Source organism: Anopheles aquasalis, chromosome 3 (genome assembly GCF_943734665.1).
Source record: "Anopheles aquasalis chromosome 3, idAnoAquaMG_Q_19, whole genome shotgun sequence".
Lineage (NCBI taxonomy): Eukaryota > Metazoa > Arthropoda > Insecta > Diptera > Culicidae > Anopheles > Anopheles aquasalis.
This window is the reverse complement of record NC_064878.1, coordinates 40,153,016-40,225,104: the sequence shown is the minus strand read 5'-3', so window position 1 is coordinate 40,225,104 and position 72,089 is coordinate 40,153,016. Positions and strand designations below refer to the sequence as shown.

Below are 72,089 nucleotides of genomic sequence, written 5' to 3'. Positions count from 1 at the left end.
AGGTCACCTATCACCAGGCGTTTCCGATGTCTTAATCCAGATGCAGGAGATTTTCTTAGGATGCAATCTGCTGAGCTTTCTCGATTCTCGTTTATTCGCCAACATGCATCGCATGAGGATAATCGATTTATCATGGAACAACTTCTCGGTAGATAACAACGAGCTGAGCGTCATTGAGCATAGAGCCGATTAATAAATTTTGCCGATATAAATAGCCGATGATGTCGAATTACAAATATATGAAGGCTCTTTGACGCTAGTCACTACCACTTAGAGAGGTTAATGTTTGAACATTGGCGTCGTTTTGAATTTGTTTAGCTGTGGCGCTACTGTGAATCATCGTACGAAATAGGTACTTAATTATTCATCAGGCGCTACAACCGGCAAGCTGTCTTGGACTACGACAAAAGGTTCTTCTACCGCTCGCAACCGAGCGCCGTCGTCCTCCAAGTCGTTGTTCCATCTCCATTTGGGCCGATCACACCCTCTCCGTCGATGCAGAATGATTGAAAAGTCGTTACGGGCAGAATTCTCGTCTGCTATTCTCAAGACAAGGTCGTTTATACTTTTTTGGAAGGACGCTTGTATACAGAAATTAATCTTGTCTCGATGGAGGCGCACTAATCAGCTATCATTATGAGGTGTAGAAGCGCCAGCTTGGCGAAGAATATCCTCTGAATATTCTCTGAATATTCTCTGAAGCTCCTATTAATTAAATTAAATTTATATTCTTTAAATTTGCTGAGAATGCTTTTGAAAGGGTTTTATTTGATTTTTCCAATACCGATTTTAACCACCGATTCGCGCGTTGTTCTGATTTTATGATTTCGCTGTCGCACAAAACATTGAGCAAAATGCCGCCAGCCTGTATGCAAGAAAACTTCAAAACTTGCACACAAGTTAGTGGGATTTTGTCACCATTTGGTGCGAGTGCGAGAAAGAAAATCGTGGAACAACATGCGAATGAGTGGTCAATAGGAAAGTGGAAAATTCAACGGAGAGGAGAAGGAATGGTAAATTCATTTTCTAATTCTTAGTGTCCAAAAATCCCTACGTTTTAAAAAGCCATCTTCAAACGTACTCTGTGCCAATTTTTACATCAATCGAGACAGAAACGAAAACGAGAAAGATCTTTTTTTTAAAAGATACATGGTACGCTATTCACGTGGTTGATACCATCCTCTAACTTGGCCAGAATCCTCAGGAGTCTCGCTAACAAGCACCCTAAAAAAATGTGTCCACGCTCGCCCTCGCTGAAATGATAGCGTGTTAGATATGCTTGAAAAGAACTTGCTAACATGTAAGAAATGTGTCTTGTGGTATGCCTTTAGAAAAGCGTTAGCCACAATTGTCGCATTTTACAAATCGACAAATGAGGCAAAAACAAGTGGCAGATTATATATACGAAATATAGCAGAATACACCAACAAAAACTGCTGCAAGGGAGGATATTTTTAACATGATCCTACCGAATAGGTTCCGTATCGAATTTCGTTTCTCACTTACTTTTTGAAAGGCTGTTTTATAGAAAAGCATTAACAATAAGATACCATTTTTTATCATTTGAAATAACTTCTGCAACATAATATTTTATGGATATGACGAATCCATCCTTGAACGTGCACCACATCTTCATCACCTCACAATGATTCCATCATGGTTCCTCCGGACGCTGTTGTGCAGATTCCTCCCGGTGGTAACAACGAACGCAATAGAGCGTGGCACGAGATATTTGCGATTCCCGCCCCTTCCAGCCAGAAACACACACGCGCACATTTTTTTTTCCTAGAGTTTTTCGCGCCGTTCACCTTCTCTTTCACTCTCACTCCCTCTATGCCTCTCTCGTCGTTCCGCTTTTCTTCAGTTCCAGGCCCACCTCCCGAGAGCTTCCTGGACCAATCCCCGCAAAAGAGACGCATTCTAACCCTCGCCGAAGCTCGCACCCCAGGGGGAAATGGAAACGGAAAGGAATAAGAAAAAAAGTCACCCACCCTCATCCCGGCCATAACGAGGGTGGCTTATGAGTCGCATAAAACCCACAACGGCATCGAAAAAAATCCCGTCCAACGATAGGAGAGAAGAAAAAAACAATATGGCCGCCTTCCGCCGTGTTCGGTGTGCCTTTTGCACTCACACAGTCTCTGCTGGGGCAAGCATTTTCTTCACCAACACCATTTCCCGGAGATGTTTTCTGGAGAAAATAACTTTTTTTTCTCTCGCTCTACAGCCACCCTACAACCCCAACGTTGGTGTGGTGCGCGAGCATCGGCTGTCAGCGGTTGGTCAGCTACATACATACACCGATGTGCCCACCGGCGGTTGGGGTGGAGTGGAATGTCGCGGATTTTTTTTTATCTTCATTTCCATCTATGTGTAAGTTTACCTAGCCAGTAAAGCGAGAGTCCTTGCGCCGAGGTTCCTCAGGATAGTAGTTGTGTGCGGCTTTCACCGCGAGCAGGACTCGAGAGATTTTTCTTCCAACTTCTTCCGAGAGAAAATCTGCCAACGAGCTAACAAAGTTAACTATGGAGTATTCTGTTTTTGTTCACTAAAATTTAAATATATCAACAATCAGTAACGGAGCTATTTTTCAAAGTTTCGATTGTTTTCAATTTAATATAACAGGTCATTCAAATTTATGTTCATTTTTTTTTAATGTTTATGCCAAATTTAGCGGTTATTGCAATACGCAATACGAATAATCAAGGGTATAGAGAGAGATATAATTTCCATGGATTCAATTTTATTATTTTTCAATAATATTACATATATTACGTTTTAGAAATTAGAAAAGAATGCTGAATTGCTTCAGAATCTCTCGGTCGTGTCTCTACCGCATTTATAATGATTTGATAATGTTTGATGTCAACATTACAGTTTAGTTAAGACCTGCTAAGAGAGCTGACTTAACTGGTTGACAAAAATTAGCCATAAATCCTTCAACACTCAATGTTTTACGGCTTACCACATAATAGTAGTCGACAAAATCGGTTTCTGATGCACAGGAACCACTTGGGCTACATTGTTTAACGCATAAGAGCCTGTCAGGATAAGATTTTTAGCCGGTGTTGAATGGCTGCTGTCGGTAGTTTTTAAATTAAACATGAATGTCTCAAATTTCAGAAACGAATAAACTAATTAATGCATTACTGTGACGACATTCTCACACGAAAGCGGTCATATTGAACGATCCACGCGATGGAACGATCAAGCAACGAATGTAAATACAATATACTGCAGCAAACATACCATAAGCCTGCGCTAAGTGAAAGACATTTTGAAAATGCTAAAATGGAGCGCATGCTTGCCGTGTAAGTAGTCAATTCAGTAACATTCGTCCCAAAGAGCTGTTTTTTGAATGACATTTATACTTATATTGTAAAATTGCCTTTCTTTCAATTTTAACAATTACTGCTAGATAACAGTAGTAACAGGCACAATATTGTAAGGACGACACAGGAACTTGTTAGTGAAAAATGCGGCTCGCAGGCTAGACCTTCGCATAGAATGTTTCATTTTCTATCAGGAACATTACAAAGATTGAATATTTTGTATTCGTTTTTTAGTATTCAGTATGAACAAGCATAATCTGAAGTGGAGTGCGTTGAGATGAAGTGGACACCTTAGAACGTAGCTCAGAGAATGACTAACAGCGGTAGAGATCGCCATATTTTCATATCCATTGCACAGAGCAAGAAGACACTTGGTCGATCGTGCACAAAAGAAGCAACCTCCTCCGTCAGCTGGGGATTCTTGTGACTCACAAGACGCTAACATGTTAAACACATGACTCAAATGATTAATCCATCAGTCCACTCACTCACGGCACCACAGTTGCCACAGATGATGCCGCGTTTGTTTGAAGGACGGCGTTGTTGTTCGCTGGCAGATCGTTGAATCACTGCCCATCGCAATCCATTCCCCTCATAAAGCCTTGCAGCAAACCAATTAGATCAGATTTATGTGACCAACCAGTCATCATCACCGTGTGGTGGATTGTCCGTGAATCACATCGGGAGCTCATCGTTTATCGCATTTCTAGCCATCCGGAAGGATCATAGCCCCGGTCGTGTCCTCACGTAGCTGGCGGATTTCGCTTCACCATCCAGTAAAAACCATAGCCGAGAGTGTAGCTATCTGTCTGCATGATTCAATGCACTACGCTGACATCATCACGCAGCGCTAACCGGCGAGAGGGTATCATCTTCCGCAGAATTCCGCTACCAGCGAGCAGACCCTGCCGTGACTAAGACCGGGCCGCTCACACCGTTTCCGTGCTCTCGTTAATTACATTCTAATTAGACGCAGTAAATTGAAATAATTTGTTACCATTACGCGAGCGGGCGGGCGGGCGGGCGGGACCCAACTGTTGATGGGATTTATAACGAATGTTGAATGTTGGATGCAATTACACCTGATACGTTCTGTTCTTCCACCCAGCAACGCCAGAAGCCTGCGAGCCCACTCCCGGAGCACTTCGGGCCATCCTTTTGCGAAAGGAAAAAAAGAGAAAACCCCTCTACAAAGCCCCCCGGCTAGACAGCAAGGGGCGCTCTAGAGGTGCACAATTGCAGCAGCTACATCGCACCGAACCGGGACAGTGACTACAATTGGCCGATTGGCGATTGGTGGTCCAGGGAACGGAACCACCGCTCGCCGCGGATCGAACCGCTGGGATGGAAGATTTACGACGCGAGTCACGCTTGATTATAGATTAATAAATTAATAGTCACCACCTTCCGCGTAGGTGTCCCGGTGTTTCGTGGAGGTTTATGATCAATTTTTGCGCACCTTCGAGCGTCGAGTGGCCGATTGGTGGCGGAAGTGTTGCGAAAATAAATGGCCAAGCGGCACGGGTGGGGCCAAAAGCTGGCGAAAGGTGGCAGTTTGCCAGTTGGTCAGCACCATAGGTGCACCGTTTTGCCGAAGCCAAGATGGATGAGTTCCGGGGCCACAGTTTTCACTGGATCAGCGTTGCTGTTGCTGCCACACTTTCGCGCACCACACAACCTCCAAGAGGCGTATGATTAGAAGCGAACTTGTGGTTGTCTGTCGTGGAAAAAGCGTTTAAAATTCCAGAAAGCGGCGTGGTTTTTTCCTCGCACAACGTTCAGGATCGGCTGGCCAAGCAGGACACAACGCGACGAGTAGCGCCACGAGGCACCGAAGAAGCCACGTGAGGGAGTAAATGATGGACAGCTATTTCAGTGTGAGGGGGCGAACGAAGTATTCGCAAATTATAGGTCCTCCCACAGGTCCGCTGATGGTTGAAGCCACAATTACCGACTAGATCCGTTTAGATCCGTGGCCGCCATCGACGCTTGGACGCTTGGACGGTTGGTTTGCAAATTTGTCTAATATTTACACCCCAACTGGAGGGGAGTTTGTGGGCTGTGATCGACGGACGGATGGTTGTTTCGGTCGCTTGTTAGCAATCTGCTGCTGCTGCTGCTGCGCTCTCTGGACTCCATTTGACGTTGGCCTCAGGCCTCAGGTCCAAGTAAATCCACCATTTACATAGTTTCCATGTTGCTGGTGCCGGTGCTGGTGCTGCATTCATGTTGTGTTGAGTAAACACTGTATCCAATGGAGAAGATGATGATGATGACCATCATCTCTCGTTTCCCTCTGTGGACTGACAGGTTGCAACCAGGCCATGGCGTGGGCCCCTGGGCTCCGATCGATCGTGAACCGACGACAGGCGGCCGTTTGCTGCCTGTTTGCGATGATCGTTTTGATTGTTTGGACGGTGGTTTGGCTCTGCATCGAAACGGGTGGCCACAAATTGCACCAGCACCACTGTCGTTGAGACGTCGGGACTGCAACTGACGCGTGACGTTGCTCGAGACGGTCTCAGGTCGGTCTTCCGGAGTAAGTGAGCTGTCAGCGGACTAAACATCTCCCGGTCTCGGGAGGTTAGATTATTTGAATTATCCATCCCCCTGCCGTACTGCCGTATCGTATCGAGCCATCATCATCATCATCATCATCATCGTTGAATGGCTTGAAACAGCTTCATTCATCTCTGCAGATCGAGATGTGCATCAAGCAGACAGCACCAACGGCAGCAGCTTGATGCATCCGCGTCTGGTTGCCGCCCGTCGGGATAATCGTCGGCGTTCGATCGCGCTGCTCCCCCGGTCCGGAGGGCCCGGTGCACAGATGTGACCTCCTTTAGGAAGCGGTCAGCCGTCGTTCGGCCTTCAACTGGCGGCTGCCGCTGCAGGCCGTTTGCGTAACGCCCGCTTATGGTCGCCATCAGCCACGTCGTCGTCGTCGTCGTCGATTTCACTTTTACTTTTGTTGCTTTTCGCGAGCGCGAGCGCGCGTCCCTCGAAATGGGAAATGTGTCCGTCGTCCTTTTAACCCATCCTTCCGGTAGGATAGACCATCGGCCATCGGCCATTCGCTACACACCTGTACGGACGCACACAGACACCTGCTCTGCTCTGCCTTGCGCTCTCTCGCTGGATTCGAGTGGTTCGAGAAATCAAATTAAAAATTCATTCACTTCAGCAGCCGTGCCGGAGACGAGCAAACGGTGGTGAGAGTGGAGTGTTAACGTGTCCAGTTCGTCAGTCTCGGAACAACTCGGAAACAGGACCTTTGGAAGGGAAGGCACAAGGGCGCTAGGTTTGCCAGGATTCATTCATTCCGATCCGTCTTCGGTTGTCGTCCAGGACGTGATGGTGGAGTGTCAGGTGGCCGTAGGCAGGCGATGGTGCTGATGATGATGATGATGGAAGCGTTTCAGCATCGTCGGGCTAAACTCTTTTCTAAGCCTAAGGGTGTTTATGTGGCGGTAGAACGCTCGCACAGATGCTGACCAAGAAACGTAAATGTTTCATTCTTCAGTCAGGCTTTTCGTTTAGCTTAAGTCTAGCTTTAGGACGGTTTGTTAGATAGAAAACGTGAGCGTTTTTGGGCGGAATAAACGCTAGAGTAAAAGGACTTTAAAAAAAAATAAGTAAAAGGCGGAAAATATAGCGAAATAAATTGACTGTTTTCTAAAATGGCTGTGCTGTTGTGCAGTTTCGATAAGTTGTTTTTTGTGACAGTCATGTAAATTTCAATCTCAAACTAGACATTGATTGTTTTATAATGTTGCTATATTAGAATTTTAGATATTTGTAGCTTATCCGGCTGCGAGTCGAGGAAGACACCGCTTTGTTCGGAACGTTCACTGCCGAATCGTCATTCCTCAGGGAACAGACTGTTCGACTTTCGGAGAGCGGTCCGATTCTGTGAGCGTGTTGTTATCAAGGTTCAAAGTACAAGAACGAAGAAATTGTGTTAATGTCTTAAAGGCAAGAGTAGTGCAAAAAAATGTAATAATAAATAGATTTTCCAAAGATTATTTATGAATTGTTATACAATTAAGCTTTATTTTATATAATTAAGCTTATTATTGACTACTTTCACATAGGAAAAGAGAGGTGCCAGACCAAAACTAGATTCAAAGCTGATCTGAAATTCTATGCACGATTTCATCAGATCAGAACGGTGTGAAATGACGTTTTCCATTAAATTCAGTAATTAAAATATATTGTAAAGCATTCCAATTTGTATTGTTTTCTGAGAAAAACTCACCTCATTCTGGAAAATTTGAGACCCCTTTTGTTCACATAAAAGCGACAATCTTCTGATAAATTAATTGAGTAATGCCTGCTTCAACCGGTCGACGATGAACGATCCGGATCCGTTCTCCAATTTTTGTTCCATTCGCCCTACTCGAGGAAGGGCTCTGCTACCTTTGGATCACACTTGGCGTGCTGCCAGATGGCGATGACACTCGCCTAAGGCTGGCACACCCCCAAACTGTGGTGGCGTATGCTGTGGCTTATGTTTACACACGATCAGCAAATTAGAAATCCCAACACCATCCATACTCCATGGTTGAACTTTGCATCATCACGGCACCCGAGAACGTGACCTTTCCTCCGTTTCCCTTCACCGCTCAACAGAGTGACGTTCAACACACCTTGCCGGGCTGGTGGCTCAATCAAATGGCGTTGGTGGCCATCACCAAGCCGGCCGAGAATGAGAGTTTTTAGGGCCCTCAAATACCCCCCGCGGGGAGGCACGCTGGAGATTAGCTGTCGCCATTAATTGGTTAAAACAATGTAAAGCATGCAATGCAGTCAATCCCCTCACATGATCCAGCTCCAGTGCATTTAAAGCGCTGGCTGCAACAGTGTAATTGGCAGGCAAATGGCATCGGAGCGAGCGAGCGAGCTGTTGATTACGAGGCCTGACATTTGGCATGATTGAGCGAATTGGATTCCGTTCACTCTTTTTGCTGGTGCGTAAATGCAATTTGGGACCACCGATAATGCTACCAGCGAAAAGGATTGCAGATCCAATCACCAATAAGCACAAATCAGAACAACAAACAGAAGCGAGTTATGAGCGTGTCTATGATGCTATGCTCCAGTGCTGAGTGCTGCCTAGCTCCCGTAACCGAAGGATTGGCCAGGTCGCACGACTTGGATCTATTGCACCCACGGCGCACATCAACATCAGATTCAATTATGCTGAACGAACGTTTGCACACCGACTTTGGCTTCGGCTGGAGCCCTGCGAGTAATTTGTTTGGCACACGGAACGGTCGTTTTTCCGTGACGGAGACACATCCTCGGCGCGGTGGCGTGGCATGGCGTGGCATGTCGTGTTTGTCGTGTCGCCAGAGATTTCGCAAAAAAGCGAGAAACCATCGGAACGGTGGAACGCGAAACGTGCGCGCGTTCATTTTCATAATTTTGAAACGATCGGCGAAGAAGCAGCGTGTACGGTGCTTAGCTTGAGCTTCTAGCGCTCCTAGCCTGTTCCGCGTCTGTTTGTTGTGCTGTGTATGATCGCATCGCATAGCGACGCTCGTGACTTTACGTGCCAAATTCGATTCGATCGAGGCCACCGAGGCTGTTCCTCCTTCTGCTAGAAACCACCTAGTCTTGCTCGTGCGCAAGGAACCTTCCCGTTTCGCGACCGAGTTTGTTTATTGACACGAGGTAGCAGCAGCAGCAGCAGCAGTTAACCGCTGTCACTGTGAAGGGGCCGATTTGCATTGCGCCGGATAATTAGGCAAGTACAACTTCGTTATGGTGAGCCAGCCGATCAGATTAGGCGAATGGCGCTGAATGTATGCGGAATTACTTTGACCGACGGGGCGCTTGGTCGCGTTGGTTGGTTTTTTGTGGGTGCTCTTGATGGTGGACGAGTGGTATCTTAATAGGGAAAGGGTTGGGTGCAGCATAGAGCACCGGCAGGGGGGGCTCCAAGCAATCGTTGGCGCTGATCGTGAGAAGCACAACTGTGCAAGAGGGGTTTCGGTGTCGCTTTCGGGTTAGTCGAGTTGGGGACAGTTGCTAAGCTGCTGCTTAGGGGCCTATGTGCCATCATATGACTAAATGCACCCAACGGTCACTTCGCTTCCGAAAGATAGTTACCGTACTATTGTTTCTAATAATCATATACTTATGCTGTGTTGCAAATGTTATCATAGATTAGGGTGCATGCCATAAAAAGTCGTAAAAAGAGCGCATTTTCTTATCGTCTGGAATCGACAAACGCTAGATACACGTAGGTCCTGAAAAAAAATTGAAGGAAACTGAAAGGAAAATGTATCAAAATTCAAAGTTTAAATACTGTCAATATAATGATTCAAAGCACTAGGTACGCAGCGTTATGATGTGGTTGCTGTACAGCAGCAAAAATATAAAGTATTCCATAAGGGGTAAGCATAAATAATATAAGGTTTTTCCAGAAATAAAACAATTGCAAATAAAAATACTTTCAGGACTAGCTTTTAGAAAGTGAAAGGGACATTTTTTCTCAATAATACCTCCACAAACTAACAACCAGAAATAACAATAAGCTTATCATACCGAGTGTTAATTGCTTAAACCAGCTATCAAATAAAACAATGAATTTAGAATGAGACAACTACTCAGTGTTATCTTTTACTTGTAGGAACCGTGTTTCTAGCATAAATTGGCACAGCAAGTGCTAATGATAATGGCTGCTTACAGTGTAAGGCGACTCAAAGATACACGTCTTAGATTAAAAAAACATTCCATTTCAATTATTTCCTTTGGTATATTTTCTATTATTTTCCCCACTGCCGGTGCAGAAAAGCAGTACGATTAGGGACAGGTTCTCAGACTGTCCTCTGAGCTCTCTTTAACCTCTGTAGCCTCAGGTAAAATAAAAGGGACTAGAAGACTACAGAAATAAGAACCGAAATTATTAATCGTTTTCCATACCCATAGAAAATAGGAAATTTGTTAATTTTCAAATCAAATCAGGGCTCTTCCTCTTGCTTTGCAAGATGTCGATAGCGTCTTGCTTTGCAAGATGCATAAAGGCACAATTTTTGAAAGTTTTGATAACTTGTGATGTCGTTCAGATAATTAATGACCATCCTGCATATGGTTAGCAACGCACTTTAAATTAGAATTCACCATTTGTCGAGAGAAGGCACCTGAAAATAATTTCATTTTTCACCTTGATTCAATACTCAATTCGCACAACGCACCATGACCTCCACTGGGCTGTAGAACATCCAATCCGGCGCGTCAATTGGAACATGTGAGTCCCGGCGGTCCTCTAATGATTGCACTACAAACAACCATCATTAATTCATCAGTCGTGCAGGTTATAGTTATTGAGCCAGCAATTTGACAATTTGAAAGAAACGAAGAAAAACCAACAAACCGAATGTCATAACCGACGCCCAGTTCCATAATGCAGCCTTGCCGCATCAGATAAATGGCGGAACCCACGATACCGGGAGAAACTGATCCGCCTATCCCCAACATGCACAACACAAAGGACCGAGAAGATCGAGGCTGGAAAAGGAGGACGGGTAGGAGGAAGCGAGAACCAGAAAACCGTTGCGAAGATTATATTTACACAAAACTTAATCTTGATGGTTACAGTTGAGTTATACTTACTTAATTAATGTTTGTTACGCGGCTGGAAGAGGAGGTCACCAGACGACGGACGATGATGATGAAGGAGAAGACGAAGGCAAAGGCAAAGACGATCGCCTTTCCTTCGACCAAACGTGGACGTGATGACTTCGCAAGCCGCGATCGTCCGCATGGCATGGTGGGGGAAAAAAAAGGAGAGACCGGCCAAGTGATTGCGAGAAATCATTATCGACGGATGCGCTTTTCATTATTGTTACATCTGATATCATTATTATAACAGCAGCCGCAGCCCCGCTACTCCCAGCCCCTCGATTGCAACGGTCCATTGCACCAGGTCGGTCGGAAGATCGGTCCCACCAGGCCGATATCAAACTAATTAACCTTCACCACTTCACCGGGTGGCCACCACCGCCGCTATACATACGGAGTTTCCGCGAAAACGGACGGTGGCGGCACTGGTGGCCACCCGCAGATGAAATTCCTCTCGCCACATGTTCCCCCCTTTCTTACCTTTCCCGTTCTGCCTCTTGTGCCTGCTACGTGCCAGGAGATTGCAGGAAATATGATGAGATTGCAGTTTGCGGACGGAGCTTCACCAGCAGCAGCCCCTGTCACCTTCGCTGTAAGATGCAATGCGTGATGCAGTTTTCGGGGTTGAGGGGCACATCATACCAGAGGCCAATGGACGGCCAAAAAGGCAAACGTGTCCTCTTCGTTCTTGCCTCGTCTTCTCGTGCTTTGGACTCGCGATTCTTCCTTTGGGAAAGATGAAAACAAAAACGGACAACAACCTCCGCAACCTCTAAAGGGGTAGGAAGGAGAAGCGGGGACGCGACAACATGCACTTAATTTGGGCCAAAAAAAAACCCCGCCTCTGTGCGAAACGCACCCACCAACCGGTTGCGGCCGCCGTTGTCTTGTCGTTTTGACAGATTTTTGCAGAGAACCTCCATCATTCGCCGAACGGATGGACATGCAAAATGAAGTGGAAAGGGCAGGAACGGGGGGGGGGGGGGGGGCTTTTGTTCGTTCGTTGTACCGTCCGGCTAAGACCGGCGTGTCCACGCGGCCATTTGTGAACTGTGGTGGTGGCTGCTGGCCGCAATCCTAACCTCAACCGCGTGCACTGCTCGGACTGCGATCGCGCTAGGGGACGGTTACATCAAAATCTGTTCTCTCCACAAAACCACACAGCACTGGAACCACCACCATCTGGCCGGTGGACAGGATGGACGAGGAGAGACATTCCTGTGGAAAGACCCCTAACGCATTCAGCGCTGGCGCTTGGTCCTTTATGGAGCCGCACAATGGACCATGGCGTGGCGCAAAACATTGCAGCGCGGATAGTGGAGAGAAGAACTTTCGCCCCTTTGGTGCTTGGTGCTGCGGGCTGCTTACATGCGTCCGATAGTCCGAGAGGTCCAGGAGTCCCCGAGGGAAGGGTTTTGATTACATACCGCTGCCAACAAGGAACCATCCGACGGCCGGTCCGTACGGCCTGTGGATCGTGGAATGGTATTGTTTGTTGAAAAGAATGGAAAATCGAATCGTCGGCGGTCGGATGGAAGCTCCATTTGGCGCTGGTTGTCATTCCGCGGCATTAATAAATGATTCTTGCTCGAAGATTCTCGCTGGAGAAAGTTCCATTAAAAGCCATCGTACACCATATGGGATTTGTTGATTTAGAAAATGTTAGATTCCGAGGTTGAATGCTTTTGTCAAATGTCATCCCAGTTTTGTACACAAAGCGCTTTTCTGATAAAAAAAAATTCACTAAACCTGGCTGTCTATGCACAAAGTAAATAGCGAGAATGAATGAAACTTAAACCAACAGACCACTCCGGTTGCTAAAATCAGAATTCTGGTCTTGTCGAACTCAAAACTCAAACATCTGCTGCTGCTGCACATGTCCATCCGGCCATCGGGCGGTCGCTCTCTCGTTTTCGCCTCTTCAAACATAACATTTCCACCACAAAACGAAACCCACCAACGCATCCAATCCAAGATTAATCATACATTTCCCCGTAAACGATCTCGTAGATGCTGGCATGCTGGCATGGTGGTGCACTGACATTGCGAATTGCGGGGTCCCGTCCCGGGTTCCGTAGGTCAACCGAGGCTCAAGCGAAGGGCGGTGCAAAGGTTATGCTACAAGATCAACCCATGTCCATCGCCATGTTGCACAACTTTATTATAGCCGAGTCGTCGTCGTCGTCGTCGTCGTGTGCCGTTGGTTCCGTATGATTTACGGAGGGCATCGAGCGGCGGACCAGCATCGGTTGCGACGATCGGTTGGCGGATTGTTTCCGTCGAGGGCTAAGGAGCAAGTGAGGTGACCTCTCGCTCCGTCGCTGTGCGGTCATCACCGTCAACCATCTCGACAACCCTTTGCCTTTGCCAACTAACGTTTTTTGTAGGGGTGGGGTGGGAGTGGAAGTCAACCCTCACTCTCAAATTCTAGCGACATTCCCAGGAAAACCGCAAAACACGCGCACTCACCGTGGCCGTCGGTCCCAAAATGGTGTCAATTGAATCAACGCGACGTGCGACGTCGTGCAGAGGTCGCCATGAGTCTGTCGCCGCCGCCGACGCCGCCGCCGACGCCGCCGCCGAGGGATTGCTGATGCTGATGACACCGCCTGCAGGTCCTGTGGGGTCACCAGCATCAGCACCAGCACCAGGCGTGCTGGAGGTCCTCCTCACAGCACTCCAATGCACGTGCGAAACCGCAAGTGAAGTGTGCCAACCACTGGTCGGGAGGGACCCGTCGATGTTTTGGCCTCGATCGTGCGGGCCTCGAATCGAATCGCGCACATGATCGCGCGACCGAAATGCTAATGTTGGTGCATGTCGTATGCACACATCGGAAAGAAGGCTAGAGCGCACGTGGAAGCGAGATGCTCAGTCGATGTTGCTGGTTTTTTGCTGCAGTTGTTCGCTGTCACGATATCGAATGTTTTGTTGCTGCAGATGAACTGCTGATCTAGCGAATGTGAGGCTCTAATAGAGTACGCCAGCTACAAATGCGCTGTCTCCTGAAGAGTTTTGAAAGTATTTTATATCTATTGTACTGGTTAGTATTCCTACTTTCTCTATATCAAGCAGTATTCTTAGAGAATATCGTGATGTGCTCTTCAAGTGGGGTTTCGTAATTTCTGGCCAAAACAAGGATCATTTTTGACGAGTTTTTTGTAACATTGACCATTCAGTTTTATTTTTTTCAAGTGAATGGCATTGTAAACTACAACTTTTGAAGAATATTTGGTTCTATTTTAATAAACATTTATGAAAAATTGAATTGAAAAGTGATCACACTATGATGGTAACAGATTGATCAATAATAAAACCGGGTTCGTCGCTTAAGTCTTAAGGGGCAAGTCTTTTGATTTGCAACAAAAACAAACGCGGTTCTCATCGCAGCTGCGCGATGGGCTATCGGAAAAATACAAATCGATATTCTTTTGATAGATTATTAGTTTATTCAGGTATCCCCGTCGAGTTTTTGTTGTATTTCCTATTTTTCGATTTTTGGCAGATTTTTGAAGTTGAAAAAATGATGCTTTTTGTCAGTTTGCCTAAAAACACGGTTTTTCATAATTGTTTAAAAAAAAAACATTTTTTAATGAAAACTCAACGGGGCTACCTCGCAAAAAGTGGACCGATTATGTGTTGAAAATTTCATATCGATCGATCCAATAGTTTTTACGGTACGATGGGCACCGACTTTGAAAACGTTGGTTTTGGGAAACGCTCTTCAAAGTAGCGAGCTGCATGGAGCCTCGTATAAAGCGCGGATTTAAAAAAAATCTATAACTTTGTCAATTTTACTTCGATTGAGCCAAAAAAAGTACAATATTCTTGATAAGATTAGGATTCAGGGAAAAATGTTAAAAATACGTGTAACAAAAACATTAAATACCAAAGGTCCCCTAAATGCAAATCGTTCATCCAAGCTAAGCTAATTTTTAGAATTGCATCAGGAATCCACAGGGTATATTGTTCTCTTTTATGCTCCCAAACTGAACTGCCTGCGCCAATACTTCTGAACATGAACTGCGCCAATACTTCTCAAAACAGATATTAAAAACTGGTAAAGGGTATACTAATAAGCCCTGTTTTCAATATAATTCAATCCCAAAATACAGAACCCAAAGACAAAACCCCATCGAAAAGAGGAGCACAGGCAGGGACAGATCGCTTAAAGCGTCCCAAAAAACCTCCTTGACATCGTGCCATTTAATGGCCTCCGTTCCGTTCCCGGCTGTTGTTGCTGCCCCGGACCGATGTACCTGATAATCGGTATTCAATTCCTGGCGATCCGACAGAAATGTCGCTTTTTTGTGCGTAATTGGACCTCGTCTGCTGTCCGCTGCAGCAGCAGCAGCAGCAGCACCAGTGCCCGGCAACGCTTCATGCAATCATAATTTCCGCGAAACATGATACATGTAATTGATTTTTTTTTCGCTCCGCTCGCTGCTTCAAGGGGTTCCCGATGCCGTTACGCATCGAAATCGATCGAAATTGGTTAAACCTTCGTCGCGAAACACCGGCACGCACCGAACCGAACCGGAGAACTGGTTCGGGCGGAAATAAAGTGCAGAATTACAATGACCTACTTTTCGTGGCGGTGCGGCTCGCTGAAGATCGCCAGCAGGCGCCAACCAGCCAGCCAGCCAGCCAGCCAGGACGTTGGCGGGACATTACTTTCGATGCTCGCTAGCTGAAGAACCTGGAGGACTTTTCGCTCTCCCCTTAACCTTTTTTATTACCAGGCTATTAAGCGTTGAATGATGGCTAAGGATGCACCGCAATTGCGTCATTGACTGAGGATTCCTTGGCTCTCCAGGACCACCGTAATGACATTCGTGAGGTAACAGCCGCGACTTTGAACCTTTCGATCACGCGAAGGCAAGGCGCGGTTCCCGAATTCTTGCGCGAAGAAGATCAAACTTAGCACGACATGACAAAGTGCCATCAATCATTCTGCGCAGCAGCAGCAGCAGCAGCAACTGATCACGCTGCTACCGCGCGTCAAGCGAGATGAAGGAAAGCTCTTCCCTGGCGTCCATTCCTTTGCCTTCGTCTTTGGGGCAATTTTCGGCCAGAAAACGATTTACTGCCACGCCATGGTTGGGTTCCAGGTGAAATGCAAAAATCAGAAGCTACTGCACTGCAGGTTCGAAACGTTAATGCATCGTCCCGGATGCACCGGATCGGGGATTGATGCAAGTCGATGGCGGTGAGGTGGTGTGCTGCGTGCTCTGTTCCTCTGCCACCGGAGGACCTTTCATTACCGGGGCGCTGTGGTGCTGGTGCGATCGTGACGGACCCGTAAAGCGAACGCATTAGCAATGATAACGGGCTAACGGTTTATGATAATAAGGTACGGGGAGTTCGGGTTGCGGGCTCCGTATAATCATCGCCTCCCGGCTGGCCGGCCGGCCGACGGACGGACGCCGATGACCATAATGATGCGGCAACCGATCGGTGCTGTTGTTGTCGATGATGATGATGCTGTTGCTGCTGCTGGTGCTGCTACGAGTGAATGAAACGTTTCGTTTCGTTTGATTGCTACAATGTGTTTTTGTGTTTCCAGGAAAGCAAACAGTAAACGGAAATGAGGAGGGAGCGCCACCGCGATTGCATTCCTGTAGTTCATCTCTCGTGCGATAAGACGATCCGAAGTGTCATCAGCGCCAACCATCGGCCCTAAACCGACCACTTAAGGGAGCGAGCGCAGGTTAACGATAATGGCTAGCTCGATTAGAGTAACAGTTTACTTTCTCTGTGCATTTTTTCCCTTTCGGGAAGAGGAAAATCTTCATCTCTCGTTCCCGGTTCTGGTTCAAGAGGTCAACCGGAGTTTCCCATGGCCATGCGAGGCCCTGTGTGTCTAACCCGCGAATGGTCTAAGGTGTTAATACCGTTTGCAGTTTATTTTATTATCAAGCATCGATCAATCGACCTCCCCTGGGGGTCATCCTTATGGTTGCGGCTCATCGCGAAGAGGTTGCATCGCGATTTAGACGCGATGCCAGAGCTTTCACATACGACCGCCGAAGCATCGCAGCGATAAGCACAGCACAGAGGAATGAGAGCCCTAAACGGAGAGTTTAACCTTCCATAGCTGCCAGGAGGGCATCGTTTCTTCTTCACCTTTTTTTATCGCAGTCCCTTGGGAGAAGCATTAAAAGTCGTTACGAACGGCGTCTTCCCTTCTCAGGAGGTTGATCGTTAGAAAGGAAGACTGTTAGAATGTAATCAACGTCCAAGGCGACCACGACGACGTCAGCAAAACAGCTGGCAGATGATGGCGAATGTGCGAACCAGAGGCGAGCATCTCGAAGCACAGGCATCACCAACTGCAACGCCGTCGATGGAAGGGAAGCATCTTATTAACTTCATCACCCAGTGCCCCGATGTTCTGTGACTTTAAGTGGTTAGCGTTGCCTGTGGGCGATCGCTGCCGTGATCATCGTTGAATTTTGTTGCCAAGAAGCTTTACTTCAAGGTGCGGGAGACTTACGCAATCCGCTGGTACGCTCATGGGGAGTAAATTCAATGTATATTGGTGACCTGGCTATGATGTGAGTTTCATGAGTTAAAGGGGTGCTTCGGTATTTAATTTTTTTTTGTGACACTTTGTTTTTAGATCAATCAAAGTAAAACTAACAAAGTTATAGATTTTTCAAAGCCCGCGTTTCATACAAAGCTCCATGGAAGTTACTTTGAAGAGCGTTTCCTAAAACCAATCACTTTTTCAACTTAAAAAATCTACCAAAACTCGCAAAATTGAAATATCAACAAAAATTCGACGGGGCTACCTAGATAAACTTATAATCTTTCTAACGAATATTGATCTGATGACCAATCGTACAGCTGCGATGAGTACCGTGTTTGGTGCGAATCAAAAGACTTGCCCATTAAGAGTTAAGCGACGAACCTGGTTTGATCACTGTGATCACTTTTTAAATTTCAAAAATCTGGGAAGAATCGTAAAATAGGAAATTCAAACAAAACTGAACGAGGCTACATAGATAAACTTATAATCTAACAAAAGAATATCGATTTGTATTTTTCTGATGACGCATCACGCAGCTACCATGGGCACCGTAAAAAGTATCTTTTCGCAAACGCACCTTCATAAATTTGATGCCATGGATGAAGCTTGTAATCAATCTGCTCCAAAATAAAACTAAATATTCTTCAAAAGTTATATTCATTTATTCATTTGAAAAAATAAAGTTGAATTGTTGCGTAACAAAAAATGAGCCTATTTATGGCCAGAAATTACCGAAGCACCCCCATAATGGGCAGGAAAGCGAAGACTTGGCCTTCCTTTCACAGGTGTTCCTATTGGAGGAGAATCTGTAGACCATCTGGTGTTTTAGGGAGTGATACTAAGCCATCTAACTCCAGAAAAGGTTAGAATTTGCCTCTAAGAATCCTGTTTGGAGCGTAAATTGAACGTTGAGCGTTGGTTTCACCCTCATCGAGCTGCGGATTAGGGGCTTGGCCACACTAATGTGGGAACACCTTGCCATGTGCAACAGATAAATCAATAGAAGCTGCGAATACGAATGTGCTGTTTGCGAGCTCGCAACCCATCGCCGCGCGTTGCAACAGTCGACGTCTAATTTATGATGCGGTTACCATTCGAACGGCGAATGGCATCTTCCTCCAGCATTCCGGGATTCACTCGTATTCGCCGTCCCTTCCAAACGGTTGGATCCATCCCACGAACCACTCCACGATTGACTCCGTGACTCGCGGAGGACTTCAATTCGCGTGGCAATGACGAACCTTCCCCCCAGGTCGGTGATGGCGTCCGTGGTGCAATAAATATAAGATGCCGCAGTGTATTCGAAGCCAATCACCTTGCACGCGAGCTGGTGTGAAGGTCGGGAAGGCGGACGACGCCTCCACCGGCCCCGGGACCGGATGCGGATCGTTTCCCGGGTGGTCATTATTGGGTTCTCGGTTGATGTGGACCTTCCAATGGCGGATGCATCCATTCATTCATAAAACGACCAGCGTAAAAGAAGCCTCCAACCCGTGGCCAGTCGGTTGGTGATTTTGGTGGGTGGGTGGTGGGTTTGTCCGGTCCGCTAATGTGGCCGCATCGTGCGATAAATTATCCCAACGTCGTGTTGCGCGTTGTCCTGGTCCGTTCGAGGCGCGAAACCTTCCGAGGGCGATGGGAAAGTGGGCTGTTGCATGTTTATGGGAGAGTGGACACCCGGATCGAATCGGCAATCGGTCCGGCCACCATTGACCGGGCGGTCACACTAAGGCGATGGCGATGGCAGCAGGCAGGCGACGTTTAGCAGGTGAGGGATTTATGGTAAAACACAAACGGAACGGAACAAGCGGTTTAGTGTATTAAATGACGCGTGAAACACTATCCGAGGCATTTAATGCTCGATGTTTATGATTCATTCACGATTGGTGTTACCTAATACATTATTTACGTAGTTTAGTCTACACCATTGCCAATGTATTTGATGGAAGGCAGCATTATTATTCAAATTCAATTTTTTTTATTTTTACGTTAACTTTAAAGATTGACATTAATTTAAGTAAAATGATTTTGGAAAAAAAAGTTAAGAATGTAAGGTAATCGATTGTAACTTGACGATGGATTTCCAACATGTAAAAATCTACATTCTTTCGAGTGAATAATGATTTTTTCAGGGAAAATTGGATGTTTACTACGAAATAGTACTTCCTGATTCCGATGGTACAAAGCAAACGCTCTTTTCTTGATTAAAAATAAATAGTTCCAATTTTTAAAAAAATATCCGAGGTTGGCTTGTAAATGAGTGTTATTTTCATTTATCGGATTGATAAAGGATTGATAGGATTGAAGGAAAGGAAGCATAAAGGATTGATTCAGCAGTTTTGATGCTATGATGAGATCCGGCATTGGCAACGTGAAGTTTCGTAAAAATGCTGTAAACTATTGAAGTGTGTTGAGCCAGGTACAAATAAAACACAAGATCCCCTAGAAATTTAAATACGTCAATGTTTCAAATGTTCAATGGCATTTCATTACAATCAACCGATTTTGTCAACATACTTTACCTTTAAGTTCTCCATAATGATTCATGTGTCTGTTCTGGACCGCTTTAGTTTTCCTTTAAAGCATTTATTGAAAAAGCATGTGTTAGTATCAAGCTGAAGTGCATTTATTGTATATTTCGAGAAACATATTGTTTTTAATCGATAATTATTTCATTTTTGATTCTTTTGCTTTTCGCTTGATCTTCGGGATGGCATCGAGAACATCTCTTTTTACAACTACTCAAGAAGTAACTTCACTCCAGCTTCAGTAGCAAATAAGACTAGGATCAAAATCTAACAATTTCCTTTTTTAAATAAAATTAGGAAGCATATTTTAAACAGTCTAACACATATTGTGTCTTATATTATTAGAACTAAAATAGTAAAAACAGACCGGTAAAAAATGTATGTCTGCTACAAACAGCTCCTAAGTCCTTATTAGAATAATTGTGAGTCGAAAACATAAAAGTTCACTTAATATGTAAAATTTAAGGCACCATTTGGCTTCGGTAATATTTTGCCTATTTTAATGATCTCTATGAGATTTACTATGTTTGCCAATTATGTAGATGGTTAGCCCGTGGACCATCTGTCCAAGTGAATATAGTCACGATCGCGCCGCTTTCAAACGCAATGATTGACGGCTCCTGCCTTAAGTAAGTTACCAGGAAGCAAAGCTGAGCCTTCCCCGGGGCCAAACTAGCTCCGGACAGCATTTAGTACATAAAGAGCGACAGTTTTGCATGAAATTCTTACCAAACACTTCACCGTACGCCGCTCACGCCGTTGCTCAAGTGCTTCCAGGTGTTCACCATTTTCAGGTCCCAGAGCCTGGGGCTGCTTTTTGCACGTTTTTGCACGGTGCTGCTGCTGCTGCTGCTGCCGCTCGTGGCTCTTGACAAACAAAAACGGAACGCGACTAGCGAAACGAAGAAAAGGACTCTTCACCAGACCGACCACTTTGCAGAAACGGGCCTCCTGCGTGTGATTAGTGTGCCTTCTCGTCGGCAACCTTCAAAAATTGGCGAGACCTTCGCTCGCTTCGCTCACACCGGTATCTGCGCTGCGAGGCACCACCAGTGCGAGTCCTTTTCCAGCTACGGCTGCTGATATCAACAGTTTGGACAGTTTGGACCGGTAGACCCGCCTTCAGGACCAACAACAAACCTTCCTTCCTTACTTCCTTCCTTTGCAGGCTCCCTGCCACTCTGTATGGCACTGTAATTAAGCAGTTTATAATAAATGTTTTCAAATAATCATTATTAAAGTGGATGTTTATGGTGGACGGGAGGCGGTGGCCCCGCCATGCCATGCAATGGACAGCACCGTTCCCTTCTACGTCCCCATCAGTGACCGGGTCTGTCAGTGGGTCACGATCTGTTCCGCTGAGCGAACGAGCTGCAAAAAAACCCCGCAGCACCACGTATGCGTTATGCGATATTGGTTTATGGTTTTTTTGCAAACTCGCCATCTCGCCGGACTTCAGCTGTTCTGTGGTGAATGTGCGCGAGCGAGGCGTGAACCGTTCTCCAGCACAACGGACACGGAACGAAGAACAGTTGCGCCTTTGGTGGACTTGGTTTTACGGTCCTGTTTTCTGCCCATTTTCCGACTCCACAATTTTCCTTCGCGACCACGACGGCGATCATGATGATGATGATGATGATGATGACGCAGTGATGGGTTCCGGCACTGCACTGCTCTGCACAACTCCTGATGGTGGTGCCCCGGTGGTGCATCTGGGGGCTTTTTTTTCGGCAACGACCGTCGGACGCCGCTGATGGGCTTTTGATTGACGGACTAAGTGGTGGGTTCGGTGTGGCGTTGTTGTTGAGCGCGCGTTTAGCGTTTGATTTATTCGGTTTTAAGTGCCGTAACCGCGTGACGAATTAGCGCTCGCGCTGTGGTTCGCATCTTAACTCCAGCTTCACTGGCTTATCGTCACCCCCACGGAGGGGGAGCGGAAGACGAAGCGACTGTTGGAAGAGGTGAAATGCGCATCCATCGTCGCGGTTGATGAATTGATCACCCAGCTCTGACCTTAGAGACCACTGCGAGTGAATGATACGGTCATTTGTGAGACATTTATCTTCAATTTAGGGGGCTTCCTGCTGCTTATGGCTTTGAGCAGCTGACTCCTGTAACAATGGAACAGTCAGAACGCTAGAGGACGATCAGGTCGCGATGCAGCAGGCAGAGTGTCTAGTGTCTTTGACAGAAGAGAAAGAATCAGTACGGTTCCTGGAATGAGATTGCAAATGGTTCATCCGCATCGTTGCGTAGTTGGAAAGTACGCTCCGATTCAAAACAATTGGCGTCATAAACAGACATCCCAGAGCGACTCATCGTGGTCGATGATTACGTGTTTCGACGCGGAGGTTAAGGTTGAAAGTAAACAAACATCCGCGAACGATCGGTCTTATCAGCTGCGAGCCGTTCGAAATAAAGCCAGGAAGCTCTGTCAGGCTATTCTGTGTCGACCAGAGTGAGGCTCTCTATCAGTTTGCATTTATACGTGATACAAGCCAGTACAGCACCAAGAAGTTGCTTTGAAAAATGGCGAAAAGATTGGCTGTTTGTCTGTAAGTTACTGGTACGGTTTGACATCTCAAAACACCTCAAACTTATAGCTCTTGCTCGTTTTCTTTGCAGAACATTGGTTGGACTACTCTTGCCGGCCGTGCTGGCGAAGGACTTCCGCTGCACGCTGGAGCTTGATCGTAGCTGCAGCATAATCGGAGCAAAACTGGCCGCAAATGAGGACGCAACCATCATCTCACCGAATCCCTCCACACTGAAGAAGCTACAGTTTACCGGTTCCAACCTGGCCTCGTTGCCATCCAACCTATTCACCACCTTCCCGAAGCTCGAAATCCTCAACGCATCCGGTACGGACCTCAAACAGTTCCCCTCGAACTCGCTGGCCTCAGCCAAAGCACTCCAGGAGCTCCATCTGAGGGGAAATCGCATTCACAACCTGCCGCAGGATGCCTTTTTCGGTGCCAATCGGTTGACGACGCTCGATCTCTCGGATAACGATATTAGCGCGATCGAGGGAAGTGCATTCAGGAGATTGCGCGACCTGAAAACGCTCCTTCTCAGTGGTAATCAGATTGTGCAGCTATCCGATGAAGTGTTCCGTGATTTAACCGAACTGGAAGAGCTGGAACTACAGGGTAACCGACTCGCTTCGCTCGGTGACTCCGTGCTCGCTGGTTGCACCTCACTCCGGAAGCTCAACCTTTCCCGCAACGCACTGAAAGCGGTCCAGCTGGAGCAGTTCGAACGTCGCTGGACGTTCGATGTGATCGATCTGAGCGGTAATGCACTGCAAACGGTCATGATTCCGTCCAACTTGCGTGAGCTTGTGGCCACCGGTAATGGGATCCGGTCGGTGCAGTTAAATGGTGTCAGCTCGGAGTTGATTCTACTGAAGATGCCCCACAACAAGCTGGACAGTATGGACCGGCTACCGACGCTGGAGAAGCTGATCAGTCTCGATCTTGCGCACAACCAGATCCGTCAGTTCGATCTACAATCGGTAGCGCGCTTCGGGAAGCTCGTCCTCTTGAAGCTGAACGGTAATCAGCTAGAGTCGGTGGCCAATGGATTGCAGGGTCCCGTCACTCACCTCAAGTATCTGCATTTGGCTGACAATCGGCTGAAGCAACTGGATCTGAATGCTGCGCTTGGTACAGTTCCACGACTGATCACGCTCGATTTGAGTGGTAATCAGCTTGAGCGGGTTTCGGTGAATGATCTGAGTAGTTCCTTCCCGGTTTTGGTGCGTCTGAAGCTGCAAGGAAATGGGTTGCAGTGTGAGGCTAATCGGCCGTTCCTTAAGGAACTGAAGCACTCGGTCACGGCGTACGTACTGACGCTGAACGATTGTCGCAAGGGGCAGCAGCTGATCGATGGTTTGTGTTGTCAGTAAGGGTGTGTGCCAGTGGGTAGACCTTGCGCACGTCTTATCACTGACAGGCGGCCTCGTAGAAGTAATAAAATCAAATGTACGAGTATATGAAACGTTCTCGTTCGCATTTTTTCTGATTCTGCTTCACTTTGATTACACTTAAAAGTTGATGCTTCTATTAGACACTATTTCCAGTCAATCACAAGCGCTCACTGGTAAAACCTAACGCGCAGAACTGAAGGAACACAATCCGAACGCCGGAGATCCTTCCGTGCAGTAACCTGGCGAGATAATAAGGATCTGATCGCGCGAAGGTAGCAATCAGAGCACTCCTCGTCTCGGACAGGAAATCTCACACGGTTCCAGTGCCGATTCGTCACAGGAAAACTGGTTTTTCCTGCCCCTTTGGCCGTGCCTGGTGCCTTGGAATTAGAGACGCTGACAGGGAGAGAGAGAGAGAGCAAGCATTCGTGCGAGCCCAAATTTGAATATCCAAACCGAAGCGATCCTGTTGTGCGCGATTCCAGCAGTTCCATGAAAAGGGTTACGCCATCAAAAGGATGCTGGGAATGGTGATGATGGTGCGAGAGCGAAATAATAATGAAAAAAAAGATGACCTCCGACAGAACAGAAATACAAATACCAGAAGCAGAACCGAAAACCGGACCGGAAAATGCGAACAAAAAAACCACGGCACCATTTGTGACGCAACGGCCACCGTTTTGTACCGTCCTGCCTGCCCATGCTGTTGACCCATTTTGTTGATCAGGACTGGGTTCGAGGGTCCGAACGCCGTTACACACGGAGCCGCGGCATAATTCCCCTTCCTCGGCAAGGACCGCCACCAGGAAAGGGTTGTTTGGTGAGACAAACAGCCCCCTTTCGTGGACCGCCGTGGCGTGGTCCGCTTGGCCAAACGGCCTGGAAATGGGAAAATTGAATAATATTCTGATTGATAATCAGGCAAACAAAGGCCCCGTTGGTCGAGGAGCCTCGCGAGGATACCAACGGCTACTAGACCTTGGGCAAACGGTTTTGTGAGGTTAGAGTATCCGGCCCAGGGAGGTTTAGATTGCCGCACGTTTTTTTTTGTTGCTTCTTCTTCTCGTCCTGTTTGGTCAAATCTCCGGCCAGCTTCTCGCCAGCTGCGTTTGGGTATTGTCCAGGAGGTCATACCCCGCCGGGGGGGAACATTGGAACAGATTTAAAGCCACAGCTGTGCCAACCGTAAGTGAAGGGTTAATTAGGACCTCCTGGTTCAGGTATTCTGCTGGTGATGCGGTCATAGGGCTCATACGGACGGATGCTGGACGCTAGGGCTGCCCCTGGGGCAGCTGAGTGATGCCGCTGCCGCTGCAGCTGGTGTTTGATGGTGCGTGCCGTCGTATTTTCGGGGATGCTCTCGGTATGCTAATCGCGTACGTTGATAAGGTCGTCCTTTTTTGGAGAGATTATGATGGACTGCATGGTGACCGTGATGTGGTCGAGCAGGATGATGACCCGGTTCCGCACCGATTGCTTTTATCCTTTTTTCCATAGGAAGGTGCTGTTAGCGTCCATTAAGTATTCTGGAACAGCTAGAGTACACCAACGGATATTTGATTTTGGAACCTGGATATGGCAATTCTCGTAGACGATTATTATCTCATCGTAGAGCTGTAGGATGCACTTTATTTAAACGAATCTGACATTAAAACAGAAGTTGTTAAGAACCAAACAGTAATGCAAGTGAAATCGTGTTTGTAAATATTATGCAGTAGATTACAATCAACCAAAATCCTTTTTTTACTGTACCTCTTGAAATGGACCATAATTCGATAACATTTTTAGCATGTTTAGTCTGTCTACTTGCTGTGCACACGTTCTGCGTCTCCGGCAGTTGTACTTTTTAGAGCTTGCGAGCCGTCGCAGCACAAACCGCGTTACCGCATCTCTTGTTGGCGCTTGTAATTAATTATTTCGCCTCATTATTCAGATGCATTACAGGAGATGTTCCCTGGTGCATTCTCCACTCGCAAGCTCATCCGCGTATCTCGACGCGAGAGTCATCCTTTCGTGAAAATTAAATTGCAACGTCACTCCACGGCTAGTACACGGTTGGATACAATTTTGTTTCTTTTGAGCTCTTAATGAAAAGCGAGACCCGAGTCGAAAAGGAGAGCATCATGTGAGCACGAACGGATGCATTTAGATATTTCTCCTGTAAAAAAAGACGTCACCACATCCCTTTCAATGGCCACTTGAGTCTCTGGTGACAAGATTCACGAGTGCAATGAATGCACACCTCCTGCCACTGTATGTGTGCGTCTTGTCTGGCTGATGTTTCGCCATTTTTTTTCTCCCCAAGTTCCCTCCACACATTCCTCGCTAGTGGGCAATTTGTGGATTTGCAATACGATGCCCGTTACCGTAGCATGGCTTCCCTGCCAGAGTGCAACGTAAGTATTGCATATTCGATGCATCCCAAGGGGCTCTGTGTCTGAGTGAGAGTGCAAAGAGTTTTCCCTTTTTGTGAAGAAAAGCTTCGTAAAGGATCAGCCAACCGTAAAGTGTGGCTGGCTGGGCCCGTCCCTAGCGAGGAACGGAGAGGTTGCATTGCAAACGCCTCCGAAGTTGCACAAAGCCTTACCTCCCTTTGCTCAGATAGAACTGCATTGAAGGGAGCTGCACGGATAGGTGCAAAAGGCTGCGAAAACCCAAACCGAAGCCGAAGAAGGTAATTCGCTTGCGAAAAACAAAAAAAAAACGGGAATGCGTCCTGCGTCCCTGTGTACAGTGTTTGTGCACAGTCAGCGAAGGCTTCTAGGAACGACCATTTGGCCTCTGGAGGGGTTCCGATGCGTTGCGATAATGCTTTCGTTCACGCGCTACCCCACTTGAGTGTTTTGCCAACCTATTTTGTGTGCTGCTACCAAACAGCGAGGGATAAGGAGGGTTGCGGTTTGCTTGGGAAAAAATAAAATGGCCGCTCAGCATTCTCGATTCACAAGTGCGAACGGTTGATTATTGACGCGCCCCTCCCGGATGCGAACCGTAGGAACCTTCGAGTTCCGATCGATTCCATGTTCCTTTTTTTTTGCGCACCACACTCGCGCCTTGTAATTTGCACACTTTTGCGCCATTTTGCACAAAGAGTCATTTAGAAAAACGTCACAGCAAAGAGTAGAGCAGAACCGAAGTGGACTAGCTAATTACAAATTAACGTTTGTCTAGGGGGGAAAATACCAAAAGGGTCAAAAAGGCAGTTGTGGTTCACCTAACCGATGCTCGCCAGCATTGCGATCAGGATTGCGAACGCCCAAGCACATTACGGTGGAAAACCCCAAAACTACCGAGCTGTTACGGTCGTTCTTTCTTCGTTCCAGCAAAAAAGTTCCAACGGAGAAGTGTAGCATCTTATTAAATACATTAAACCGTACATCCATTTGCACATCATTGGGAGCTGTACTGGGAAATAGCTCCTGGAGGGGCCTTAACGATGCATTCAAACTGTTCACTGCATGCTAATGAGAACGTTGTTGTGTCCGTGGCAGCGATCCCCCTAACCCCAACGTTAATGATACACATTCTACCTCGAGCTCAAGCTTATCGAAAGCATCTTAACGTAAAATATCGTTACAAAACGATACAAGCGTGCTCTCCTGTAGCATCGGTGCCTCGAGAATTTCGAATGGAAAAATCAAACCATCTTCACTTCGCGAGACATTCATATCGCAGCTCGTTAGCCGGTGGTCCAGGCCCCTTTTTCCTTACTTCCGTGTCTCAAGTACATGCTGTTCCTCGCGCGAAACGAATTTCCTTTCATGTAATGCTTAAATTCGTGCCAGCGATAAAAAAAAATGTTGAAACAAATTTTCTTCAAAAAGAACACTCCGGTAAGTCGCCGGGATGGCAAAAAGCGAAACATGTCAAAGTCCATTAAGTGCAATCACGCAGCAGCGTGTGGAAACGAGGCACCGTGGTCCAGGAGTATTTCCATTTCCGGTCTCGCCTCGCACTGGGCCCCAGGATGGAAAGCGACAACGACGACGATGGTGATGATTACGATGAAGCCAGGCTGATGATGGTGATGATAGTTATGATGATGATGGTGGTGGTGGTGCGTTATTAGATTTGCGCACCCTCCTCCCGCCGGACGCCATATTCTACACTGCTGACCGCCCTCTGAGTGGGTGGTGGGCTGTTGAGCATAAAATGGATCCCGTACACCGTGTCGCTCATTACCTTGCGTGGCTTGGCTTGTTGAGAAGAGGCTCATGGACGGCGCGTCCTCTTTCTTCCTTTTCCACTCTCTCTCCCACACTCTGCTCCCACCTTTTGTCTTTTTTTTCTTTGTTTTCCACCCCTGACGGCCTCTTTTGCGGCACCCTGGTGCGGCCGTAATCCTCCAAATCTTATGTACACCGGGAGTACGTTTACCATTTCGCTTCTTCGCTTCGATTAGAACGAGTGCGTCCTCGGTCGTGATGGTGTTGGTGGTGGTCTCGGTGAAAACAAAATGAAGTTTCCTCCGTCCAGCGGCAGGTTCAGCGTGAGATTCCCCGGGAAACGATCGAAAGGAAATGGCTTGGCATTTTGTTTTATTCATCGCCAGAAAGAAGGAAAGAGCACAAACACATCCGAACCGAGAGCGATGGAGAGGGCGCGCGAAAAGTGAAATGATGCTAACGATGCCACGCAGCCAGGCATGCCCGATGGCAATCACCATTTTCTAATCATTGACGATTCATGTTCCTTTTTTCCGGCAGGTTTTTTTTTCATTTTTTCCCATTTTGCCAACTTTTTTCATTAAGATTTTTTGGAGGATTTTTTTCTGGGGTTTTTCCTTTTGCTTTCGGTCTCTTTCTTGGTTCAAATCCTGCTCAAACGAGAGGGTGGCCAGGGGCCAGTCAGTAAGGTTTCGGCAGCGTCTTGTTAATTAGGGCGCCTTGGTGCACGTTCTCAATCATGGGTTTGTGAGTTTCTGAATTAATTAAATAGAGTTTTATTCATCTCTCTCTTTCTCGGCTACATTTGTAAATCTAGTTCTAGTGCTAGGTGTTTCAATCATAGAGCAGTTACGTCAATAACGTTACTCCGCAACTTTTCCCCAAACATTCTCGTGAAGAACCATACATTTACTCAAATACTTACCTGGTGATGTTCGCTGCCAGCATATGCAGCACTCGCACCAACGTACACCTCGTACGAAACGCAACCATAACGAAAATTAGATTTCGAATCACTAATTGAATGAAAATTTATTGCGTTCCGCCGCAATTGCCAGCACTACGGTCCCTCGTGGCCTTGTACGTTTTTTGGAATTGCTTTTCCCCCCGTTTTCCACGTTGCGACGGAGAAACGGTGGTTTGGTGCGACGAATCCGGTTCAGCCCCGAGATTTTCTAGCTTTCCGTCAATCGCAATCTGCGGCTCCCTGGGGTTGGCTTTCTGGTAGCATCCAGACCCGGCGCTTCCGGTTCTATCCGGTTGGCAGAGAGGATGAAGAATGGGGTGGGAGGAATCCAATTTCTTCATTCTTTGCACCCGGTCTCTCGATCGCTCGAAGGAGCAAAAATTGATTTCTCCAACCACGACACCAGCCAGCCAGCGTGATGAGTGCGGCGCAACAATCAGTGGCGGCCATTTTGCGGAGCTACCAAGGGGATAGTGGGATACTAGGGTGGGATGCGTAATTGGGTAGAAATAAGATTATGATTTTTATGATCATCTTAAATGACTTACATGACAAGGAATATGTCGAGTAAAATGGCCGATCAACCCGGAACGTTGTGTCGTCGAGTGGCCATTAATTCCTGGCAACTGGATTGTAGTATTTGCCTTTCTCTTGCGTCTCAGCACCTGCCCCAGGACCACTCAAACACTGCCGAGACCGAGGACAATCACTCGTCACGCACGTCCTCGGCGCCGACCCAACGGAACGATGAAAATTGGATGTCGTTTTGCGTGGCTCCAATTAATCACGACCGACGGAAGTGATTGAGTTGGCTTAATCAGCGCACACCGACCCCCGGCGGGCTCAATAACTTCATCAGCGCCCATAATGCCGAACAATTAAATAATGCTCCCGATAGTTTATCGATCTACCGGAGGAGCGATAGCATCCACAGCGTCTCGACTCGTCTCGGATGCTTATGGAAAAGGTAAAACTATTACACCTTTTTCCTATGTCGGCATCGGTTATGAAGCTTGGACTGGCTGGTTGCTGGTGGGTCGGAGCGCAATCGAGAACGCCACCACGATGCTGCGGGATGAGGACGGATTTTAATGCGGCTAAATTGAAGGCACGATGCCGCCAGAGAAAGAGAGCGAGAGAGAGAGAGAGAGAGAGAGAGAGAGAGAGAGAGAGAGAGAGAGAGTTACGGCCAATTACGCGCCCAGCCACCGACAAACCGATCTCGGAGAAGGTCTACGGTCCAAAAACGGGCGCAAAACGGTCGTCGTTGTCGTCGCGCGGTTCACGCGCCGTGCGGTGCGCCACACACATTAATCAATCTATTAAACGGTGCTCATTTATCAGGACGGTGTGATGGTCCGGGGGGGGGGGGGGGTGGGGAAAGGTAATTTCATGTGCAATTTAGCTAAATTGATTTATGATGCCACATTGCTCCTTGGCAAGTGGATTGGATGCTGCTAAAGTTTCTTCAGCCTGGAACGCGCAATGCCATCTCTCGGGAGCGTTCCTTTTCTTTTTTTGATCAGGAATGTACTGGATTTGATTTGCGGGGATAGGACGAGGTGAAATCATTAGTTCGAAATGTGGTTTCTGCTACCTACTGCTGCTGCTGCTGCTGCTGCTGATGAAGCTCTCTGACATTCGAAGAATGGTAGCTGAAGGTCTAATGACACATGATGATGAAAATAGCAATAAAATCCTTGATGATAGTAAGGTATCCTAAGTTTGTAGCTGATTATGTTGTGTTCCTATTGGATAATTGTCGATCTGTAACATAGTGTTCTCTATTTTGGCTCAACAAAAAACGTTTCATTTTCAAAACCAAAAGAATTGTTACCTCAATCAACATGTTGTCCATCGCTGGCCACTACTTTAGTGCATTTTTCAGGTAATTTTAAATTTCAATGTCGAAGGAATTCCTCATCTTTTAAAGCAATCTAGTCAGACACATATTTTTGATACTTTTTTGATAGATATTGTACAACCAAACAAGTAGTATTCAGATAGAAAAATGTCTGGTGTTTTACAACAAGCGACCGAGCGTATGCATGCCGAAAATCATGTCAGTTTTCCCATTTTAACCGTTTTTTAGATCAAAGCTCGCTTCAAATGAATCAATCATTGTTGATAACGTTCTCCATCAATAGTTTGACCAGTTTCCAGAGATTCTTAGTGCACGTCACCCTTCAAAACTGTATCTTCTCATTGTTTTGGTGGACCCGATTGTTTGGTGTTGTTTGGTGGCTCTGTGTCTTTTACATCAAATCTCCGCTTCTAAGCATTTGAAACCAGCTATTCCGCCAGGTAACTTTTTGTGTCAGAGCATATTCACCATAATCTTAAACCAACAAATGCTAATTTTCAACATCTTTATTAAAATATTGTTTTCTTAAAATGAAAGTAGGTTCTTCAATTTCCCCGCAAAATGGGATTTTCAGGAACAAAACTTGACATTTTTAACTCGAGAAAAAACTATGTTATAGTTTCTATTACGAGCAGCCATTTATTGCGTTTGAAAGCATTTAGTTATGCTTTAAAACGACATGACAGGGGGGGGGGCTGTAAACGTTCCGCCCAAAAAAATCGCACCATCGTTTAATAGAATCGAAAGAGGACGGAAGTTATACATCTAATACAAAACCTAGATTATTTAACATGCTCTGATACCTGGCGCTGCTAGTGAAGCATTACCGATCGATCAGCATTTTTCGTGGATCCTTGAAAAATCAGCAAATCCTCTACTCAACAGAATCTCAGAACTGAAGTGTTCCTCTCCGGAAGCCCTTCTCCACATGCCTTGGTTTAAGAAGTTCCATTAGCGCCAAGCGAACACCCTCTGGTTCTTCCTCGTCTGAGTCTAAGCTCGGTTCCGGGGGCGTCATTAACACATGTTCTGAACCATGCACCATCGCCACAGCACCACCTCGAAGAGCGGGCTGATAATTATGGTGCAAATTACACCACTTTACAACCCACACTCGGGCTCTCGCTCCCCATCACACCCACCAAACTCTAGCACTTCCGGTGACGGTGGTTTGGTTCCCAAAAAAAAAAAAAAAACGCGGGGACATCCGCATCACCACCACCGCAGCGTACCGCACACAGATGTCGCACACTCTGCCAAACACTTCGCGGTGGCTTTGTGGTTTTCGTGATGTATCCCGTGCCAATTTCTGGATTTTAGCTTTTTGGATGGGGGATAGAAAATGGGCATGTTCAGACGCCCGCGCATGTGGGATCCGTGCACGAACTTTGCATTCCGGCCTGCCGGTCTGCCACTTGATGCGCACTCGACACAAACAATGGGCGCTTCGGGGGTGACTGGGTGACACCGAGGCATCAGGTGAGGGTGAGCGGGAGGAAAAGTGCATTTTCCTTGGCCTGGCAAGTGCACTGAAAGGTAGAGGAGAATGGTGGCGGTGATGCTGTTCGTGTTGAATAGCTGGTACATACAACATAATAAAACAAAAAAACATGCACGCTCTCTCTCTCTCTCTCTCTCTCTCTCTCTTCGCACCCCCTGTCTGAAGAGCCACCATGCAACGTTATCGCAATTAGCATGTGTGTGAGATGCAATGGCTTCATCCACTCCATGCCTCTGACGAGACGAAACCAACTCTCAACTCTGGTTGGCTTTCAAGGATGAGAGGAAAGACACGTCACGGGGACGGTGGTACTGGGTACCGGTGTATGCCGGAAGTGTTTCCATCCTTTCAGTGAAAAATCTTTTGAAATCCGCAGCAGCAGCAGCAGCAAACACGCCATCAAGCCTCCGGAATACCGCGGTCGTTCATTAGAGCCAGCTACTTCTACCGGGGGGAGCTGGCTGCCTACCGAGAAGCACTCGACTCGTGTGCCTCATTAGCAGACGTAGGCAGAAACCAGCGCTGGAAGCCCTCCATCGCTCGAGTGCTGAATCTCTGGCTGGAGCTGGGGCTGCTCTCCAACAACGGAACGCTCTTCACTTCATCCACACACCGGGACATCGCACACATTAGCACAAAAGCACCGGGGGATGTAGCGACAAAGGGAAGAGGAAAGTGGAGATCGCTTTCGCTTTTCAGTCCATGCCCGGGACACACGGGGGGACACTATGTCGCACTCCATTCACTGCACTTTGCTCACATTGACAAGAGGACGCTCGCAGAGTGTTCTTGGAGGCCCAGGATTCTATTCTATTCCTGAGCTGGATAGCATATTTGAGCTCCAGACTTGTGATTACATTTGGTTGATAACAGAATTCTTTGAAAGTATTCTAACAGACTGTTACCTGCCCTGTATTCGTCTTCAAAATGCTATCCAAAGCAGTATCACAGGCTTCTTATCTTGACATTATGCTTTCCCACTCAAAAGAAGCGATCCTTATCTGGTGACGCTCCCTATCCGTACTTGCTATTTTGTTACCCAAACTTCCGGGAAGCCATTTTGTTGTCGAAACTCGGCGGCGTTTATGTACCAGACGGTATGAAGCTGAATCTTGAGAAACCCCTCAGGGCTGCTTACTTTCCTTTTCAATCCACCTCTCCAGAAGGAATTCTGATGGCGATAGGAAGCACTTTCTTGAAAGTTCCACCTCTGCTTTCCTTTTTGCTCCCTCCCGATCGATCCGACGAGTAATGCCTCGATGACAAACACTACCGTGCGTCCAAGACGACGCTTCCCTAAAAACAAAAAACCTCCCCTAACAAGAACCATCGCAAAAACAACAACGGGGCGCTCCTGGTGCCATAAAAGAATGTTCCCGTTCGTCCCGCAGACTAATTGAAGTCATGTACCGAGCCGAACCGAAGCGCGAACCTACTAACAACGCGGCAAATTGGCGGCACAAGCAAATGGCGGCGGCGCGATGGTCGAAGAAATAAAAAGTGAAAAAAGTTCGCTCTCTTTAAGGAAGGGACCGCCGTCCGCCGTCCGCCTTGATCCTGGAGGGCATCGGGTGTGCATTAAGTATGCACTGCAGAAAAGGGCGCGAAACAGCGGCCCAAAGGTGCTACACCTTGGCGCAGAATGGCGAGAATTGAAGGGGGAAATAAGGAGTCCTCCAGAGACGCACCAGACAGGACACCGGACACTGACTCATTATCAATTATTATGCGGCATAATTATGAGCAGCAGAAGCGGTAGTGAACTGAACAGTGGCAAGCCTCCATCGGACAAGCTGTTGGCAATGTTGCCACTTGTTCGCACAGTAGACCGCGACGACATCTCTTCTCTTCTTCCGGTGATCGATCGAAAGTGAACTACAAACCACGTGCCACGTTCCGGCAGCCTCCGAATTCGGTCACGTCCACGAGCGCCACACACGATGGTGACAACATATTAGCTGGCCACCGAAATTGACCACAACATGACACCAGCACGACGTTCTCTATCTATCTGCGATGCGTGCGATCTACGAGCGATAGCACAAAAAAGTCGCTGCGCCACGAAACGGGCGAGGAGGCCGGCTGTCAACGATGCGTGTAGTCGATCGGCGTTCCGGCGTTGCTACAATTTGCAATAAACAAACTTCTTCCGATGTAATATCGTTAAGAAAACTAATTAAAATTATGAAAAGTATGTAAATTTAATTACACCCTCCGCTGCGATGCTGCCACGTAGCAGTAGCAGAAGCACCGGCAGTCAGTTGGTTGTCCAACCGGTGCTGGTGCTATGCAGCTCGGTTGATGGAAATTCAATTTCCCTACCACCGTCTTCGGATGCACAGAGAGAGAGAGAGAGAGAGAGAGAGAGGAGCATACGTTAGTCTGTGGTCTGCCTCGGGAGTAGTTGCGAGGCGTGGCAGCGATGCAGCGACTCCGCGATGTGGAGCGCTGATGTTCGCTGCCGCTGTTGCTGATAATGATGATTTATGTTGTACATTGATTGCGACCGGCACCGGCGGGATAGACCGCGTGGATCCGGATCTCCGGCGCGCGGCTCCATTTTTGCGAGCTCCGGACCGTCGAGGGGAGGGCCACGTGTGCTGGAAAGGTGTCGGTAATGGGCCGACGGGAATGGCTCCATCCGATGGTTGTAATCGTAGGCAGAACATGGCGAAACATAGAGGCTTACAACACGGATCTACGCCCGGCCTTTAGGGGCCACCAGCACGGTGTGACGGGTAGTGTGCGCTCGCTGTGGCATGTTGCGTGGTTGGGTGTACGGTTTTGTTGTTATAGGAGTCCGGTCGCTATCACTTTGATGGACGAGACGATAATATGGGCAGCTTATCGGGTATTTTTCATTGATACGCCTAGCGCTGCATCGTGTGATGGCGTCGAACGTCCGGAGTGCGCCCTGATTAACAGTTTGTGATGCGCCGCCGATGCGCATGGAATTCGAGTGTTTGGTTAGCTGTTGTTGTTGTTGTTGTTGCTGCTGCAACCGCGTGCTTTCATCTAGCGCTGGAGAGTGCGCCGGTTCAATGGTGAGAGCTGGAATGGTGGAATTCATTGCTGTTGGAATTTATAAGCAATTGAAGTTATTTTTTTGCTGCAAATCTCGATAGTTTATCAGCAATAGATGAGTAGCTTCATCGCCCTGTAGGTTAGTATAAAAGGATGGGGAACAAATGATACCTCGTTTTTATGTAAAATGCTAAACATACGAATCAATACAATTCCTTAGTATGCTTGCTAATACTAACTACAGGGTCTTCTATAAAAAAGGCAACAATCGTTTAATGTAGTTTAAAGCCAATTTTGAGAGATTTCCTTCAATGCAAAAACATTAATCTCTTTCTTTCTATAGAATAAACTATAGAGAAACTACATAAAACAACATCGTTAGGTGTGAGGTATAAAATTGGTTATCGAGAACGTCTGTAAAATATCTTTATAATATTACTACATTCTGAAAGAGCATGGCTTGGAGATAGAAGCTGCCATTGAATCTACACTGGTACAATTAGATTCAAAGCCATTGTTTATGTAAATATAGTTACATTGAAAAGCTCATTGATTTCCAATCGCGGCAGTTTGTAGCAAACAAATGTGTTGTCCAAAACGTCATGTTTTCCATCAACCATGTTTGGGTTCGATTGGTTTCACCTAACTAAAATACAATATTTTCTTGCTAGTCGAAGTTTTCTTCGGTCGAAACGGGTTTTGATTTAAAATATACATCGAGACTCCTGTCTTTTCGCCTGATTTTTATACAAATTTAGAGCAGTTGTAATGTATTAGACGCAACTGCACCACTGGAACTGCATCTACACCACATACCATAGCTCTAGTGGGATGATTTATTAAGAAACATCAATTTTACTTGCATTGTTTTCTGTGTACATTCTTAGTCTTCAAAGGCAACATAAATCCTTCCGTTTGAGAATTTAATGCTGGAATGAGTGTAAACATAAATTCCAACACATTTTTTTATGTATTGGCAGGATTGAATCTCATGAAATACACTAATATCATCTACATTTTAATACCATTGCAGGTTTTGAGAAAATCTTAAGAAAGGTTATCGAACATATGCTACAATTTTTAAGGCCTACCCTCTATTGTTTAGTCCAGACCACTAGGAAAAGGGTCGAGTTTGTGGCTCTGTGTGTCCTGGAGGACTGGACCTAAGAATAATTTGTATTAGTAAGCAGAGTAACGATTTGTAATGCTTCATATGCTTAGCACTTAAGACTAATTCATGATTTACAAGATATCATTTGTTCTTCAACCCCCAGTACTGTTCTTCTTAGTTGCTGCTCTGCAAGGCAAGAGAATTCACTTCACTCTACGATCCATAAAGCGCCAGTTTCAGCGATTCAGGCAAGTTTGTCAAATTTTCAACTCTTTTATTCTCATCTGAAACAAAGAGAGCCCTCCAACTCGTCTAAAACGGAATGCTGGAAACACATAAAAGAAATATCGATTTTTTCTCGCTTTTCCACTGGAAGCTCCCTTCGCACCACACCACACTCCGCCTGGAATTGTTATTTGCTGGATCCCTGTCTAAACCCTTTTTCTGGTTGCGAGCCTTTCGTCCACTCTCGTGCCATGCTCTTGAATTCCTTCTTCTCCTCCTTCTCTGAAGGGCAAGTGTGAATGGTGCGCGGTTAGCCAGCGCGGTGGTCCCCGGACGCACTACACAGACGACTGAACTAATCGTCCCGGACACTTGCGTCTGACGCCGCGAGACCTGAGTGCTGACGGTGGTGCTGTTGGTGGTGGTTTTTGAAGCGAGGAAAAAATCCACCAAAAACCCCACGCCTCGCTCCAACCCGGGTCAATGTCATTTCCCGGGTTCGGGGCAGACGGCGCCGATGACCGAGGTCAGCTCGATGGGACCGAGGTGGAAAACAGACACAGAACACTCGCTTGGAAGTGGACACGAGACGAAACGTCGCGAATATGTTGGAGAAGGGGAAACCGTCACAATCCGTACTTCAAGTCTGGACTCGTGATATCCAACGAGTTGGCCAGAGTGGTTCAGGTGGATTCCTAGTGCCCGGAGTGCCCCGTTACATGACCTCTTGCCAAACTCATGAGTTTCAAGTGTTTATTGTTTGGCTTCACTCATTCGCCGCTTCAACTTGACCGGTGGAGGTTCGGAGAAGTAACTGTTTTAGTTGTAAATCCTTTCCTCTCCTTTCGATACAAGAATTTGATGGACAAGAGCTGGCCCGAGGACAGACGAACGACAAGAGTTGACAAGAGTTTCCGACGAGGACGCAAATCCCCAGAACAGAATTCCATCAAGCGGTGCTCCAGTGATTCTGTTTAATTAGTTTCTTCGCCAAGACAACGCTGCTCGCTGTCTTATCATTCATTGCACACCCTGGAATGGAGCATAAAAAACCAAAGACAAAATAAAAAAACCGAAGGGGCAATCACGGAAATGAGTCCATTTTTACGCGTCAAAGATGAAAGAAGCACGAGAGAAAAACGCGGCTGATGGTGGAGGAAAATGCGAAAAGGAAACGGAGCATCCGGAGCAAAAATCGATATGCACTTCAATTTCGGAATCCCGGCTTCGCGTCTTCGTCTTATCTTTGCAGAGGGTGCCGGTGAACACATCACCACCCCTTCTCAAAAAAGGGTTAAATAATATGAAGAAAACCCTTTTTTCTTCCTCTGGCCTGTCCTTGTGGCATGCTTTTTGCCTCCTCCTCCGTTCTCACCACCCCCGAATCGAATGATAAATGACGAAACATCCGAAAAGAAGGGCAGTTGCAGATCGTCACAATGCCCCCTCCGGGGGAGGGGAGGAAATGCCGGTCAAGTTTTTAGGATTTTTTTCTCCCTTTCTTTTTCTCTGGTTTTTGTTCGAAGGGTTCTGCATCCTTCTCGTGAAGATGAAACGCTCATTTCTCATCGTCGTCGTCGTCGTCGTCATCCAACGTTTGACGATGAAACGGTCATTTGCCGGTCCCCCAAAGTGATGGTTACGCTGGAAATCCTATTTTAATAAGACTTTCGCCACTTTCACCAAGAATTGCGCGAAACTCGATACTCATTCCGGACCAGCGAATTGAGGCGGTGAAAGGCCACGGACCGTGGACCAAGAACCCGCTGAGCTGAACCTTAAGTAAGTCTCGCACAAGAGGCAAATTTGAGATTCAGAAAAGAGTTCGCACGTGAAGCAGGTTCATGTTTCATGTGCCGTCAACTTACCTCACCACGCCAACAGTCAGCGCGTCAGTGATCGCCTTTTTGCTGTTACACAAAACCGTTTTCGCTCAAATGTTCTTAAAAAGTAAATTAAAAGTGACGACTTTGGCTTCCTTTATGCCTTTCACAAAAGGGTGTTAAACATCGCCGGCCTCTCATCTGCTCTCATCCTTGTGCGCCTTTAATTACAATCCTCTCAATCCTCATGGTGCCAGATCCGGAGTGCCGGGCTTTAAGTTTTTAATTAACCCTCGAGAAGAAGTGGTGATGGTGGCGCTGGAAAAAAAGAAAGGAAAGGAAATAAAAAACAGCCTCCTCTTTCTCTCCGCTCGCCATCACAACCCCTTCAGCGTGGCCAGCGGGGGTTTGAAAAATCGATAGCGAAAGGATTAGGTACCCCGGGACCGTTACTCCTTCTCGTCTTCTGCCCTGCTGCTGCTGCTGCTGCTGATGAGAGCCAGGCACTACGTTCGCTTGGTTGGTCCGTTGGTTGGTTGGTTGGAGTGGAATCTAATTTCTGAGATATTTCACCGTCATCACTCAACACCGGGGACCAGGCACTGGCAGCAGCCTCCGAGGAGCCAGTACAGTAGAGTACCGGTGACTGTTGCGGTCCAGTTTGCGGAGGTAAATTTCAAATTTACTCAATCTCGAACCGTTACTGCCGCTCGAGGAAGCATCACTTCATTACGTTCATGGTCGCTGGTCCTTCGGAGGTGCACCGTTGCGTGATTTTAATTTAAGTAAGTGGCCACATCGTCACTAACCACCAGGATTGGTGTTGAGGTGTTAGTTGAGGACTTGTTAGTGTCCCTTGGAGTAGCAAGCACCATAATGTGGCCTCGCTGTAGTGTTTTTCTTGGCATTCGAGATCATTTTTTTCTTCACTTTACATCCCAGCGCCTGGGTGTGTGATTAAAATGTCACCATTTATCTGATTTCTGATGACATTTTGGACTTATTCGGAAAGGGAACAAGAGACATTCATTTGAGGAGAGAGAACTAAAAAAAAAAGTGACGGATTTCAATTGGACAAAACACAACATAAAAAACTCTTTCTCCTAAAAAAAAAAAATAGTACAATTGTACTTGGCCGTTCATCGCATTTTACGCGTCACACAGTGTCACGTGATCCGATTGTTACAGAATGCCGACTAGTGCGGCACGAACAACGACCATCAACGGTTGCTATCAGGCTGGCATCAGGAAACGTTCTGTTCCTGCGGAAGCCAAGGTAGTTAACAACCGAGCATAAAAAGCGCCAGGCCGGGAGGCCACAACGAAACCAATCCTTCCGCCCTTGCGCCCGTTCCACGTTGACAAGGGTTCACTGGTGAGGCCGGCCTCGACTGATGGTCGGGAATTGATAAAATTCAAAGTTGAGCTTTCGTTAAAATTTCGTTTTCAAAACTCCCGGTGCGACGCGACACTCGGTGTATGTGCGTGTTGTGCGCTGGCAGTGAGGAGTGTAGAAATGCAAAATAAAAACTGAAAATGAAAAAAAAACTCCCGTGAAAAACTGGCTACGTGGTGGGGCGCTGTGTTCCAGTTTCCCATCCAAGAATGAAGAGAGAGAGAGAGCGGAAAAAAATCCGTATCCTTTTCATTAAAATTTATTACAATTAAAAACGGAGTTTTTTTTGCCTCTACTTCGCACTCTCTCTCTCTCTCTTTCTCGCTCCCTATCTGCTCTGGTCTTATCGTGCGCCATGCTGGTTGACTTCCCGCTTTGACTGGGATATGAAATGCGTGGAACATTGAAATGTTATGTGGCAGATTTTTTTTTACAATTCCTTTTTTTATTTTTAATGTCAGCGTTCCCCGTTCAGCCATCATCATCAACGACATTATCAGCTGCGCAGTCGGTGGCGCAGCAAAGACATTTTCACTAACGAATGACCGGGAGCTGCGGGGAGGAGCGGACGGCCAAGCCAGTTGCTGGAGATGTTTTGGAATATTGCAATCGAAATGAATGAAAAAAATGTATCTAAATGAATCCCCTGTGACGGTCTTGTGTTATTGTGACTATCAGCTTGAAGTGTGTTACATTTAGGCACAGCAAAAAAAAAAAGGTTGAAGGAATATTTCGATTGGCGGAACGGTGGTACAAGCGAACGGCACGACGGCAAAAGTCATAAAAGTGTCACGAGCAAGGACGAAAAGGATAAACGACATGTGTTGCTATTACCGGAACATGAATATCATTAAATACTTCGTCTTCGTTCTATCGCGCAGCACGCAGGTCATTAATGACACTTGGTGTTGTGTACCTGGCCGTTGAATAAATTTCAATTCCAATTCGTTGCCTCTTATTTATAGTGAGGATAGTTCCAGCATAGAATCCTTGAATCAAATTCATATAAAGCGAACAGAGAATCCATCACATAATCTCCTTCAGGTCAGTATTGGTGGCTGTCTTAACCGATTTATCAAAATTATTTCGTTCTTCGAAGAGATCTTCTTGCATAGCACCGCAACAGATGTGGTGCTAGACGCTCTTTCGCTTCACCATTGGTCCAGCACTGTCTTCACTCTTCTCACTTCCTTCCTCTTAAACCGTGTGCCAGAGTATCAGGTTTCCAGTGTGGCCACAACCACCAACAGCAACTGTCGAAAGCGATCAACCAAACCTCGATCACTGACATGATGCAGAACGTTACAAGCACAAAGTGGAGATGAACTGCATCATTCGCCAAATGTTGCCGAAAAGACTGACTGATGGTGCCTCAAATCCATCTCAATCTTCAATCCCCGGACTGCGCCGGTGTAGCTTACGACGCCTCACACCACCCCGGTACCGCGATTAGAGCGACCGACGGATTAGTTTCAAGTCAGTCGATCCATCGATTCTTGCCTCCCGGGAGGGTTCCGTCACGCTCTATCACTTGCCGTGCCAAGGATATCCACGCTGCATTATTTATGAACCTGCGAGCAGCGAGGGGCCAACTCGATCGATCGGGGTCACCGTATCTAATGCGACGCACGCCGGCACTGCAGCCAGGCTGGTCTCAATCACAAAAGGTCGTCGAAGAGAACCACGAACCGCATCGATACAAACCGAAGAAAGGCATCCCCTAACATGATGCGCGTTTGGCACACGATCGAACCACAGGGGAGGACGCGAACGTGAAGGTGCATCAGGTGCAACTCCCGGGAACCCAGAGGAGATCCTGATGCAGGGTCGGAGAACCGGAGCGGATCATTATGTTTGTGAGAAGGGTGATCATTTTACACAACCTGGTGCTAATGAGAATTGATTGATCGGAAACGATGGTGAGGATGAAGAGCATCGCGATATCGTTTCGGGACCCTTGAGCTGAGACCCTTTACGATCAAGAGTCCTTTGAGACTAAAGGTCAATTGGAAGTTAATGTTTTGTCATTTTAGCGTAATCCATTAGAAAGCCATTGTGTCGTGCTGAATGTTTTGGATAAACTTTTCATCATTTTCGATGGTAAATTATTGATTCTCTTTATTGTTTTTCAGCATTTGGAATAATATTTAGACGTCCATAGATGGTATATTTTATTTATTGTTCGTGTTAGAATGTTCTGTTAATCTCTTTACTTTCAAGTCGATTAAACGGTTTGCTATCCGGCCTGCATTCAATTGCGACTTTATTTATTGGAATATGTTTAGAAAAAAAATCCCATCCATTGCTCCCTTTATGGTGTACATCTGTAATCGCTCGCTGTTAAAAAAATGTATGGAAATCCCAGCATTTCATTGTTGCATTCACAAAACACACCAAAAAAATAGACCAAAAACCCTGGAAAACCCCGGAAAACAATCCAGCAAAATGTGAACAAATGCACAATCGTCGAACCCTCGGAGCTGCGTTACCGTTTCTAATGAAATCATTCCACGCATTCGCCCAATAGTCCTACCCCGACTGCTCATCCCTGTGACAACTTTTCGAATCCAAAACCAGTTTAGGAGTGGTCTGGCACCGAACAGGGAGGGAACAACGCGCTATGGGTGCACGCACGCACGCTCATAAACTATCGCATAATTGAAACAGTTCTGGAGCGAGAGCTTGAAGAAAAAAAAGTTCTACCGAGCAACAAAAACATTAAAATAAACTCAGCAAAAAAAAAAACTCGATCTTTCGATTCGGAATTGCGGACAGGATGCTGTGCCAGCGAGAGTGAGAGCGATCCTCCCCATTTCATGCGGTCTGCAGCTCGTTACTATTAAGGATGCTCGGCTCGGCGATGGTTCTCTCGCAGCAGAATTTTCGCTGTATGTCCTGCCCACTGTGAGACAAACATTATTACTGTAGGGTGTTAACAGCCAACAGGAAGGTTGGGGGGCATCAATTGCTTTCGGTGTCGGTGTGTTGGCCACTTTTACGTCGCTCTAAACTCCCAGCTAGAATCATAAACCTTCAGCAGGGGCCAGGGAGTGACGTAAACCTCTTTGGCCGGGGCCAAAATGAAAAGACAACAGTTCAAGTCGAAGGAAACCTTTTACAACCTGCAGCTTACGACTGACGCTACGCGTAAGGACATTATTTGCATTACCACCAGCAGCACCACCACCACTACCACCGGCAATTGCGCCCAGTGTGCTCCCTGACTGCGGTGGAAGTAAGACATTCAAATTATCTGTTCTTCTTCGGCCGTTCGTCTCGCTGGTATGCCGGGGCTTCTGTCCACCCTCTCGGGAGCGATAATGGAATCGAGGGGCGAGTGAGGGGCACCGGAGACTGAGGGCAAGAGACTGAAAGCAGAGAACTAAATTGAAAGAATATTAATGGGGAAATATTTACTCGACATCATTCGCTATCCTTTGTTAGCTCTCTCTCTTTCGCTCTCTCTGTCTGCTTCTCTGCCTATCATTTTCCAATTAGTGGAAAAAAGTCCGACGCATCAGTCGCGACGCGATCGAGGCAGCGATTTCATTTGCATCGCAAAAGCATCCCCCGACCAGAAAAAAAAAGAAAACGAAAGAAGAAAATTAACATTTTGAGGGACCAGGAGGTTGGAGCAGTGAGCGGCACCGGGAGGTTGTTGATGAGAATTTTTATTTTGTCCAGGATACATGGGCCCAGTGGAAGGAGAAGATCCTCAAGAAACCTGGCTGCCCGTATCCGGTGGACGGATGGCTGTTGCCAGACATACCGTTGCCGTTTATATCCGGAGCAGCCGTCCGGGGGAACGTGTTTCGAGTTTATTTACTTGCCAAGAAAAATGCCCTCTGAAGGGGCTGGAACTGGATACTTCTAGCGCAGAGAAAGCTGTTTAACTATTAAAGTGGCTTTTACTTTGTTTTTTTTTTTACTCTCATTCTCTCTCATTACATGAATGGTCATCATGGGCATGTCGTCGGGGCATTTTCCTTATCCAGAACGCGTTCCGGTCATCCGAGTCATAAGCGTGCATCCGTGCACTAGCAGGCCACTCGAAACACTCGCCCCAGTGATTGCCCCTCGGGGTGTGCTCCATGTGCACTAAAAGGAATCCACCGGTTTTTTTTTTGGTTCAAAATTTCAATCTAATTGAAAAGGTTTAACTTAAGTTTTTTGGTTTTAGTTCCTTCATTTTTCTTTCAGCTCAAGAGCAGAACTTTTGCAAAACTTCACCGCGGTTGCTTCGAATTCCTCGGACGCGGCACACGAGCGTCTCTCGCCTTTTCAGCAATTTATTCATCATTTTCCCACCCACCCGAAACGGGGTGGTGGTTTCTTTTTTTCCATTTCCTCCGTCCACACGCGCGTGGGTGAGTTTCGCGGTGGGAGGAGTTTTTTTTCTTCATCGCTTCCCTCCTCGAACCCTCGAACGAAAAACGACATGATGGCCGACGGTCGTCGCAGTGTGCTCGGCGTGCGGGAAAATGGAATGGAAAAGTCCCAAACGAAAGAAAGAAGAAGCAGCTCGGGGGGAGTGAAAAAAAATCCCCAGAAAATGGCCGCACTTTTCCACCGGCCAAGGTGGCCGAGGGTGCGCACGCCGACGACGACGGCGTCATTCGATCGATATTTCACGTGCGGTGGTAGTGGTGGTGCATTTTCTTTTCCTTATTTACTACCGCGGATGATTGCGGCAGAGAGGACGGAGTGTGTGGGTGGCGAGGGGGTGAAGTGGAAGAGAATGGCTGAAAATACGCCGACGCCGTGACGAAGAAATGCTCGAGTAGTAGTTGAGGGAGGAGGATTGTCGCCAGAAGCGAGTGGACAAAGTAAGATGGATGATGGACATTCGAGATGGGATTCTATTTGCGTTTTTCCTATTCAATCAGCCGCCAGAATGGAGTATTAACTTGTTAGGTGGAGGTGAAGCTTGCCGGTCAGCGGTGCAGTCCAGGGATGGAGCGGATTATGGGCGATTTGGTTTGTACTTATTGATGAGGCCCCGAGCCTCTCGGAGCCATTCTCCACTTTAGTGCCTTCGACGAATGACTAATTTGTCTGGAGCATAAGAGTTGGTCCGATGAATAAACGAACAAAATGGTTGATTTATGAGGGGATTACGTTCTCATTAAGAGAAGAACTTTCGAATTAGTATTAAATGTTTTTTTTTTCTCTTTTCAATGAACAGATGAAGTAAATGAAGTAAATAGGAATTAAAGATAATACCAACACTATTAAGTATAAAGGTACCTTTCCTTTGATTGAAAAAGAGGCAACTTTTGGGCAAATTAGCATCTTTTCATGGATGCTTCAATAAATTCCATTGAAATCCTTTTTATTTCGATAAAATACACGATTGTATGCTACTTAAATATAATAACCAACATTGAGTTAATCGCTTTTAAAGTATCTCAACGCTTTTAAGAATCTGAAATTATTCTGTAAGCGATTTATGATTGGATGAATCAATAATCAAACACATGATCAGCTTGTTGATGAGTCAATGAATGCGTCCACCATGCGTGCCGCGCAGTATTGCTGTTGATGAGGAAGAGAATATACTTCTCATAACTTGATAGAGACGCATAATGAATATCTACTTAAAGCATTTTGCTTCTGTTGAATGAAATAGAATAATTATCTTATTCCAAGATGTTACAAGCTTTGCTGATGGAAGCATTTGGTATAACTCAACCGCAAAATGTATTGCCTGCTATCAAGCGATACGTCGAACATCGAAGAGGTATAAAATGTAGTTAATTCTGTTTGCAGAAGCTATCCAAATTGACTTGTTGATGCAAAAATAACTGGTAAAGCATGTGCAGCGATTAATTGTGCGAATTACTATAATTATAACGCTAGTAAGCTCGTTTGCAATTTGATGTTTGAATGTTTACGGCATCAAGACGATGATTAAATGGGGGAATCTTCAACACCTCTCACCGTACTCATCAGATCCAGGTTGCTCTTATTGTGTCTTGTTCACGGACAGACTACTAATGACAAATAAGTTTTAAAAAAATGTTTAAAAAATAGCGTACACATTACTTAACTGATGAATTAGAATTATGATTAGAATTAGAATTAGTAGAGCTAGCGAAGACGCCTGTTTTAAGCAGCTCAATTCGTTTTAATACTCTTAATATTTGCGGTTTTCCATACTCAACTGGTAATAAAAAAGAGTCTAATATGAAGAGCTCATATCGTTCAGGTAAGAGTCCATCAGTCAACCCCAAAATCTGCATTTCTGAGCAACAACACTGGCTTGTGACCGCCTTTATCGTTGCTAATGGCTTCAATGCTGCCACGCTGCACTTTATTTCTCACGAACCGCACTCTTGCTCAGGATGTCGTGTTCCAGATGTGTATTTTGAGTTATGATTCCTGCATTATCCTCCTGGCAGGTCGCTTGGCTTTCCAAAGAAAGGCTCTGGAGAGTGGTCCTATAATTGAACCATCGTCTCCGAATGATTAGAAGTAAACCTTTTCGACAGAAACACTTTGTCGCGCTAAACACTGGCCAAGACAGACTGGCACCCTTGTGTGCTTTTGACAGGAAAGCAAAAAAAACGGAAAAGAGGAAAAACCTCTCTCACAATGTGGCATTATCCTGGGTGCTTGGGAATAATCACCTTTGACCGCCGGGTGGAAGAAAGGGATTGTTGGTTGGTGGATCGCGAGCAATCAAAAGGTGAAACCTATTCTCACTCATTTCACTGAACCCTTTCGCTGGCTAACCCCTTTCGGTGTGTTACCTGTTTTGGGTGGCGTCTCAGTGTGACCTTCGCATATTTGCATAAGAAGATGAGGTCGCACCCGAAGTAAGGTCTCCTTACCCGGAAGGAATCCCGGCGCCGGATCAAATGGAGACCGGGTGAAGATGTTGTTTCAGGACGGCTGGTTGGACGGAAAACCGGTCTTCGTTCCCGAGGAATTCGGACACGGCAAGAGTTTTTCTTTCGTTGGCAGTGGGGTGATTGCTGGTGACGATCACTGCAGCGTTACTTCCGCGTTTTTGTTTTCTCCCGAGCGAGTGAAGCCAGAGGTCCCACGAGGAGGTAATCCATAATGGCTTACGGGAATCGCGCGGATCCCGTGGATCCGAGTGTTTTTTTCAATCCAAAACTTTTTTTTCCAAAAACACGACCAGCAGTGGCAACCCTTCCTCTACATTGTTGTCCATTCCTGAACGAAACAATCGCGGGGTTAGCGCGCATTGTGCGAAGGATAATTGAGTTGAGGTCGAACCGGTTTTTAGATAGATCCACTTTATAGTGGTGCTGGGCGCTCGCGTGAATCATTTTGATAACAAAATATTGACGCTGTTGAGCAGTTCACACCGAACAAACGTCAAATTTGAAGCAGCGTGTGGCAATGCCAACAATCTACATGCCTGCCGTCGGAACATAAAGAGCGGAAATGGAGCTGAATGGCATTGGGAGCATTGTTTTGTCAACAAAATGTTGGAAATATGCACATGTTCTAAACATTGGGATCAAGCAAACTCAGTTGGAGTTATTGGAAGGAAGGTGATGATGGTGATGTTTGCGTGATGCCGTTACAAAATAGAAAATACGTTGGAAATAACAATGTTCTGGGCTTTCAGCAGCCTAAAAGAAACACGCGATCGATTTTGTCTTTGTCTTGTTATGTCTTTCATGATTTACAGCTACATTAACATATTTTTAACGGTGAAATTATCTCTAATCGTGGAAAATATTTCGAAAATTCTCTTCCTTTTCACAACGCAGATCATAAAATTGGCAAAACTCTATCGATTACTTTATCGATAAGAGATAAGAACAGAAATGCTATTGAAATAAAAAGGAATGTCTCATTATGTTGCTCATCGTAACACATTTGAGGTGTTAATTAATCCAAGAGATGTCTTTCAGTATCATGAAAATATAGGGGCTTGATGGTGTTTAGGATTGATATAGAGTCCTCTTTCGAAAGTCTACGATCGTCTGCTGGAAAAGATAACTATGTTTGTACGGAAGATGAAGAAAGAATACAGTTTATTGGTTTGCTAATGGTGCATACTGTAGCATTTAATGAAAATGATACTCTTACTAACACAATCGATCATAGCTGGAAAAGTTCATCGATAATCAGAACATCTGAAAAAGCAGTCCGTCGCTAAATGCATTCAAAGGATTACAACTTTGTCAACAACGAATCCAAATAGAGTTAGATAAAATTGATTACTTTAATTTTGCTGTCTTTTTAATTGTTTTTTTTTTTATTTCGATGATTCAAAGCTCTACAGCGGATTAAGCAGATTGGTGCGAGGCGTCTAAATAGAAATGATTCATGCGCTCGTCTCTATTTATACTTGTTCCCACTAAGACGTCATAAAGAATGTTTTAATCCGGCCCAAAACGAAAGTGATCTCATTTCACTCGCTCCAAGAAAATTTGGGATTTACGAGTGTCGCGTATCCAGCTGGTTGTCGCCTGCTTAGCGCGATCGTTTGATTGCGTTGCGTCTGGATGGCTTCCGTCATCCGATCGTCATTAAACATCGGTTCGCCCGCTGGTGGAACGTTGACTCAGTAGACGAACTGCTGAGAGTGAAAATGCTTACATTGCGTCTGCAATACGTCGCTCAAATGATCTTTGGTGACGAAATGGGAAGTTTTGTTGTACGCGATTTCCAGAAATATTGAAATCTTCCAAAAGGAACATATCTGAACGTTGAGAAATTCAAAACAAGGAGTATGTTCTCTACACTCACTCGACAAATGGCGAAAAGTGAAGCAATTCACAAACAACACTAACCATTATACGACAATTCGTATCATAGGGACTTTTGACTATCACCAGAATCATCATATTATCAATAAAAACCGCTTACTCGTTCCAATGTATTGTGCCAACGTGCTCCTTTTCAGAAACAATGTTACTTCAGGACTGCTGCCTCACTAGCAATGTAATTATAGACCAACTCAATACGTAAGTACACTGTTACCTCAAGTAGCAGTAAGCTAACAGTACATCCGGGATGATTATAGCCATTTCGAAAACTCACAACGGATAAGCGTCCACAGACCACGCGAATTGCATACCTGGCCTGGCATCGTGAGAGATGAGGAAGGTAATTGAAGATGGAAGACGAACCCACTATCCATCCACCATTTAAGGACATTCGAACGCGGACACACCACCGTATCGTAAACTATTCTCTCCCTTTCTGTCGGTCCAAAAAACCATCTGTCCGCCGGTTTCTCCGACAGACTCTCCAAAATTTCTCCCAACAAAATGGCGAATAAACAACCGAAAAAAAATCACGAACCTCACGCCTGACCGCCTGACATCGAGAGTATAAAGTGTGTGCTCCCGGGTCCGGGACCACTTGCATCGACATCCCCATCGACCTCGCCGATCGATTGCCAACCCCTTCGGACAAACCCATGATGGTACACTATTGGACATCACAACCGGTGCTGCTGCTGCTGCTGGGCACGCTCGTCATGTTGGTGCAGGTGCAGTCGCAAAGTGGCAGCAACGGGGACTTTAGCTACTTCTTTGGCAAGATCGCACCGACGGATCGGCTTTGCGCGAAGAAAGTGATCGGCGTTGGCACGCGGACACCGGTCCAGGTGGATTACAGTGCACCGGTAAGCATCGAACGATCGAACGATCGACTTAATCGCAGCAATGATAATAGTAATAAAAACAATAACGGCTAATAACAATGGTCCCGTGACAGAAACCGATAACAGCTGTCAGCATGGAAGCATCGAACGTGGCGTACCAGGGCTTCAATGTGCTGATCACGCGCGGTGCCATCGGCCAACCGGCCATCACCTTCAGCCTCAACGGTCCCTGGGTGCTACCGTACTACATCGAGCTCGAGTACTACTGTGCGCCCTGACCAACCTCAAGCTGAACGGAAGGTGCATTCAGCCATCGTCCATCGTCCAGCAACCCCTTCTTCACTGGGTCAGCGAAAGACTCGTCCTGTTCCTGGTGCTGCAGAGCAATAAATAAATCGTTCGTTGGCCTGCTGCAGATGCAATTGTTTAACAAAAACCCATGGCAGAAGAGTGCATGAGAGGCAACAGAAAGGGGGAAAGGAACTCGTGAGCATATTTGCATCGTCCGGTCCAGCCGTCCAGCCGTCCAGGCCGGTCCAGTTAGTCCACTGTCTGCTCCAGATAGCCATTGTGTTTGGTTTTGACTCCGTTGGACTCGCGACCGAGGATGGACTGACTGCAGTCCGGTGTCCATTCCACTGCCACGAGTTTCGCTTTTGTTTCCCTTTTTTGTGCACCGGCAAAGGGATGTCCCTTTTGAGAGGGCAGGTTGTCTGCCGCAACACGGCCTGGACATTACGCAACGGGGCCGATGTCCGCGGATGTCACATTCGACGACCTTTTCCCGGTGGACACAGCATGTCTGTTGGCTTCTGTGTATCCTTTGGCCCGTCTCGACGGTCCGGGAGGTACTACGCTTAAAATGTTGTGCATCCAAAGCGGTGGCTCGTGCCTCGTGGTTAATTGAATTGCTCGGCTGCGAATGGGTGGCTGCTGTGGTGGTTTCCTTGTGGTGCTGGACCGTGGCTTTATCTCGTGGCCCCCGCCCGAGTCTTGATTGATCTGATAATTAGTTGGATTAATCAAATTGAAAACGGTGGGCACCACAGATTGGACTTTAATTGAGTTAGGTGTCGTTGGCGGTGGCTGGAGAGTAAGCAGAGATACGTGACCGAAGCCGCGCAGAGATGTTGCTGGAGGAAGCCATTCAGTTGAAAAGGGAAAATAGCCTTTTGCATAGAATGTCTAGGACGTGGAATGTTAAAGTTGCGTTCGGTTGTTTATTAGTCCAAAATAGAGTAAAAAGGAAGTGAGCATTCCGGCTGGACACCTGAGACTCCTGTCTGCAAGAGGCTTCGAAGCCTTTTTGTGGTTTCCTAGCAACTAGAACCCGGTGCCCGTTTTAGCAAATAGTTTCGAGGCCCCTTCTATGTCCTTTTTGGCGGATTTATGTTTCATCTGGCAGCATATTCCTAGAATTCGTGAGAAGGCCCTCAGATCAGAAGACTTCGTTCGTGGAAGCGAGATCGAGCGCAGTAGAAAGAGATAAAAGATTTTTAAAAGTGTGCGTGAACTCCGAAATTTTCTCACTTTCGAGTAGTCTTGAAACTGCTCGAAAGAGGAGAAAATTGAAGGGGAAAATTTCCCCTTAAATTTTTTTCCCCTACTCGAAATGTTGTGACTTTTCGAGCAGATTGAAGACTTCGAACAACCCTGAAATCGCTAGCCGGAGTTGCCGGTACCGGGCATCAGATGACGCTACTGTATCAGAAAAAAGAAAAAAAGCAAAGAAAACATAAAAATCATAAATCGCAAAACATAAAAGTAACACTAACTCTTCAAACTCAAGGGTTAGGAAGAAAATATAAAAGGTAGTACAAGCTCACAAAAGTTATTTTGTTCGGCACAAGAACATTTAAAGAAAGGTAATTTAATAAAACATTTTAGAATTATTCATTTTCATGTAGAAATACAAAGTTAAAAGGATTTTAGGAAAGAAGTTTGAAGGATTTGGAGAGAAAAACACCACTTATTATTTTCATCAACTTTGAGTAATTTTCTTTGAAAAGCTATACTCTACAACAGCTTAATTCAGAGCTGGGTCATCTGATACATAAAAAATATGTTCTTGCAGTCAATTTAATGCTATTCTCCATTTATTCCATGATTTGGGAGCATTCTGAAGTTTGAAAGAGGATTTCGATTAATTACCGCATCAACTATCAACGGAAGCACAAATTCAAAGCTAGCACTTAAAATTTCAAAAGAATCGGTGCTTTGAAATTGCTAGGCATCGACTTTACAATCGTGAGATTTGCACAAAACTGCTTAAGTTGCTCTTTACAACATTCTTAAAAGATCTAACATTCGCTAAGACAAATATTCCTCAAAAACTGTCACAAAAATAAAATCAAACATTTAAGCTCCCACCTTAAACCACACTTTACGGGTACCAGCTCGGGCGCTTGTGTGCATAAAAATGAATTACCTGGTCCCGGTAGAGGACCGGTGGAGATGGTGTGGAGTTGTTGAACTGCTTGGCTTGGTGTGCAGGCGTCGAAAGCCGTCCGCTGCGTGGTGCATCATGAAAGATATATCGTCGTCATATCGTTAAAAAGGCATTAATATCCAGCAACAGCAGCACCAGCACCAGCGGTGGCGCTGGCGGTATTGTTTCGCCGCTCGCGCGTTTATGTCTTCATTTGTGCACGCGGCCATCACGGCAAAGCAGGTGAGCAGCAGAGAGGCATATCCCACGAGCACACCCCGTGAGACTTTCAAATGTTGTCTCTTGCAGCATCTTTCGTTCTGATGGTGGTTTGGGGGGGGCGAGTGGAGATAATCTCGTTTTAATGATCCGATCTTGACCGGAGTGAACCATTTTTGTAACCAGCGGCGATCGGTGACCGGTATTGACGTGCGGCATCGACGACGGCGATCATCGCGCTGCGTTCGCGCTAAAAGGCTTTAATTATGGATCATTTCCCCGCGGGTTGTGGTGCCTTTTTCTCCAAACGTAATCAACTGAGGCTCGAGCGCAAATGCTGGCGGCTATTTGAAGCGTCTCTCCGTGCACGATCGACCTGTTATTCGGGTTTTTATTGAATTATTTCGAAATGCGCTGCAATGGGAAATGAGATGCGTGCATAAAAACCGCCCAATAAATCATGCTTCAACCGTGGACTCATCTTATGAAATATTCAATGCGGATGGATTGCAATGGCATGCGGCATCCTGGAGCAATCCGGGAATGTCGGGCGGAAGCACGAAACTCTCATTATGTTCGTCTGTGCGCCTCGCCTGTTGGTTCAAATCAAGAAATCCTTCGCACTGTGCGCTCTGTCGACGAGTGCGTTTCCGAAGGCGAAATTCTTAAATGCACTGGCCCAGGGTTGATGGAATTAGTCGTAAAAGTGATCACTTTAAGCACGACCTTCTACCAGCAACTCCACGTTAATGCTGCTCGTGAAAGTGCTGCCGTTGCTGCATGACGATGATCATGACGATGATTGATGGATGTCACCGAGCAAGGTAACATATTTTGTAATCAATAATTAGAGTGAAATTACTCGTATCATCAGCAGCCACGTACATGCCACACCGGAACGAGCCAGTCGATCAAATTGCTACCAAGACGATCTCTCAATTCCACTTGTCGTCATCATCATCGTCATCGGTGTCGTGTTTTATGTTAATAACTCGAGAGTACAAATGATGCCACGGCACGGAGATGTCTTCATATAGTTCCATGCACAGCATTTTCCACACTGAGAAAAGGGCAAAAGAAACATTTTCTTTACCTTCGCGGTGCTGCATTGTTAAAGTCCCATAAAGGCTTTATATGCTACTTCAAACAGAATTCCGAAAGGAAGAGTTTCAAAAAATAAAAACACCCACCACATGTCTTGAAAAAAAAAGAGCTCGGAAGAAAAGCGGGAAAACTCTGCAGAACGCAAACGAATTTTCCTTCCCCTAGCAAAATACAAGCAGCCATCGACCAAGGAAGAATAGAAGCGAAAATATGATATTACGCCAGAAGGAAAAGAAGACGCGGCCTGCTTCGTCGTCCTTCCTGTCAGTCTGCTGCGTATGTGTATGTGTGATGCTGTTCCAGGATAAAAAAAAACAACCCGGTGGATGAAACAAGGGATGTGCTCCACTATCATCCCCCAGCAGCATATCCTCTCTGTATTGCGCGTCCTGTCTTCCTTTCGTGCTGTGTATGCTCGCATGCACTCGCATGCGCGGCTGTATGTGTTTCAGTTTCTTTTTTCCATCGCGAAAAATCGAAAAAAAAACTCACCCTCGACCTCTCCAAGGACTGACGAAAGGAGACTCCGCGAGACACACACATAAGCATCGAGTCGAGTCTCACCCTCCCTCCGAATGTCCGCTTTTGTCTGTTCCTCCCCATGACCACACACATATTTTCCATTTTTTTTTCTTCTTTCACTCCCTTCAACCCTCATCCCCCTTCACATGGACGTCACGTGTGCTCACACGTACAATTTAGCCAGCACACAAACACGCATACGAGCGCTCGAGCAGAGGAGTCCTGGTTGATTGCCGGCCCGTGGGTTGATGGTTCATATGCTTCAGTGAACTGCAATATTCATAGCGCCATCGTGGCCATCACGCGGATCGTTCTCTTTCCCTCCCACTGAAACGACGCTGGAGGTTCCTTTGGTGCAAGCATTATGCGCTACTTCTTGCCAGCGAGTTCTTGCTAAAGAAGCGGGAAAGAATATTCGCTTACTGAAGAAGTGAAAAAAATGGAAAACGAAAAACGAAAAACGAAAAAGAAAAAACCACTCTCACACACGCCTTACATCGTTATTTTGGTCTTGCTGGTGGTTGTAATACACGCCAGGATGCCAAGGATAACGCCAAGGATACCAAACTAACCAACCAGCACGCCCTATCCGCATGAAGAAGGCAACCTAGCGTTGCTCTGTGCGCTCCAATAAAAGGGGGGAATCCGGATGGAGATGGACAGACCTAGGAGGACCATGGCCACGGAGGGGCGGTGTGGTTGGGAAAAAATATCAAAAAATTTCCATAAACGATACATAAAACATGGACCATGGACGGGTTTTTGTGTGGTGGAAGAAGACTATCAGGAAGCAAGCACAACAAAACGGCTGCTTCTTCTGCTTCTTATCGTCGCTTGGTGTTGGAAAGGATGCTCGCTATACAGGCGCGAACAGAGCAGGCTGTGTGTCTTAAGAGTTTTGAAAGGAAGAAGAAGCGATTGCAAACGGGGTTCCAATGCGTCCTTCTAGTCCAAAATCAATAGCAATTTGATGCGTTCGCCCCCCTTTAAAGGATGCGTGCAATTTGCTTGTGTGTCTGTCTGTGTCTATGTGCGTTGAGGTTCGAAGACATAATGTACCTTCGATAATAGTCCTGGAAGCGAGGGACGAGAGAGTTGATAACGGGGCCAGAGGTTGGATTCCAATTCCCTGTTTCTTTTCTCCATTTTCATTTCCAATTTCCCTCTCCCACGAGCGCGACTCTTGGTAATCGTCGTTGTGGGATGTAATGTGAGCCAGCGGGCGATGCGTGTGTACCGTGGACCTCGTTATGTCTGTGGACAAACGGCGCTGATCCGCGATCCGATTCTATTGATTGCATTGTCAGTCAACCAGTCAGCGAGCCAGCTGGCTGGTGTCCATTTCGTCTGCAAACAGTAGTTGTTAGTAAACACGATAATTGAGTGACATTAGAGCCATTTGCTTTGCTGTAGTAGTAGTAGTATCAGCGCACTAATGACGTTCAACCAATTTGATGCATCACGCGATTCCATATTCCACTCTATTCCACTCTATTCCGGTTCTGCAGTCAGCACACGAGAACGCATTTACTAATAAAATTTCAATTCTCGATTGATTCGCTCCACCAACAGCACACCCTCCGCCGCTACCACGATAGACAAATATTGATTCAAATGTGAGCTCAAATCGCGACGAGTGGCTGCAGTTGAGAAATGAAAAATGGAACGAAAAACTGACTCCTAACAATACACCACCAATAACCGAAGCTCAATCCGACAGCCTACAGAACATAGAAGTGCCTCGCTCTGGAGACCGACAGCCAGACTGGCCGGTGCGCTGATGCGGAACGATTTCTGCCTCTCGAAATCCAATCCAAATTGGTCCACTTTGCGGGAGGAGCGCTGGAGGTGGAGGAACGGACCGGCGATCATCGCCCAAATGGAGGCGCCATCACGTTTGATTTGATTTTTGTATCCCGAGACCAGAGTCAGCCAGTCGCGTGTTTTTTCGGCGGAAAATTTCGTCGAAAAAAAGCAAAGAAAAACGAAACAAAAAAAGGGTTGCGGTACGACAGGGTTTCGAATGGGAATTCGATTTTTTTTTCTTCCGGGGCAAACATTTGAACACGATCCTGATGCTGAAACAGCCGCCCTGGTGCTTTGGCAAATGAAAGTGCTCCCAAGGCTCAAGTCCCGGTCCCGATTCCCGACGCGGCGGGCCGCGGAGTTTTGTTTGGGGAATTCACAAATTGCCACAGAGCCGGAATGCCACAAAAACCAAAAACAAAACGGGAGGGAAATGGATACGAATGGAAGCGAGTAAGTGATACGCATCGGTGGCACCACTCGCGATGGTGGACCTCAATCGCCACCACTACCAGTGCCAGGATGAAGTTCAATCAAATTTTATCGATCGTGAAATTTCAATCCAACCAATCGAGCCGAGAGAGGAGGAGGGTTGGCCAGCGTCAGCAACAACGGGGAAAAAACGGGAAAATCCCGCACGAGAAGGGGACGGGGGAACTGGAAACTATTTGCACGATTTTCCCGTGAGCCCGAGCCCACCGGATGACCCTTCCACCGTTGTTATCGATCGATCGGATCGCCGGATGACGTGATTTCTGACGCGTGCTGGCCCCTGAACGGGAGTCACGCAAATGAATCGGAATCGCGGAAATCGTGGTGTCCACGTTAGTGTCATTTGCAATTTGTTTCAATCAAATATGTGAAGCCACTAGTGGCCGGTGCTTTTTGGGGGAGGAAAAAGAAAACACACCAGGGGGCATAGACGGTGGAACTTTAAAAGAAATTAAAGAAAGTGTTCCCTCCCGGTCAAAGGGAGAGGACGCTGGGGATTGGTCACAACGGCGCAACGGCGACACACTATTTATGCTGCGGATTGCTGCGCGGTGCCAGTGTGGCAATCGGTAATTGGTAGCCTGTCGTATGATGGAACGTGCCGATTGTGACCTCGGGTCGTTAATTTGATTTGTTTTAACTCAATTTAAACATCGATTCCATTCGGTGCATCGGTTCTGTTATGGATATCACAGGAACCGTGCTTCCGGTGTTTGGTGCCACCACGTGGCGTGCGTTGATGAGTCACGCCAGGCGCCAGCCACAAACTTGAAGCATAAAATGTTGTCCCTTCAGTTCCGCAGAACTCACTCCTCGGGTTATCTGGTGTCTGTTGTAACCACCAGGAATGTAATTACCTTTCTTACACTTGCTGTGCGATCGGGTCACCGAGATCAATCTGCAAATCGGTGATCATCGTTGCGTGCACCCGGCACCGCTGATGCTGATAAAATGAAGGAACAGAACAGCCTTTGTTCTTTGCTGATCCAAAACGGGTGATATCACCAGCTAGCCTGGCTAGGTCATTATGCAGACGACGGAAAACAAAGGGAAAAATTCTGCGAAACAAAAACGCTCAGAAGATGCTTCACCAGCCAAGCACCTGTCGTGGCTTGTGCCGACACTGCACCACCCATTAACCCGGTTCGATCGCAAGCAACGAGCAACAGAGGAACTCCTTGTATCAGATAAGAGCACCAAGGTGGCTGGCGATGCATCATGAACAGACGCTACATAATGCAGCTCCCATCGAGATGGAGCACGATGTATGCAAAGCAGCTCTTCGTCTGCACTAAATTGTCACAAAAAAAAACAGGATATCATATCAGGAGCAGGATGATTTGTTTGAGCTACAGCTGCTTGCAGAGCTGCGGAGACGCAGCGCAGTCGCAGCGTTTGTGGCGTTTATTTTGCACGAAAGCAAACCAAGTTCCGTTCAGTTTTCGGTGTTTAAAATCTCATTTATCATATCGACAATTTGTTTGTCGATGAGTTTTCCCCCAGGGGGGGGGGGGGGGGTGAAAAACTTTACTCCTGCGTCCTGCTGCCCACCAGAAACCAGGGACAATGACGAGTGCGTGCGCGAGACTGGAACCTGCGGCCGAAATCTCTCAAGAAAGCAAGATCCGTCCGGTTCCAGAAGTTCTTGTTGTGCCGCGTCTGGTCTGCCAGAGGGAAATGAGGAGACGGACCCCATATTGGGTGTGTTCTGCTGCTGACGGTCTTCTCGGACCACTCCTCGGTGTGGCGTCGCGTGGTGCAAGATGAATGATGAGAAATATGTCTGATGAAAAACAAACATTTTCCTGCCACCTTCCTCCATTTCAATGGACCGCTTCTACCTCTATGGAGACGTTTTTACTTTATGTTTTCTTTTTTCTTTTCCTTTTCCTTTTCCTGTCTGTTGTATTTTTGGGAGAAAGGAAAATTGAATACCGACCGGTCGAGAACGTCGCAGCCGAGGACGATGATGATGATGTACGATGTAAATATGGTACCGGTGGGGCCCGTTGACGAGGATCGTGAATGTCCTCTCGTACCTTATCGAACCGGTTTCAGGCGAAAAAAATGAGAAAAGCAACGTCCAGGGTTCTTGGGATAAAAAGGGACGCATTGAACCTTGAGGCCTTTCAGGAGGATGATGATGATGATGATGAGAATGTGACCGAGCGTGCACTCATCCCCGTTCCTTGACACAATTTGTTGGCCACTGGGATACGTGGCCATCACCCACACACTCCTACGCACGGGGTGTAGGCCGTAAATCCACCTTCCACGGATCCACGGACCGAATCGAGCGAACTGCCGGCTCGCCGGCCCCGGGAAAACTTTATAATCCTGTATATTCATTTCATTTTTCCGTTTTCCCGACAGTTATTAATGACTTTCCTCCACGCTTGGCTGGGCTGCGCCTGGGCGCATTCGGTTGCCACCCTCAATCATCCCCTCGTCGGCGAGTCGCGCCATTTGCAAAATGCTTCATATTTCTGCACCAAGATGGGCGGGAGATGTTTTCTCCCTGGGTTCGTTCCGTCTTTTTTTTTTTCTTTGCTTCTCTCCCCCCATCATTGCCGTTGGTGATCGGTTTTCGGGAGAGGTGAATGGTGGTGAGAATGATTTTCCACACTTTCCACCGGCAGCCGGCCAGCCCACACGGTGCTGCTCGATAGCGCGAAATGTTTTCTTTGTTTGTTCTGACGTTCCTCCCTTCCCTGCGCCAAGCCAAGCCAAGATCGGTTACCGGGGCGTTTGATGGTCCGGACCATTTCGCTCATCTCCACCACCACCACCACCACCCCCTGGAGAGGGAGCGCTTTTCACTGCGATGCACACGGAAGAATGATTTACAATCTTCCAGCCGAGATATGCCGTTGATGCCGTTGCTGCCTTTCAAGTTTCGCGGGATTGTATTTTTGTTTGTTTGCCGTTCGCTTCGCTCCAACAACCTCACCTTTTACGGAGATTCGGTTTTTCATCCGGAGGCTGTTGTTTGCCCGCGCGCGAGCTTCTTATTTCGATGAAAATTGCTGCAGATGAGGTGCGCACCTTACAGAAGAAGTATCATATCTAGCAGCAGTATCGTTGTGGAGGGCGAGCGGAGAGATAATAGAAATAAAAGGCGAAATGGAACCAAAACCAACCGTAGGCTACGAGTAGCTGAAGAGAAGCACCGCAGATACCGATGCCAATCCCGCTGATGGAAGGATTTATGATCGCAGGCCCGGTCGCAGAAGATGGCCAGGCTGTAGGCCGTCTGCAAAAAAGAGCATCGAGTGCGAGTGATGAAGAGAACGGAGGCTCGGAATTAGATTGATTATCTTGTTTACGAAGTGGCCTTTCTCTGTTTTTTCTGTCTGCTTTTTGTGTTTTTTTTTCTCGAAATCCAATGATGACGATGCGCGTTCAGGTGAAAAGTGAGTCTCATGCTCCAGTCCAGAGCGTTAGATTAGCTTCTTTAGTTCCAGTTGCCCAAAAATTGTCACGAAAACAGCTCACCAGTGATTGTAGCCTCCAAAAATCAGAGGACTTTGCTGGAGAAACAGAGAGAAATAAATCATATTCGCTTCGCTCTGTAGTCCTAATGCCCTTCAAAGCTATAATTGCATTCCTCAGCTGCATCCATGCAAGAAAACCCTTTTTTCAGTTGCACAAAAGACGAAGAAGCGCCACATCTTGCACGTACCACGGAGTGTGAAAGGGTTTTATCCCTTTTTGCGGACGTCTGCTTCCAGAAAAAGGTCTCAAGACGCTCGCTGGTCAATAGGGACAGACAAGAGAGAAAGAGAGAGATTAAAGAGATGGGAAAAAGGCACGTTAACCCTGGACCCTCACCGGCTGTGCGCCGCTTATTGATTTCTATTGTGATGCAAACGATCTGGCTGGCATACAGTCACCGGGAACAGTCAGCAACACAAATGGCACTATTGCAAAACACTCGATTTGTTCCGCCTAAACGATTGCCAAATGGAAAAGTCATCGATGGGCCAAAAAGGGGCCCCGACACAGGACCAGCACCAGCTCCTGGTCCCTAACAGTGGTCCCTAGGAGCGTGTACGTGGCATGTACCTGATAGGTAAAGGGACTCCGGCGAAGGGCCCAACCGATCGATCGATTGTCACTATTAACGGGCGCTCTCGGGTGTGCAAATAGAAGTGGCAACTATCAATACGTAGCAGTAAAAGGGTGAAAGGTGAAACGAGCATTAGAAAAAGTGGCAATCGGCATTCGGTTGCATAATATTGACTCGCTGTCTCGACCAGTACTCGACTCGTTTTGGGGTGTTTGGGCAACAACGCGATTTTTAGCGAGCTCAGGATATGCATCGCGACCTCCCAGGGAAAAGGGGTTGTTTGTTTTTCACGGATGAAATTTGCATAATTTTCCTTTTTGCCCGTTTTTTATTTATGGAAGCTACGTATGTCCCTGGGACTCTCGGTTTTATGACGTGAGAATCCATTTGCTTGAATCCCGATCACCTTGAATCGCAGCTCTGTGATCGCCATTCGTGGAGGCCTGAGAAAATGCTATTAGTTTCGGCGCTCACGTTTGAATGCTTATTAGCATATATTGGCGCGGTATCGGGGCGCCTAGAAAGCGAGGTGACAGTTGGCTGCTGCTACAACGCCGGCTGTATGGACACCTGGAACAATCGCCAACGATCTTGGGAACGAACAAAAGCGAGGAAGCTATCGATCGCCTCGATGATGTCCTCAGGACATACAATCAGGCTCAATCAGAGCGCAAGATGTTGATGCTGCTGCTGCTGCATCCTTTCTTTCCACTTTTTTTTTTACTTGCCACCACGGGCGTGTTCCTGATTTGAACCTTCCGACGAACTCGCAAACACTTCCGAAACACCTCGCCACGATGCGACGGTCATTGATATTCAAATTTACACTTCCGATGCAATTTGGAGTGGCCACGATGACAAGGAGAAGGCGAAAGAGGAGAATGAGAGCGGATTCCGTCGCTCCTGGCGGAACAACAATGGCGTCTGGAGTCCTTCGTCATTCGTGACGCGTCAGAATGCGAGAGAGAGAGAGAGAGACGCGGTGAGATAAGATTGGATATTCAAATCGTGCCAATCGCCACGGCCTGACACGACAAACTTTCCATTCCTTGTACCAGGATCAGCGGGAAGTTTCTCCTCCCAGATTGTCCACAGATTGTCCTCGTCACCTCGTGGAGTCGCTTCCTTTTTTTCTGCTTTTCCTTCATCTCGATCTCGACAGGACGGGCCTGGGAACCACGATAAGAAGTTGCGCCGAAGGAATCGGGCCCCAGCATAAGGGGAATCATAAATAATCTCATCTTCATATGCAAATTGCGGGCGCATCTTGCATCAAATTCGGAATCACCTCAAGCAGATGAAGAGGAAGAGGAAGAAGGAAAAAGGGAAAGGTGACCCGGAAGGGCGAGCGCCGTTCCAGTGAAAAGACGATTTTCCACGCAGCCACCTCGGGGTCCCTCTTGGGGGAAGAGAAAGGGGTTCGTTGTTGCGTTCCCAGGAACCGCTGATCACACGCAGGTCGAGCTGAACACAACAAAAATATGCGTTCGGCAGGATTCGGCGTGGACGAAGGGATTTGCATAAAAAATCATGCAACAGCATCCCTTGGTTCGCGTGATGGAATTATGGTTTCTTTTCACTGCGATGCTGCGTTGTTGCGTTCCTGCGGTCATTGAGCTGCCAGTGGAATGAACGAAGGAACGAATCATTACCGGGAAACGGAAAGCACAGGCAGGGCATTCAACTCTCGCGAAGCAATATTTGCAATCATCTCACAACGCGGTTGCATAATATTGACAGCATCTTCAATAGGGAACGATGTAAAATGTCCTGTTTGGAGTAGAGTTACCGCTTCACAAGCTGCAATCTAGGGAAAATGTATGGAACCGTAGAAAATTTCTAGAAAGAAATATCGGTCACTTTTGTCTAGCGGTTCCAATCGGTTTCAGACCGGTTCTGTCACCACACAGGTCTGTTGATGTATGCAAATTGGCAGAAGAATCTGGTTTCGTCAATTTCTAGGCCTAGATTCTAAACAATGTGGACGCTAGAAACAAAAAAAGGCGTTAGATTCTACGAATAGTTGCTAGACAGTGTCAGAATCCAACGGATAGAACACTTCCAGTTGTTTTTCCCGTTCCAGCTGCTGCTCCATCGTGTCAGATCAAGTTGCTGGTCCAGTTCGCACCTTATTAACCTACTTTCCCATCGCCCATCCCGGGAAATGAGTGTCTCAAAATAGCATCCCAATCGACCATCCACCACGTTACCATCAACTTTTCCCTTCGCAGACCAAAAGTTCTACTCTCATCGTCGTCGTCATCGTGGTGGCCGTCCTCGGTCCTGCAACACCCGGGAAAGCTAATTTAAATTTTAACATTGACCTTGTTCCGGCATCCACTCTGCTCCTCATCACCCTCTCTCGAACTCCGTCTCTCCTAGCTCAGCATCAGCATCAGCTGACGTCGAGTCATCGGAGACTGGGATGCAACACTGTGCGCGCCGGCCAACTTTCTCTTTTAAATACTACGAATTAAGACGGAACAGGAGAAACAATTTCACTCTCATTTACTCCCCCATTCCGTGTCCTGGGTGGGCACGTTCCAGGGGTGTGCCGCAGCATCTACCCGACCTCGCCATCGTCTGGCAAGTTTTCATTACGGAGCAAAACTCCTCCGTACGGTTTCGCGACGGAATCACCACCACCACCACCACCGTCCGGTCTCCCGGCCTCCAGGGACGCTCCGTACAAGCTCTTAATTAATTCCATTTTCCAACTACCCCGCACTTCCTCTCCCAGGACGCCGCTGACTCCACTGGGAGCGTCGTATCGGAGGACTCTTGTGCTGAACGGTGCTGCGCAGTAGCAATAGCTGCCTGGCGTCGCTTGGTGGTCCATCCTACGAAGCTACTACAACGTCAACACCACTACTAAAGGAAGACCAACGACGAAGGACGACGACGACAAAAGTTGCTTCCAGACGGTAAACGAATGCATCGCGAAAGATTTTGCTCAGACTGAGCAAAAACTTTCGCGAAAGCGTGTGTTCTTCGACAGACCTCCGCCAGAGGGCTTTTTTTATATGAAATGACAGCTTTGACAGCAGTGTTCGTTCTTTCGCGATGCATTCGCTCCCTACACGGGCATCCATGCTATCGCGATCAAACTTTCGCGCACTTGTATGGGGATGACGTTTATTCGTTTCGTCGTCGCGATACTTTCGCGATACTTTCGTGCTCGTTTAGACGCAATCAAAGAGTCCTTAGCATCATCTCTACAGGATCCGTCGCTTACCGGGCATGCTGGTGGTAGTGTCCACCACAATCTGGGAAGATTTTGCGCGTGTCTGTGCGCCTGAAGTCACGGGCACGGATACTTTTATTAAATTTTCCTTCCTTCGGAGGCCCGAGTGCGCACACCAACAAACTCGTACTGGATTGCCAATGAAGAAGCTCGACGTTAATTTTGTGATGGAAATTAAAACAGCTGAGCGCTAATCAGTGGACTCAGCGTGGGCTGGGTGGCAGACTGGCTGGTGGAGTGGCCAGCACTTCCCTCGCTTTTCTTCCTTGCTCTTCATTCCACGTCCTGGCGGCGAGACGCCGACCTACTGGCGACCCGGCGACCCGACGACTCATTTACATACTTTTTTGTTTTGCTTTATAATTTTCACGCCACCCCCCCCCCCCCCCCCATTCACCCAGCCCTCCCTCCGCTCCTCAAGATGAGTTTTAAGGTCAGCTGTGAGCGTCTGTGAGTTGCGTTCGTGTTTTTTTTTGTGCTTCCTCCTAATGGCGAATGGTGTCTGGCGGCACGTCTGGAGCCAGAGCGTGGATGCTGGAAGAAGGATGATGGGAAAACTTTTTTTTTAAGATTCTATAATTAAAAGACGTTGGACCACCCAGGGGTGTGGTGGTGGAGAGAAAAAGGAAGCGTTTCAGTCGCCGTGACCTACCGCAACGGAACCGATCCGATCCGAAGGGGATCCGGAGGGTCAATTGTTGTCCTGTGGAAGCGTCCTTGGTGTGGCAGCAGCGGAGCGATGAGCAAAGGAGCAGCAGACGCTGCTAATGGGGTTTGTGTGGTCGCTTCTTCAGCAGCATCGATCGATCGTCGGCTTTAATTTGTCTTTTACTTTTGAGGTCAGCTCAGGGTGAATGAGTTTGCGTGGGATATCATCTGTTCCTGGACTTTTTAACTCGCTTTGGCGATGACTGGATGAGCATAAACAAACACCTTAATGAGGAAGTAATGATAACATCAACGCATCACTCGCCACGCAATGCATTCGATTGGAATATTCCTTCCTAAAGCGCACAGGTGCCAGCCTGGAGTGTTGGCATTGGAATGAAAATTCGATAATTTCCTCCTTCTGAAGCCGGTTTGGTTGGTCAGCCAGTCAGCCAGCAAGCCAGCGTAATTGTTTGTTTGCGTGTGCGGTCACTGGTTTTGCGGTCAGAGCGCCACCACCGAACTCCTTCGCCGAGGACCAGGACCAGTTCAATCATCATGGTGATTGGTAATTGGATTTCACTTCCCAACCAGAGGCCATTTGTGTGCTCTGGGTTCCGGGTACCCTAATGTGGCCACCTAATCAACCTGTTTACTTATTAAAAGGTCTGCCAAACTGTGAGGAAACAGTTGGTCAAACGTTGGCCGAGTATGGGGGACATTTGAGAACCATTTGGTGGCGGTGATGGACGTCACGAGCTGAGGCCGCAAAGCTAACAGCTAGCGAAAGGACTTTGTTCGTTGTTTCTCGGCCAGAGGGAACATAATGTTGAACTCATCTTTTTTTTTTTTTTTTGGTGGAACACCAATTCCGTGGCCTCCTACACCGAGGAAAAAGCTCTCGGAATAGAAGGTCCTTTTGGGGGAAGCGCCTTTTATTTAGGAGTCACCAACACAAAAATACGGTGCGCGCACGTAACTCCTGGAGGAAGGTTAACAAATGCTGGCAGCAAATTATGCGTCACCATGTCAGCCATATTTCCATCTCCATCACCAGCAGCACCAGCACTAGCTCCAAAAGCATCATCATCATCGTGGATCGTTGTCCGCGCGCAGAGGCCGTCATCATCGTCGGTGGCAGTCGTCGTTAATGGGATTCTGGTGAATAAATTTAAAATTCATTGCAATACCGGGATCTGCCACTGCCACCGCCGCAAACAAACGGCCCCAGCACCAGTCACCAACCCCCCCCCCCCCCCCCCCCCCGGGAGGACCTCCGCCTCTTCGAAGCAAGTCTCGAGTGGTTCCGTCCGCCATCGTCGACGCGACCGTCATCCTATTCGACATCAAGCGATGGAGGAGGCGGAGGAGTGGAAGGAACGGTAAAGCCCGCAAAGCATTTCGCGTACATTTTGCGGGCATTTGTTGTCCAACATTCATTTTTTTCTCGTTTCCCGGCATCTGGTTTTCCCCAAAAATCCGCTTCCTGCAGCCTCAAAAAAAAAAAAGATGGATTCCAGACGGACTGGAGGGTCGGACCGGGGCCAACTTTCGTTGGTTCACAACTCGCGAAACATAAGTATCCCTGTTTATCCTCGTGGTCGAGGGAGGAGGCGAGGCCATCTCATCATTTTCGGGGGAACCTCGCCCTGCCACTCCCGGAAAAAAAAACCGTTCCATCTCACCGGTAATGCCTTATTGCACTGAAATTACTTTCCTAAATCATCTTAAAAGCTTTTCTGGCGGCCCACGACTATCGCGAAGTGGTTCCTGTTCGGCTGCGGTGGTGGCCATACCGCGTGAGCCGTCGCCATCGCAATGGCAATCTTGGATGTGGGATGCTCTGTGGTCGCTGGACAACCATCTCTCCTGGGACTCCTGGGCAGGCGCTTGCCTGGTATCCAAGGAGCCCAACAAGGAAGTTGCCTAGGATACTCTAAGCTCGGCCTCTCTAGCCTGTTGGCTGGACCAGTGGACCAGCGGGCCGCGAACCACGAGAATAAATACACATTTACTCCAATAATAAATATCTCTTATGCGGTGGATTTATGCCATCGAATGGTCTCCACGGGAGCGGGGAGCAAAAGAAACTCACGAGCCTCCTCGTCCTCCTCCTCGTGGTAACGATTGTCGATCTCGGAATGAGGTCGCGGGTGCTCGCTTTGGCGTGTGCGTGCGCACGTGAGCACGAGCAAACGAGAATTTATGATTAAATTTCATATGCACATAAATCCTCTTTATGTCCTGCAGATGTATTGCGGTAATAAGATGGCACAATGCGGGGAGAGAGAGTATTGTTTTCGTCCTCTGGATCTTCTCGTGGCTAGAACAAACAATGTAGAGTACACTTTAGGTCCTCGTAGGTGCGACTAAGCTCCTTCTTGGGTCGCGAAGGTTCAACTCCTTGGGGCCGTTAATTTGTATTTTAAAATTAGAGATCCACTACACTACCAAGCGATTCAATACGCGGTTTAACAACAATTTAGTTGTGTAAAGAACCAATACACGTACCGCAATCGCGGAGGAAAACGCGGAAGATTGTTTAGTTCACGAGAATCTCTGCCCCAAGGGCCATGAAAAAATCTTCGTTGGACCCGGTGTGCACGTCCCATCGAAAAGAAGAAAGATCTCGCAAGGTTCCGGTACCGGGAAGGCAGTTCTTCTCCCCCTGGGTTGGCCATCGAATGGCCATCCAGCTCCAGCTGCTGCCAGCCCGCTTGCTGCCGGTCCTTTGAGAGATATTACTTTGCGCACTTGGTGTGGGATATGTCGGGGGGGGGGGTTTGGGGGATACAAGATGAAACATAAACTCTCTGTGCCTTCGCCTCTTTGTGTGTGTCTGTTTTGGGGGAAGGTGAACGTGAGCTGAGGATATAAAAAAGCAATCTTCTCCGGCCAACGGCGGAGTCTCTGTATGGACTTTCTCCTGGGGATATGCTACTAGCGAGCACCATGCCAAGGATGGGACACATACACAAGAAGATCGTTGAGCATCGACCAGCGTACTATGGCCGCCACCACCACCACCGGTTGGCCATTTGTTTGCGGTGTCTTTGTGTGGCGCAAAAGGGAGCCTTCGATGAGCTCAGCATTTTATCTGCCTGCGAGCAGATTGGTGGCCACAACCGTCCGACCAACCGACCGACCGACCGACCGACCGAGAGTCCCCAGACGCTCGACGCGCTTCAACGATCCGTGGAAAACTGCGTGGAGCTTGGGCCTTTCGATGGAGAGACCTTGCGGCATCGGTGCCGCCCTTTGGGGATTTCTTCGCGAGCCGGCATCATCCGGATGGTGTTCAAAGGAAAGGTGAAGTGGTGTGCTGAAGGGAGAAAAGTACATAAAATACATGCACAGCAATAATGGATTTATTTTTCATACATTATGAAATTGCTTTTTGCCTCCGCGCACCGCGAGGAGCGTTCCGCGAAGCGAAGAAGCGACCGCTAAGGAAGCGGAAGATGAGCAGAACCACCGGGATGAAACGAAAGAAGAAAATCCAGCTTGGCCAACCGGTCGGCCAAGTGGAACGTGGTGAAAGATACTGCAGTAGCAGCAGCAGAAAGCGATAGAAGTGTCGCCGGATCGGAACAGATACCAAACAGAAGCCAAATCCTACGCCGTGGCCACATGCCTGCCTGCTCGGCCATTTTGCAAGCGGAGCGAAGGGCACTCAACCGTATCGCGGTTGCCACGGATCGCGCGCGCCAGGGATTTCCCGGAGACGCAAATCGAAGCAAAACGCAACTTCGGAGCGAACTCCCCGGACTACCCGGACGGGATCAGACCGGATTTGGACGCGGGCGCCAAAAAAAACTTCACTCCTCTGGGTGGGAGGACGCTTTGGGAGTCGTGTTTCGGTTGGTTTGCATCGCGAAACGATATGAGAATGCTGAATGATGGTGATGCTGCCTGGCGACCAACGGGTTTTACCAGGGAGGAAACCCCCTTGGAAGTTTTCCACTGATTGGTTCCGAGCGGCGGTTACCGAAGATTGATAAACTTTGGGCCCGACATAAAGAGAAGGGGTCAAGAGTTGGATTTCTTTTTTTTTCTCTCTCGATGATCTGCTTAACTCCCAGTAGGAGTTGAGAGCGTCTTCGGTTTTGGGTGGTAGTTTTGGCGGAAAAGCAATTTAATCATCACGAATGGAAAAAGATCTACAATCTGCAATCACTAGTAGGAGATACTAACGATCATTTATCAGAGTACAAAAGGTTGGCAAATATTATGGACCAATATTATTGGCAACCAAAACCAATATATTGGTTTATTGCTGGTAAACAATCACGGTTCTAATATCTTAATAGTATGGTTTACCAACTAACTTTATTGTAAAGTAATAATAACTAACTTACCAAGTGTATGCATTTGGAACCGACCTTTTTGATTTGCGAAAAAAACGCTTTTTCTTGAAAAATGGAGAAAAAACTACTCTCCAAACTAATGATAATCGTTAGCTACACAATTTAACTTTATCTTGAGCAATTTTTGGATGTTTTACTAAAAAAACCGCCATTCTTTTTCAAAACCCATTCATTTTTTCAATTTTTCGATGAAAGGATGCTTGATGACTTCAAACATTTTCGATGGTTGGTGGTTCTCTCATTTATATCACTACTTTTAAAATTTTTATACCGCTTTTTGCAGTGTGTATCAGTGAGAGCATGCCCACTGTAACTTTCAATAAAAATTCGATGCGATTCGGCCGTCGATTATCTCAACATAGAGGCAAAAAACCAATTATATCCGCGATATCCGCGAATTACAGTTTTTGAGAACGGAACTTGCCATTTTAAGCGCAATGAAAATATTTGTTATAGTGTTAAATTAAAAAAAAAAGGCACACCGATTATGTTTAACGGATGCCTAATGAACAAAACAAAACACTTAGACTGGCTTTACAGCTCCATTTGGCGTAGATATAGTTTTAGAACGAAAAAGTCGGTTTCATATGCACCTGGTACAATAAATTGAGCGAGAGTAGAGAGCACATTCGTCCAAAAATGGTTGATCATCTAAAAAAGTGATCAAACCTTTAACAACGCTTCAGGATGCGCCAAGTATGCAGTTCCATCGCATTGCCCATTGGACACAAGTCCGCGAGTGCTAATGTGTGTCCGTCATCGAGTTCAGCGGCTGTTTACCGGCACGTAACAAACACTTCTTGTCGCAAATTACGACAATCCAAACAAGGTGTGTACGTCAACACCACTAACCGGTACGGGGACCCACGAAAGGGTAACAGTTACCGCTTGAAGACATAATTCGAATGTCCAACAACCGTTCGGAGCGGATGTTGCACCTTGCACAGGCGACAGGCGGCGTACATAGTACATTCCCGAAATGTTCCGCTTCCCGAGCCCAGGGAATGCAGCAGCAAATCGAACGAAAGGGCGAAAAGAAAAACCCGACCCGAAATGGCATTCATATTAAAAATGCAATAATCGATCGGATCGGACCGGTGGCCAAAACAGGCAAGCAACCTGCCACCCATTTATCACCCGGTGCACTGGACTGGGTCGCTGGATGGGACAGATGGACACTTTGGCTTTGGCGATGCAATTGCATCGCGAACATCACTTGCCTCACCTCGCGGCAGGGTGGAGGGATCAAAGTCATTCGGTGGCAAATTGTTAATTAATTATCGCGGCATCTCGATCGATCGACCGAGCGGTTGGTGCGCCAGTACATGCGGCGTCCAACGGTGTCCCAAATTGCATTCCCACGTCCCCGGACACAGGAACAGCAGGCAAGCAAATTAGCATTCCTTTGCGTGGTTTCGCGGTCACCCCCAAAGAAGAAAAAAAAACAGGAACGGCGCTCGATTGGGACACGCCCGCCTGCTAGGATCTGATCGATCGAGCAAGTTCGTCGATGCGATGCGGACGCACGAAATATGGCTTTTAATAAATGGTGTCCGTAATTGAAATATGTCACCGGTAATTAAATTACCATACCAGTCCGCCGGGGAAGTTTCGATAAACAAAACCGAAGAAGGATGGCCACCACCATTGGCAGTAAACTTGATTAATGCTGCACTTGAACGCAACGATGGGCTGCGTGATCTGGAGCACACTGCTGGAGCACTGGACATGGGGAATTATAATGCAAATTGCGTCAAAAAATTGTGGCGAACCTTGGAGGTTGGTACAGTGAGGTGCCAAGCAACGCCCCAAGCTCGGCGTTAGATCGTGATCGTTAGAAGGTGCCAGCTGCTGCTCCGACAAGTGATCACAGGGAGAAATCATTGCGGAATGCGCCATCTCCTATCTCCAGCCATGCCATTTTCGACTTGTTGGAACACATATTTCTAGATCGAGATCACTATGTTTAGTGCACTGGGCCTGGTTCCTTGGCGGCGCCCAGAAATTAATGTAAAAAAAACCAACGATACCGAGCTCGTGACTCGCCAGCTGCCTTGTCCGGTCAGTGGCCACAGGATGGTGCTAAAAAGCAGCGACTTTATCACCGTTTACACAGGTCCTTAACGGGTCCGTGGAATGCTCTCCATAAACGAGTGGTTTCTTCACCGACTTTTCTTCGTGACTTGTTGGTCCAATTTCCAAACCCACGGCACCAAACTTTAATGGCAACCGTACGCACGTGTGTTAGACTCCCGTTTCTGGTCATAAACGTGTCAGTCGCAACATGCTGTTGAGGAGCACCGCGATTGGAAGCACATTTTTAGGAGAAACCTTGGGTCGTCTCCCCGCGAGGTGCCTGATTAATATGCTCCCTGCGGTCATGTCATCTGGTTTGCAGATTTCGCCCAGGTCCGCAAGTCCGTCCCGACGACGACGTTCAGCTGGCACTCGCTCGCTGGCTGGCCCGGAAGCGACAGGACTCAGCGGTTGGTGGAGTGATAAATGTGCGCTAATGAAGACAAGAAGTATGTCACCTGCGTCAGCCGGTCCGGTCTTCGGTGAGCACACGATTGCGATTTGGTTTTTTTCTCTCCTTTTTTTTTAAAGGAAAGCATCTTTCTGCGGACTTTGTGGTGTCGTGTGTTCCGTTTGCCTGCATGATCGTGGCCCGGATGATGAATATGCGATGAGAAGGGCCAATGGCCCACGTGAGAGGATCGTAAAAACGACCATAAATGATTGGCCTTATCGCATACCGAAGCGACGCAGTTTATGGTGCACATTGCACCGAATTTAATGCTCGCTCCTGTTGCATGGAATGGTTTTTGGGTTTTTTGTCTTCTTCGAAGCACAAAACGCCAAACGAACAGCATGTTGGTGGTGCTGGTGCTACTTCAACCAATAATGCGCTCTTTTCTTTACAGACCGTTGCTCAGACCGGACTGGAAGAATGCAGACCAACCAGAGTTGTAAACGATTTTTTTTTTCAGAAACCTCGCTCGCACCACAATTTGCAAGTAAAGTTTCCAAGTTCCACGAGAAACTCGCGCCCGGCAATTGAAACCGCGAACCGCGTGCGAACACGAAGAAAGCCCAACGGTCCCAACCACACTGCCGTGTTGCCCGCTGGGCGCAATTGGAAGTAAATTGAATCCGGGAGTCACTTATTTGTTAGAAAAGATGTAGTTAAATTGCGCCCTGGCACTGGCACTGGCGAGCAACGGAACAACTTCGCTCTTTTGCGGCTAGTTTCCGAGCGATGAATCTGGTGAGTAGCAATGGGAGGTAGCGCAAAAGCAGCAGTAGTAATAACTTTAAATTCATCCTGCGGCAAAACTGCGCTACCCAACGCCCTGTACTTATAGGGTCGCTCAACCGGTGGTAGCAGCAACCGACATTCACCGGAATTCCCTGGCAAACAGTAAGCAACAGAGGGCCAGGGCCAGCACACAGGACGGTGGCCACCGAGTGAGTTATGTGTTTCGTGGGCAGAAAAAGTGTTTTCAACCTCCGCTCGAGAGTCTTTTTTTTCCATTTTGCGCCGTAGCGCGTAGGATTTTCGTGGCAAC

General features: G+C 47.1%; 2 protein-coding genes across 2 annotated transcripts; both read left to right on the top strand.

Moving 5' to 3' along the window:
• Window positions 1-22,430: 22,430 nt before the first annotated feature.
• On the top strand, window positions 22,431-24,006 carry LOC126576156 (insulin-like growth factor-binding protein complex acid labile subunit). Its single transcript, XM_050237313.1, has 2 exons — window positions 22,431-22,576; window positions 22,647-24,006. The coding sequence occupies exons 1-2, from the start codon at window positions 22,551-22,553 to the stop codon at window positions 23,926-23,928; spliced, it is 1,308 nt and encodes a 435-aa protein (XP_050093270.1). The 5' UTR covers window positions 22,431-22,550; the 3' UTR covers window positions 23,929-24,006.
• Window positions 24,007-49,438: 25,432 nt separating this feature from the next.
• LOC126576652 (uncharacterized) lies at window positions 49,439-49,899 on the top strand. The gene is made up of 2 exons (XM_050237959.1): window positions 49,439-49,642; window positions 49,735-49,899. Exons 1-2 carry the CDS (start codon window positions 49,439-49,441, stop codon window positions 49,897-49,899), a joined length of 369 nt encoding a protein of 122 aa, XP_050093916.1.
• The last annotated feature ends 22,190 nt before the right edge of the window (window positions 49,900-72,089 follow it).

What these genes read in the sequence shown, in the direction of transcription:
- LOC126576652 (XM_050237959.1), top strand. Translation starts at nt 49,439, where the DNA reads ATGGTACACTATTGGACATCACAACCGGTGCTGCTGCTGCTGCTGGGC. An exon ending in AGGTGGATTACAGTGCACCG is followed by an intron (nt 49,643 to 49,734) that starts GTAAGCATCGAA and finishes GTCCCGTGACAG; the next exon opens with AAACCGATAACAGCTGTCAG.
- LOC126576156 (XM_050237313.1), top strand. Translation starts at nt 22,551, where the DNA reads ATGGCGAAAAGATTGGCTGTTTGTCT. An exon ending in AAAAGATTGGCTGTTTGTCT is followed by an intron (nt 22,577 to 22,646) that starts GTAAGTTACTGG and finishes TTTTCTTTGCAG; the next exon opens with AACATTGGTTGGACTACTCT.